At 43.5% G+C, this 72,089-nt stretch overlaps 2 protein-coding genes across 3 annotated transcripts; both read right to left on the bottom strand.

The window, feature by feature from the left end:
- Positions 1-1,869: 1,869 nt before the first annotated feature.
- LOC119178261 (uncharacterized) lies at positions 1,870-7,648 on the bottom strand. The gene is made up of 4 exons (XM_075887329.1): positions 7,597-7,648; positions 6,346-6,358; positions 5,196-5,236; positions 1,870-2,167 (listed from the first exon to the last, which is right to left on the bottom strand). The coding sequence occupies exons 1-4, from the start codon at positions 7,631-7,633 to the stop codon at positions 1,893-1,895; spliced, it is 366 nt and encodes a 121-aa protein (XP_075743444.1). The 5' UTR covers positions 7,634-7,648; the 3' UTR covers positions 1,870-1,892.
- A 21,936-nt stretch (positions 7,649-29,584) lies between these two features.
- On the bottom strand, positions 29,585-54,948 carry LOC119177773 (uncharacterized). 2 transcript variants are annotated; one of them, XM_037428958.2, is made up of 9 exons: positions 54,564-54,948; positions 49,428-49,481; positions 49,303-49,321; positions 47,979-48,004; positions 41,465-41,624; positions 38,095-38,117; positions 34,751-34,910; positions 31,786-31,808; positions 29,585-29,978 (listed from the first exon to the last, which is right to left on the bottom strand). In XM_037428958.2, exons 1-9 carry the CDS (start codon positions 54,625-54,627, stop codon positions 29,794-29,796), a joined length of 714 nt encoding a protein of 237 aa, XP_037284855.2. In that variant the 5' UTR covers positions 54,628-54,948; the 3' UTR covers positions 29,585-29,793. The 2 variants fall into 2 exon arrangements, with proteins under 2 accessions (XP_037284855.2, XP_037284856.2); XM_037428959.2 differs by having other exon boundaries at positions 47,979-48,001.
- Between the last annotated feature and the right edge of the window lie 17,141 nt (positions 54,949-72,089).

The raw sequence follows: 72,089 nt of genomic DNA, 5'->3' as shown, positions 1-72,089 counted from the left end.
GATGGATAGATAGATAGATAGATAGATAGATAGATAGATAGATAGATAGATAGATAGATAGATAGATAGATAGATAGATAGATAGATAGATAGATAGATAGATAGATAGATAGATAGATAGATAGATAGGAAAACTCAATAAGGTCCTTGAAGTTCACAGGATTCTCATTAAAAACGAGTTGCACGTCCTTCTTGGCAAACATAGCTATGGGTAACGTAAATATACTATCCAACCTCAACATGTAATCTGAAAAGCGTCTCAAGATGTCAATGCCTTCTGGAGAATGTGTTGTGAATTTTGAGTTTTCTTGAAAACGCTGCTCTACGGCTTCGTTTACCTTATGTAGAACGCTAAGTTCATAAGCATGTGTAATGAGTGCCTGGCCGATTCCTATTTATGTATGATACCTGGGACTTGTCGGGGCATGTCATGAAAGAATATACAAATTTAATATTGTTACAGAACATAAACTGTTTCACTGAAAAACAAATATTTACTTTCTTTGCTACTACTTTGCTCCAGTGACTACTATTTTATGCAGTGAGGACATTACTTGTGATATTGCTTTCGTTGGCAGTGTTGACGGCTGCACATCGGCCATGCTCGTTGAACAGTGTCATCATACTTCAGTTGTTCGCCCTTCAAAGACGAAGAATCATTGTTCGTGGACGTACTTTTACGCTTGACAGTGAGGCCGAAAACACACGGCGGCATCCCTGCTCTTTAACTGTAGCTGCATCCTGTTTTGTACACTGTGCTAGTTCGTGGCAGCGGAAGACGGCAATTCCAGGAGCTGCATATTCTACCTTTAACATTTACTGAGGTGTGAAATATGTGTGCGCGTGAGTGTTCCAATTACGTCCAGGTAACCAAATGTGGAGGAACTTGAGACGAGACGGCAGCCCATGAGGCCGTGCTGTGGTCGCAGCTTTTATTTGGGACGCGGGCGTAGGCGAAGTCGCAGCTGCAGTGTCCAGCCAGGCCAGGAGCTGCGCCGTTTTTCCTTCCTCGTGGATCACGCATCACGAGCCACGCGGCTCACTTCTGTTTTCTGCGCGGCCAGCTGACTAAAACTGGTGGGGCGCTACAATAAATTGGATATGCTAGAAACTTCCATGTAGAGCATATTTATGATATTTTATTGTGTCCTTAGCCTAATTGCTCCACCACATACACTGCTAAATTGCATTCTTGATTCGTGAGAAAAATCACCACGGCGCTTATTCAAACAGCAAATGTGGTTTCTGTAAGATTAGGCAACCACTCCAAGCGACCCTACGGAGTGACTCACACTGACATGCGTGGACAGAATATCCTCATCGTGTTTTGCCATGCATTGTTAGGAGAATCGACTTTGTACAATGTGCGCTCGTCGTTAAAAGAGGGAATAAAAAGTGTGGTAGTAATGAAAAAGGAGCGTTAACTCAATAAATAAACAACCTTCATATTCGTAAAGGGCTTGAAAACAAATTTTAATGGAGCCCTCGAAGAAACACATTGCAAGAACAGTGCAAACACAGCGAGAACTGTCCTGTCAAAAACATTTTCGCATTTTACTTAAGTGTGTTACTCTGTATAGAGAGTGAAGTTGCTGCTTTACGTGGCACGGAAGTGGAGCCAATAAAATCAATCAACGTCAACTATAAACAAACACAAAGATATAACTCATGCTTTGCCTGAGAATATTATATTAATAAACCGCAAATACATATACCGTATGTATACAGCAATACCAGCGCCACAAGATATATGCACAAAGGTGCATTGACATTTTTCCCACAGCATCTGCGATGTTGAAATAGTGCTAATTATGTTGTGCTTGTCTAGAAGAAAGACAAAGCGCAAACTGAAACCCCATTGGCCGTATATTGTATGAAAACAGTTCATTTTATTAACCTTCACGTTTCTTTTGATTCCGCTCAACGAGATGCTTCACACCAGCTGAGAGTCCGCCTGTCAGTGCTCCAATGGCAATGGCTTTCACAACAAGCATTATGAAGTATTCCTCTGTGCCCTCCTCCGGCTTTCCAGCCAGCATCAGGGTTTTGATGTCGCTGAAAAGTTTTTCCCTTTCTTCTATCGTACTTGATGACAGATCACCCTGCAGGATCTTGCCCAGAGACTTCATTGTCTGTCCCGCTTTCTTCATTGCGATTGGTTCAAGCCCTGTTGAGAAGTAAAGAGTGGGGACAATTTTCAAAACTCTTTTTTTCCCATGGGCCAGAGGCGCCTCTTTCAATATTACTGTACTATTTTTTTGTACACTCTCTATATGTGATGTGAATTGATGACGAAACAGTGCTGCGTTATTGTTCATTGGAAATACCAGAGGGCTAGACGCTGTACCTCACACGTAGTATGGCATTTGCATTCCCCTTTGTAATGACAGCTTATCGGAATGTATTTGCAACGGATATTTTTCGAATGGTTGTTTGTGAAGTTTAGAATAAGGTTTTTGTAAAAATACCAGTGTTAATTAAGTTATGTGACATTCTGCAGAAACACTGTGGCTCGGAGATGAAGCCTGCATCCTGGTCACTTGCTGTTATGTAATGCTGAACATTACTAGGGCACCTTACTTCATGCGTGGCTGACATCGCAGCCTTTAAAAGGTGCATCACGTAACACTTCGTTTAAAGCACACACTCACTCATTAGAGTGAGGAGCCGCGTAGCTGTATCTTTTTTGGGCGAATCTCCTGTCAGTTTAATCTTCTCACTAATCACGTGTTAGAGAGAGAAGTGATTAGAAAGAAGGTCAAAGAAATGAATGACCATTTATCGGCTCATTTCCTAGGTAGCGTTACTCGGCCACTACTCTCCGATTTGAGGCTGTGCGCGCTTTGACGGAGTGCGCGTAGGAGTGCTTCTAGTTGGCGTACGAGGTGGATTGTTGGGGGGGGGGGGCATGGACGAAGCAGAGTGGCGGGTACGTTGAAGACGCTTGCACTCGGCTTCCTTGGCCCGCCATGGTGGCCTAGTTTCTAAGGTGTTCGGATGCTAGACTGCAGGTCACGTGATTGAATTCCGACTGTGGCGGTTCTACTTTTGATGGAAGCGACAATGCTGTAGGCCCATATGCCCAGATTTGGGCACACGTTAAAGAACCCCAGGCGGTCGAAATTTCCGGTGCCCTCTGATGCGGCGTCTCTCATATACATAAGGTGGTTTCGAACATATCAATCAATCGGCTTCCATGGCTTACGTCTCCTTGGTGTTACCCGCGAGGCGTCTGCATTCTTGAACGCGATCGGACGCATGAACACATGTACAAATGAGCGGACACACGGACGGACGGACGCTTTACCCTACTCATCAGCGTTCAATCCGTGGGTATGCTGGGAATTTTTCAAGAAATTGCAAATAGCTATATTCAAACGGAGAATACGTGCACTCATATCTGTTACAGTAAACAAGTCATCAACCTGTTTCAACTCAGCATTAAAATGCTTGAAAACACAAGGAAAAAGATCATTCCGTATCGCTAAGCGTTTCAACAAAAAGTGAGCATGGCAGCAGTAACGCAATGCGGTATATATATATTCAAATCACTTTCTAGCAGAATGAAACTTGATGTTTTTGCATCCACACCTCCGTACATGCTTCATGATAACCCGAAGCAGTTTTAAATGTTTCTGAATCCTGATCACTCGCAAATACTGTCTCTGCACGATGCATACCTGGTTTTAAAGCTGCGGCAGCACTCAATCGCAGGTTTCCTTCCGCTTTTATTGGTGAACCTGTTGATGAACTACCCAATTTTCTGCTCTCTTAAACTTTTATCACCGGCACGCATTGGTGGCATCTCCTTAATATCACTAAAAAAACTTGACAAGCTTCAGCGACATATTGCTCCATATCTAGCAGTGGTCATTATGATTGGGAGAAATGCCGGATCACTGGAGTGTGGGCAAGACTCTCCCAGTACCCAAAACAGGTCCACCATCTTTCAGCCGCCGTTACCACCCAATGTCACTAACCAGTGTTTCTAGAGAACTAGTAGAACACATAATAAACTCACGTGCAGTGAAGCTTTTGTTATCGGTTCACTTTTCCACTCCTAAGCAACATTCATTTCACGGTTTTTTTTGCGACACACAACAAACGTAGATCGTTTATGACGTTAGCTCTGAACTTGATCTAACCATTCCAGTTGATGTTCTGCATTTATATTTAAAAAAAAAAAAAACTTTAGACACGGTGTGACATCAGCAACTGCTTTTGAAACTTTAGTACTGTACAAAACCTTGACCTTTTGGTTTTGGACCAATTTCGTGCATTTTTGACTAATAGGAAGAAATTGTTTCATGCTAACAATCATTCTTCAAACAGAAGTCCTGTTGGGTCTGGCGTAACCCAAAGATCCATCTTGGCCCTATTTCGTTTTCTAATATATACATATATGAATGGTTCGTATTGATTAAGGATGCAAAAGTTAACCGATAACAACATCTCATCCACCATACGTCTGTTCGCAGACGATTGCGTTGTTTATTGCCCGGCACTTGCATCTTGCTTACCCATCAGTAAACGTTAGCTTACCAAACATGTGTACGACACAAGTTAGAATACGCATGCTGTGCTTGGAACCCACATCAAGCTAACGTTATTAAAGCACTTGAAGCAGTACAAAACCACGCAGTTTATTACATCTATTCAGATTATTCCTCCTAAAGTAGTGTTACAAAACTGAAACCCAAAGCACGTCTTGATACCTTGAAACTGAGATGCCTTAAATATAGGTTTTGCCTTTTTTCTGGGATTTATCGTTCCTCTTCCAGCACTTTATTATCCTTACCTCCTCATCATCCGTCCTTCCGCACAATTCACACTATAGCGGCCCTACCCACCTCTGACAGAGATCACTGCGCATCACAACAAAAGACTGAAACCAACTACCCAGGGATTCTGTGCTCCAGTACGACGGGCAAGCCTTCAAGTTATTCATCGAGTCATTTTCACTACATACTAGCTGATCCGTCGTGTGAAACCCCAAGCTAGGTATTAATTGAGGTATTAAGAAATTATATTTTAAAAATGAGTAAATTGCATAATGGGTCTTTTTTTCAGTCTGACTGTAAGTGCGTCAAACTTTAATGCTCAAAATAAGCTGCCATTTGAAGCTGAACACTTAACAAGCAACTCACTGCACCAATGTAATGAAAAAGAACCAGACGTATAAAAATAAGTCTCACCATGGTTTAACGTCTCGCCTTCAATTCCTCCTGCTTCTTGGCTGAAATAAACAAAGCGTGACGATTATTTATTTTCAGGAAGGATTCATTTGTATCAGCAAGAGTTTCGTCGGAACAAAATCTGTATTCGCTGTAAAAATTTAGCGCAAACAATAATCTGCAGACTCTATGAAAAATAAAAATTTGGTTACTTATATTTATCATGGCCAAAGGTCAGAAGCTTCAAAATAAGATTCCCTACAATAAGGCGGCTGTTTACCTGAAATTGACAAGTCTGGATACCGTCTTTGAGGCTTGTTTCAAACAGATGACCACGTTTTTTTTTTTTCAGATTTAGCACGAACTAGTAAACTTTCATTTTAACTTCACTTGTAGGTGTGCCCTGTACATAGTAAATTTCTTTTGCACAATATTCACAGTCCAGGCACAATATGTCATATGGTAAATTACAGAAAGGTGTTGTCGCGCCCCAGTTGTTCATAGTTGATTACACTTGCATTTTTTACTTGGGGTTTAAATAATTTTTTCCTGCAAACCCCTACGTCCAGCCTTGTCGCCTGCCTTCGAATAAGCAAAAATTCAAGGCTTGCACAAAACTGACAAAACTTGCACCGCGGACGCAAGATCTCTACTTAACGCACTGCGTTCTCTTCGGATGCCAGTGCGAAGAGAGCGCAAGGCTTTGCGTGCATAGTTGCATATTTGGATATAGGCTCTGCATCATCGCTACCTTCCCCAGCATCATCAACAACACCTTTTCCCTTCTCTTGTTCTCCTTTCTTTTCCACTCCGCTTTACGCTTCAAACGCGAGTATGCATACATGAATATATGAGCTGTTGCGCTTGAATTTTCAGTACTCAGACGATCATTCATTGTTCAATTAAAAAAAAATAAGCCCCCTAGACAAAGAAATTTTTTGCATTATATTCTACGTATTGTATTTACTTACTATCTCTACTATAATGCCTTCTTGGCATTTATAGTTTCAATAAATAAGTAATGAATAACTATTTGATATCTCAGCTTATTTCAAATGTAATAGATACAAAAGTTTCAAACTAAGCTGCGTTTTAAATCACATTCAAGTAAGAAAACGGTAACATAACTATGTTAGCATAAAAGCGTGACTAGAACGAAGATTGTACTTACATAATGGCAGCATCTGGAAGGCGCCGATGACATGAAATAATGCGCAAAAATATCGCATTAGTTATCTTTCTGCTAACAAGACATCTATGCAACAACTTTGGCCAAAATATGCATTTTGCTGTATTTTCAAGGTGCTTCTTCACCTTTGTATTAACACGTAACGCTATGTCTCTTCTTTGCCAATGCAGTAGAGGTAATGAATGATCTTTGTAAACGTGATTGCGTTTTAGAAGTGGAGAAAAAATGATGATATACAGCTGTATGCCACCTAGGTTGCAAAAGTGCGATATATTTACGTCATAAGTGCAAGTTTCCCATTTACACTCTAATTATTTTCATTTTGACACCGAAGTGAGATGTGATGCTCTCATCTGGATTGGAAAACTGTAGGCTTTTCATTCTCTACAGCGTTAAAAAACACACGAGAGTTATCAGTATAGTGGCTTTTTCTTTATTCTGAGAAAAGCCAACAGCCGATTACTGCAGTTATGCTCATCGGTCGACCCTGTTAAGCAGATAAAACTTGCTAATATAAGTGATACTTTCTAACTTTAGAATTGATATCTATATATATGGGGCTTCTCTGGAAATCAGTACTTAGAAACGTCGCTTACTTGCATTTCAACACACGGACAATACGCATATTGCTACAGGCCCACGTTACAGAACTAAAGATAGTCTTAATTTCTGAACACCTTCCCGACGGCACGTTCCATTGTTATATCGTGGTTGTTAAGAGTATATTCTGCCTAATTCCTATTATTATTAATATTATTAGTACTATTACTAATAATAAAATTATTATTATTATTATTATTATTATTATTATTATTATTATTATTATTATTATTATTATTATTATTATTATTATTATTATTATTATTATTATTATTATTATTATTATTATTATTATTATTATTATTATTATTATTATATTTTACGAAGAGATGTACTTTAAAATATTCGGACATCGGTGGCTTGTTTAAGAGGCATACATTTAGCAGCGTACATACGAGAAAAGAAATTTTAAGTTGGTCGACGTTGGTAAACTGTTGGAATGCTGCAATCAGTACCACGAAATACGAACAGCCTGGAAGGAGGAAGCAAGTGCTAACTTTATCTGTATTACCAGAAAGAATTGATATTCGATATGAATTGATATTCATATTTTTACAAATGCAAAAAAATTGAGCGTGCGCGCATCTTCGCTGTTCCTGAGTCAATTTCGAAAGCGATCGCGTACATACGTACCTGAGCTTGAGTGATGTAACAGGCATATGTGAAACATAGCCAAATACGAACAACGTATAATGCGCCTTGGAGTACAGCATTTCCATGTTTGCCATTGTTTTATTTTACTAACTCGCCAAATAATCATTGAGCCAGTATGAAAGTATGAGACTGTTACGCTTCCCTACTCACCGAAAGATGTGGTGATAGCCAGTAGGACTAAGAAAATGAAGACTTTCATTATTGTATTTGCTGGAACGGAAATAAAGCTTACGTAAGTAGAGGACTTATACCATTCTCAAATAGAAGTTGCTCTCTGTTAAACAGGCAGGTTTGTGTGGGCATAATGTATTCTTGAAATGAAGAAAATAAAGCAAGAATTCAATGCCCTGCCTGCTGCACCGAAGTATTGTACGTTACCGAATAAAAAATTGAAAATGACAACTGTCAAATGTTGATTTTGAAAAATAAGAGAGAGAGAGAAAAAACGAAAAAAAGTAATGTAGGGAGCGCCCCCCCCCCCCATTGCTAACCACGTCCACGGCAACAAGCGAAGACGCAGCGATATACTGTACAAAACTATCTAATCTAATGCATAAATATTTGGACTCAGTCTTGACTTACATATTTCTGACTTGACAAACTATTTTTTTCGCTAACTTTTTCTTTTTATTTTGGCTTTGTATGTCTTTTTAACAACGCCATATACTTCTTGGCAGTCTGGAACGGAATTTCAAGATAGTTTACACAACATGCTTCGAATTGAAAACTTTCGTTATTATTTCAGGCAGGAATACCTTACTCATGCAGAACCTTTGTAACACTCTAACGATACAAGAAGCCTTTATATCCGTCTTGGGAAACTACATGCTTGAACGAAACAAGTGTCACCACCTATAATGCCGTACGGTACTAATCGGTCGTCTAGGAGCATGCTGGCGCAAAGCGTAAATTACAAGACGTCACAACTGCAACACGCAATATTTGACAGTCGTGTGTTGCGGAAGTCTTCGCTGGGATTTTCGCTTCGAAAAACATTTTACAATATTAAACAAGCGCGGCTTTTACATGGATATAAACTTTAAGAAAAACGTTTGCGCATCCTCTTGTTCTGACGTCAGTGGCATGATTTCCGTGATAAACAAGATGACCGTAGTGATGTTTTCATGTTTTTGAAAAATTTATACATTCACTGTGTATTTGTGTCCTTATTTATTGATATTGTTTAATATGGGTGAAAATTTCATCATGTACCTAAATATGTTACCTGATAAACCTCAAGACTCATTTAACTTTACAAATGTAAAATTTCTGGCAGACCTATTGAGCTGCACAAGCGAATGTGATATAGAAATTAAAAAAAAATGTCCTATATCATGCACAAAGTCTATGCTGAATTCAGCATTTGCTCCATAAGTGTTTTTAGAGCAGCATTCCTCTTTTTGCCTTGTTCTCCATTCCGAGGTATTTTCGGAGACCAGTGGCGAGAAATGGGATTCGCTCAATTGAATTTCACATGCGTTGGCGGTTGCCACCCGTATATTCCGTTGATTTTTTTCAGTGAACCACTAGTGAGTAGCAGGAACTCCGTTTCTGTTGATGTAGTTACAACGGGTACATAATTATGAGCAGTGACAGGTCAAAATATAAAAGAGATTATTATACAATCACTAGTAGATAACAGCGTAGCTGTAGAAAGCACGCATGACATACAGGGAAAACGTATGAACAGAATGAGATATAAACCAAACCCGTTACAACATACCGTTGAGGTAATTATTATGAAAGACATCAATAAATAAAACCTTACTGCTTTCGTGGACAGCACAGATGTTGGCACTAAACATACCTGCTTGCCGAACATTTCAATTTTTATACCAGCAATCACACCAGGAGAGTGTTTATCAATGCCACTTGAGACAATAGCCGGCTATATGATTGTTCGCGATAGAGCATGCGACTTCAGCTAAGCGGATAGCACAAGGTAATGTCGCTGATAGCAATAATTCTTTAAAACGTACCCCCGATTCTATGAAGGCCAACTTTGTTGCGCGATATGTGCTACTGCTCCTATCAGCTTGCTTTGTTTCGTCTTATCGACTTCAGGAAACCGTCCTCTCATTGTGAAGAGGCTCATATAGGTGATGATATATGGCACTCTCGGTCATCAGTCTCTATTGGATAATTTTGTTCGGCGTTATGTCACAGTAATTTATTTTTTCTGCAAGCACTCGAGGTATAATGGTGCAAGCACGAGGTTTGAATTACTCTAAAGTATTGTAGTGAATACCTAAATGTTCACCCAAAAGTCTTTAAAAACACTTTAAAAAAGCTTGAAATTGGTATCATTTCCTGCTTTTAGATTTTCCAGCGTTTTCTACGATACTTTAAAGAATGCTTTACAGATCTATGAAGAAAGCCCCTGATTGCTTTTAACTTCTATATGCTTATTGCTTGTACCTTTTCATGAATACCCATCTTGCTACGACATGGTAACAAATCGCCGTTTGTATGAATAAATAAATACTTCTTCTGATTCTACCTGTGCACGTTCTGTCAGTAGGCGTTATGCGGAGCTGTCAGTGAGTAGCTGTCCAATCTACCTCGTTTCATGCTTGTAGTAGTCATGGGCATAATGTGGGCTTCAAAAAACGCCAGACTACACTCACTGTTAAAGTAACTTTCGCTCTGACGTCACGTAAGCACTCATGGTAGACCGCAGACACCAGTACTATAAGAATAAAGTACACTTCATGGTGTGATGAAGTGAATATTTTACCCTAACGTTTGATAAAGTATTCCTCCTGGGTTGAGCAAAACTGGAATAAAGCTTTATGAATGGAGCGAATAATTGCCGTGCTTACTTTACTAGATGGCTTTATAAGGAAGGGGGGGGGGGACAACTGCCGTTTACCAGACATGAAGCATGTATCACCAGGAGTACTTATACTATGTTTATTGCTCGGTTAGAAAATTAAATAACCACGGTTGCAACCTCGACTGACGTTGCGCCGATAATATGCTACATAAGATACATTTGACAGCAGTTTCGACACCTGGTGTTGGTTCGTGGTAGAATACTTGACGGCCCCGCCAAATTGTTCTGTTCAATTTCTAGTGCCATCCTAATATTTATTCTATGCATTCGTCGGCCCAACGCTGCCAGCGTCGCTTTTCTTAACATGCTTGTATTTAAAGACCAAATGTATATTCTCTTGTGCATCTTAGCAAAAAAAAGGAAAAACAGAAAAGAAGGAGAGGTAAAAGTAATGCGCGCTACAACTAAAAGTATGCTTATGCAAAACATTCTATTTCGTTGAACTTTCAGTTGCTGCTTCTCCGCAAAATGTTCGACCCCAGGTGGTAAGCATTTCTGAACCCCTACACAACAGCGTCTCTCAGAGCATGGCCTCCGAGATGGCGAGCGTGCGGCGTGTTTCTCTCCGGCCGTCCTAATCACTGCGCCCTCCAGGGACACGAGCGAGTATCGCCTTGCACATCTGGCAACCGCAAGAGGGCGCGGATTCCGGCTGCGGCAGAGACTGCAGCAGACAGCCGAACACACGGCTTTCCAGCGTGTGAATGGTCTTTTTAAATGCGAAGCATTACTTAGCGAACTTCGGTGACTTTGGGCGTATCTATCTATCTATCTATCTATCTATCTATCTATCTATCTATCTATCTATCTATCTATCTATCTATCTATCTATCTATCTATCTATTTATCTATCTATCTATCTATCTATCTATCTATCTATCTATCTATCTATCTATCTATCTATCTAGACGCCTACGAATTTTTGCTCTCCTGGCCGTTTCAGTAATGGTATCAATACCAAACTAGGTAAGGAATATCATGACTGTACGAAAAACATATCTGACTAGTCATAACATGAAAATCATAACATGTATGTCATAAATGTCATGATTTACATCTCATGGTCCTGCAGATCTTGTGGTTGTTTCGTTCACAGGGCATGTTGCGAAACTGGTATGGTATAGCATGATTGCATGGCGAACACAAGCGACAGACCCTCACTTGAAAATCGTGACATGCGTGTCATGTAACAACATGACTACATGCCGCGCTCATGATGCGCTCGCAACCGTTTCACCAGTGTCACATATTCCAAATTTGGTATTACAGTACATGAATGGATGATGAAGCTCAGTGACTGGTGAAAACATGACAATCATTAAATACGTGTCATGTAACAACATGACTACATGCCACGCTCACGATGCGTTGGTGGCTGTTTCACTAGCTTCACTTATACCGAATTCGGTATTACGTGACCCCAATGGATGACGAAGGTATGTGACTGGTGCAAACATGACGATCATGAGATGCGTATCATGTGAGAACATGACTACATGCCATAGTCAAGGCGCCAATACAATTCGACTTAACGCGGTGCGTGTGCTTGCCGGCGTTCATTTCGTAGCGTCATGCCGGCTTTGCCACGCCAGCTGCCGGTCCGGCCTTATACTCGCAGGCACGAGCCGCACTGTGTTACTTTGATGCATGCGCGTTTCAGTCGTAAACAACTTTATTATGGCCGCTGACGATTTCCTATGTGGTGAGGGCTGTCAGGCCATGCCTTGTCGACAACTCGTCAACGCGTTTGATGACCGGAAGCTGGGTGTCTAGGCTTGTAGTCTTGAGGATTCTCTCCCAGGCCTCACTTGAAGGCGACTGTCCTAGGAGGTTTGTTGGGGGACGGTCCATGCTGCATCGCCAGATGATGTACCCCAAGGTTGTGGTCTGTGTCTTGCAAAGGGTGCACGTAGATGTGAATAAGGCTGGGTATACGTGTCTGTATATGTGTGGGGAAGGGAATGAGTTCCTTTGAAGCCGCCGCCAAGTAATTTGTTGAGATTTCTTTAGTTGCGGGTGCGGGGGTGATCTGGTTTGTCTTGATAGCTTGTAGTACTGCGTGATGTCGTGAAAGGTGATGAGTGGTTTGGTTGCTTCGGTACCGTGGTTCGAAGTCTGGCCCACCGCTCTGCATACGAGTCCTCGCGCTTGTCTGTGGGTGGCATCGTTACCCGAGTTTTCTGCCTGTGCTGGGACCCAGATGAGTTGAATTAAATGGGGATCGTCATTGTCGGTGCTGCTGGAAGCAGTGTCGTCTGAGCGCGTCCGGCATCCCTCCGTCACGAAAAGAGGGAGACGTAGTGTTGTCTAACTAACGCATCAGCGCGAAATGCAACATGTCACATGTCGCACCAGTTACCGTCGTGCCACGCCGACCGACGCTGGTCACGCATGGCGTTAGGTTTTAGAGTGCTCGAGTTTTGCTAACGTAGCGTTGCTGTGCCCAGCGTTCACCCACGTCAACGCAACATTGGAGTATATTGGGCTGTTCATGATGTGCTCGCGGCTGTTTTGTTACCTCCACATATACCTAATTTGGTGTTATGTGTTGTCAATGAATGACAAAATTTATGACTGGTTCAAACATGGTAATCCTGACACGCGTGTCGTGTAAGAACATAGCAACATACCACACTCATAACGAGCTTGCGACCGTTTCGCTAGCTCCACATATACTAAATTCGGCATCACGTGACGTGAATAGCTGACGAAGGTCGATCGCACATCCAAACATGATAATCATGACATGGAAGTTATGAACGCCATCATTGACCTCCATCTTGTAACGTTGTGCTGATTTTAAAGTAACATAACAACCTTTCTCATTCGTGCTTCACATATAATCAAATCCCACTGTACGTGGGATCTGCCATCTTTTTTTTTTCGCGTACGAGAATGAATCACTGCCAGAATATTCTCGCTAACTAAATGATGAAGGAAACTGTTTTTAGGAAGAAGCTTCTAAAGCCGTGGTTCTGTCAATGCATGTCTTTTATTGCGATATTAATTCTATGGACAGTCTCGGCTGGTTTTCGCCATCGGCGCTGCCACCGCTGTCATCATTAACGTATATATGTATGAATATATATACAGAGAAGGAGGCGCTAGCCCCCTCTTTCGGCGGAGCAAACATCTCCTTTCCTGCTGGGGTCGTCCGCGCGCACACTTGTCTCGGGAAAGAAGGGGGGGGGGGGGGGGGCTATCGTTGCCATGAATGAGGTTTTAAAAATATTGGTTTCCGTGCTATCAAGGCAATGATCAGTGCGCGCCTGGTGCCCGCACAAAAGGAGGAATCTTCTACGGGCTGCGCTGTCAACACGAAAAAAACTGTGCGAATAGTGTACATGGATTGGCCGTGTTTTCTTAAAGCTCACTTACATTGCGCCGCCGCTATGCCGCTGCCAGTGGGTCTGGCAGCGGCATGGCAGACGGTTCTTGCAAACACGTGTGCTTCTTATTGCGGATTGCCGCAAGCATCGCTGGCCCGTACTTTCTGAGCTACGTTTCACCTTCAAGTTTCCCTCTCAACTGCTCTGCTTTTGTTGGCCCTCCCTTCAGTAAAGCTTGCTATCCGGCAGGTGGCAATGTGACCGCTCTTTTGACTGACCCTAGTTTTGCTTCATCAGACTGCGCATGGCACAGGTCTGGAACGTCATCGACATGGACACGACGTGATATAAAGCCGACGCTACGATAAATCCTCTTCAGTGGGTCTGTCAGTGGCATGGCAGATGGTTCTTGCAAAGACGTGTGCTTCTTATTGCTGTAGGCCCGATATATCCTACTAAATGCTATCGAAGCGATGACCGTTCATTGTTGCTGCTGCCAGACTCTCAGCACATTTTGTGTGTTTTTTCATGTCTTCTGCATTGTTTGATAGTCTTGTTGCAACTCTCTGGCGATATTGAGTTAAACCCCGGCCCAGATAAATAGGTACAAAATATGTTCACAGAACTGATAGCCGGACAGAAGCGAATTGGTGAAGAGCTTTCTTCGCTCAGTTCAAGAATGGCTTGTTTTCAACGGCGTCTAGAAAACATTGAAACGTTGTCTTCGACTGTAAATGATGCCCTTCAACGCACTCACGAACTAGAAGTAATGATTGTAAACCTCAGAGATACAATTGACAAACTTGATCGCAGAAACGATGACCTTGAAAATCGATCGCGCTGGAATAACTTGATTATATATGGCCTGAATGAACCAACGAACGAAACTTCCGAAACATTGCTAGTTTTTGTGACGAATTTGCTGTCTTCCAGGATTGGAATTCAATGCGATGGCATCGAACACTGCCACAGACTGGGCACGCGAGGAAGTGAAAAGAAGTGACCTGTAATCTTTAAGTTTCTGGATTTCAGAACCAAGCTTGAAATTCTTAAGAATGCCAGAAAGCTGAAAGGAACCAACATATATATTAACGAAGATTTTTCTACACGCGTACGGTAAATCCACAAAAACTTGTGGGATCATACGGTTGACATCCATAAACACGCATCTAAATATAGATTACAATGTGATTCCTTGATAGTAGACAGCGTTCGCTACACGTGGGACAGCGTTCGCAAAACAATTCTTCAGGCTTCGCGTGTGACCATTTCTATGGACACAGAGTGACTCAGCAGTGAGCGGAAACTAACCCTTTTGAACATAAAAGCTCGCAGTCTGCTTAACAAGGTTCAGGATTTCTACTGACTAGTAGAGTGTCGCCACCCATCAGTTATTTGTGTTACGGAGACATGGCTGAATAGCGCAATATCGGATTCTGAGTTTTTGCGGCCAGCCTATTCGGTCATAAGAAATGACAGACAATCTAGCGAAGGTGGTGGTGTTGCTCTCTTTATTAGGAAAGGCATTGAAGTTTCAGCTACCTGAACTTCTGAATACTGAGTCTGTTTGGTGTCGTATAAAACTTTTTGGTTTTGTTACGGTAATTGGTGCTGTTTATCGTACACCCAGTTCTGAAGATGTATTTTTCCCCATTACAAAATATATAGCCCGTAACCGAATTAATAGATACAAAATGATCATCACAGGCGATTTCAATGCTCCTTGTATTGATTTGGACTTGCTAACTTCAACAGGTCGTGAAAAGACAATATGCGACTCCCTGATTAACATGGCTATTTCTTTTGACTTAACGCAAGTGGTTGAACACCCAACCAGAGATAACTCTCTGCTGGATCTTGTGTTTATTAATGAAGAACTTCTGCAACATGGCTTTGAGTGTGATGTAATAGATGGTTTATCTGATCACAAGGGTGTGTTATTGCAACTTAACGCGAGTCATATACCCTGTAACCCGAGATTCAGCACCTTTACTGATTTCGCGCATGCTAACGATCGTGCAATTGTAGAATTGTTGGAATGCTCTTTGGGTAGTTTCGTGGCAAGCAGTGAATCAAGCTGTGTTGACGCATTATTAGAGCAGTTTTATAATTTGGTGCGCACCTGTGTGACGCAGTTTGTCCCTCATAAATGTGTAAAACATAACCCGAAGCATCCTTGGTACACACGTGACACAATCCATCTTATGCGACGTATTAAGCGCGTACGCAAGCGAAACCGGCTCGATGCATCTCTTCTTTCGCTAGAGTCTGTGCTAAAGACAAAAATGACAGAAGCGAACAACTTTTATTACAACACGGCGTTAACAACATTTATGAAGGATAACCCATCAAAATTTTGGAAAACAATTCTTCTCTCTTCTCATGACTCTACAGCATTCATTATCGACGATCAAACTTGCACTGATCCTGTCGCCATTTCTGAAGGCTTCCATAGATACTTTCACTCTTTCTTCAGCCAAGATGATGGTTCTCGTCCTCCTTTTATACATAACCTGGAATATGCGTTGCCGGATTTCGAGGTACCTCACGCGGGGGTTCTTAACCTGTTGCTAAAAGGTAACGCGACTAAAAGCGCGGGACCTGATGCCATACACAACAAGTTTTTGAAGAGATACTCAGAATGGAATGTCCATTTTCTTACAGTGATCTTCAATAAATCTCTGGACACTTCAACTGTTCCCAAAGCTTGGAAAATGGCCAGCGTCGTTCTAGTATTTAAATCTGGTGACAAGCAGCCTATAGTAAATTATCGACCAATATCTCTTATTTCGACTTCCTGTAAGATTCTTGAGCACATTATCTACAAGCATATATTGTACAGCATTTAACTTTCCACAATCTTCTCTCACAAAGCCATCACGGCTTTCGCTCTGGTTTCTCCCCCGTCACGCAACTCATTGAGTTTACACCCGACATAGCGACGCCAGTTTCATTGATCATTCGAAAGCTTTTGAAATGGTCTGCCACGAAAAATTCTAAGTAAACTGCGAGCAATATTAAAAAGGTCTAAAATAATAGACTGGATAACTGACTATCTACGCTTAAAATCTGAGTTCGTTACTTTTAATCGCACGCATTCTTCATCGGTAACGGTCACATCTGGAGTGCCTCAGGGTTCAGTGCTCGGACCTCTGTCATGTGTCATTTTCAATAATGACGTAGTAAGTGTTATTTATAACACTACCGTCAAGTTGTGCCTATATGCATATGACTGTGTCCTCCACCGCACCGCTACTGATGCTAGTGATCAGCAAGAATTAAACAAGGTATTTTCAATGTTCTGCGAATCGAGCGATAGGAGGCAAATGAAAATAATATTTCCCAGAACAATTGCCATGGCTTTCGGTAACAAAAAGAAGCTGGTAAAATACTCTTACGATGCCAATTGTAGTTGCTTGTTCAAAGTTAGTGATTTCAATTATCTGGGTGTCATTTTTTCACATAACCTAAACTGGCATGCCCATATCAACCATATCTCTGAAAAAATGCTTCGAAAACTTGGCTACACAAAGAGAGCTTTAAAAAAAGCACTATTGGAATGTAAGCAGACTGCCTACAAAGCACTAGTTCGTCTGATACTAGATTACGCTTAAACTATATGGTCTCCTCACCTCACGTGTGACATAACGTAGCCAATCCAGAAAAAAGCTATCAGATTCATCTTCAGTCGTTATGATCGCCGCTTCTCACCTTCATCACATGCTCACATCTTATCGTTGCAGACTTTAGAGCATAGGCGCAAACGCGAACGCGTAGTTCTGCTGCACAAGATCGTCCACACCCTATCCGGTATTCAGGCACCCTTCTTTTTTGTACCCGCTAATACACATGTCACTAGAAAAACACACAGACTGAACATTATTCCATTCAGGACACATATTGACTGTTCTAAATTTTTGTTTTTTCCGTTCACTATTAAAACCTGGAACAACTTGGATGGTTCGCTTCGCGTATTATCTCATGATGAGTTCGTTGAGGAACTACGAATACCCATCTTGTTTTAATCTGTTTGCATTTTCTTAGCGGTTGTCTTTTTCTTGTATTTCCATCAACATCTGTACTCACACATGATGAAATATTTTGTTGTACAGCTATGTAAGCACACCATATCGTCATCTGTTTGTATAATTTTAGGGTTTATTTCTTTTGTTGTTTGTACTAAAAATGTACCAACAACTGCTATGTCTTGAAATGGAGACAGCAGTATGTATAAATATTACACTAGAAAGACACGACACCAATTTTGGTCTGCCAACTGTCTTTGGGAGTGTCTTCTGTGTTGTCGTCGTCATGTTTACAATACAAGTTGACTAACAGTCCAACGATGATTTCTGGAAAAGTCGGTTCGTACCTAGTCCAGCTCACAGTCTATCGTTGTCCAATTCTGAAGTCACACTGGATACACACGCAGCGACACCAACTGGCACACCTGCACCTCATTGTCAGCCATCTGCCCTGCTGTATCATTGACCCTCTCGGGCTAGGCAACGCAGCCGCCATCATAGTCTATGTGACGAGGGACGGGGGGGGATACACAAAAAGAAAGCGAAAAAAATATTTCTGTGGGGTGCGCAAAATGCCTATTCAAACGCTGTGTTTGAAGAGGCATCAAAGAGGGCATTATCTCCCCCAAGATTTCCCTCTTTAGGCGCGTTTGCACTAGAGAGAAGCAACACCAATTTTGGTCTGCGGGCTGATTTTAGGAGTGTCGTTTCTCTTGTCGTCGGCCTATGTACACTGCAAACACACAAGCAGTCCGCCGGTGGTCTCTCGAAGGCCCCGCCCGCGCCTTTTCATGCTCACGGTCTTTCGTTGGCCAGTTCTGTGGTAGATTTCAGAGGCCATGAAGTCATAATAATGAAGGAACTCCAAATCCAGCCGCCATGATAACGAAGAAATGAAAAGAACAAACGATGAAACGTAAGGACAAACGAACATGAATAAAATCAAAGTTGATTTTCATATACACGCACAGTCTTTTTTCTTTCTAATGATGTAATGGGCGAACTTTTCTCGTGAGAGGTACGGTTTAACGATAATCTCCCCGTTTTAAGCTTCGACGGTTTATCATCAACAAGTTTGTGGATATAGCGAGATTTTGTTCTGTTACTGCATTTAATTTGGCCCAATTTTCAAAAAAAAGTATAAACTGCAGCATTTTCCTCATATGTAATAGTGAGGAAGTATCAATTCTTAATTTGCAGTATTACTTTTTTACATTACGGTCTGTTTTGTTTCGGTGCTAAATGTCGATTGGAGTAATATAGTTACATTCTAGCATTCCTCTTTCCTGGATACTTGTATGGGGGAAGCTCATTACGGTCGTGGAGCCGTATTGCTCTCCTATGCTGACTAATTATTTTCTCATTATAACGTACGGAATTTTACGAGGTCTTAAACTGGAGCACAGTTATGCTTTACAAAACTGAGTGCCCTGGTCATGTAATTGAAATAAGGTACTTGAGAAGTAATTTTGCAGAAATAGAGGCTTCGATTATCCGACCTGCAATTACTCCTCTCGTTTCTCGCTGAGAAAGTACCTGAGTTGTCATCGTCTCATTTTTCATCATCTGAACTTTGATCATGTTTCGGTAGCACAATGACAATGGGAGTGTCGTGATCAGTCACAGTACTCTTTACTGCATCCAAATCAAAGGGTCGCACATATAGCATAACGGCGTATTTGTAATAAAAACTATAAGTATTCGCCGAGGTAGATGCTACAAACAAAGGTCTCTGCTTTTTTATCTGTTTCGACACCAGGACAAAGCGTGAGAAATCAAGAGGGAGATCCGGACCCGATCATCTGGCTACATCCACGGTAAACGGAACAACTGAGTGAGCCAGCGCCCACGGCTCATGCCCGCTGCCCCTTCTTCCTTTATTTGTAACAGGAGACTACTGAAGAAAAAAGTGAAAATTGTCACCGCTATTTAACGCCACACTGCTTCATACCAGGTACATCAAACTCTGAATGCGTATTATGTACTTCTCGAACAGGCGAAACACTTCGATGCTCGTTCTAACATTTCCCAACGTAGTCACTGAACACTGTAATTTCTCAGTGTGAAATAGCGACCATAAGTGACCAAAACGTGCCTGTAATCATCGCATGATCGTTGCTGAACCGGCGACGTTCAGTCTAGACAAAGTCTGGATGCATGGTGGCCGTCCGCACCCTCCTCCATGCATCCTGCTTCTGCGACTTGATGGGAAGATTCTTGAAGCGGTGTTACAATGAACAGCGCAAGTTCCACGAAAAGACGAAAAAGGCCCTTTAGTTGAGTGTGACATGTGAGTGGAGAACGCGGAACTCTTCCGATATCGCTTGGTGATCGGGCTGTGTCTTTGTATTTTTCGCCAGTGCCCTCCAACCATCTGTAACCTGCAAACTTCGAAGCACAGTAAGTTTCCAGCACATCCAGATCTTTTGCAGAGACGTCGCAATCATAAGGAATCTAACATGGGGGGCGTTTTTCTACAGCCAAAAAAGCTCATTTGAAATTATACACAACCAAGCATCACCTTTACTTCTCGTACACCTTAGCCCGACATTCCCAAATGAGCAGAAAGTTATATAAAAGCGTGAAACCATTTTTTTTCTCGCCACATGCAAGCTGCGTCAACAGCGCGACAGCCTCTTTGACAATTCAAAGGAGTGCTGCGGTGTGGAGAAACGAGTGGGCCACGCCCACACCCGAAAGCCCGCTCTCTTCACACGATTGACATGGCCGGAGACAAAACCCTCCGTGCGCCAGCCATCTCAAAGGCCACGCTCTGAGTCATATCACATTGCACAGATGTTAAACCTCAATAAATATAATCATTAGCTCAGCCTCTATCATTTTCTCGCGTCAACGTTTAAACGTAAGTTATGCTAGTGCTCACAGTGTTACTTCCAGCAGATAATCATCATGTAAATGCAGCAGGCCTGGCACCTGAAGGTACTTTATTATACGTGGTGCATAGTCCAACTACGACACACTTTATCTACGACTGGTCTGTTTGTTCAGTTCACTCTGGACCATTTCTTTGTGCTGGCATTGTCTCAGGTCAAGTATGCTTTGAATCTCTCTGCAGTACCACTTCAGCCAACAGATTAACATGATGTGAACGCAGCAAGCGTGGTGGCTGAAGGTAATTTGTTTTATGTAGTGCATTACTGCAACAATAGCACGAGAAGAAAATGAGAGATCTTTCACACTCACTTAAAAATACATTTTACTCCGAGAACTCAATTGGCTTTCGAACTGAGTTTATTCTAGTAACGTTGGTTAAACTGTGTTTCATGTTGGGCCAATGCCATCGAGGTAGCGTTAGCATTGGCCATGGTACACTGACGCCAGCATTGATACGGATGCTAGCATTGAGGTGCCGTATTGGTGGGTCTAAAGCAGCCTTTATTTCTGGTGTTAGTGCCATATGGTTCCGAAACGAAGTACTTCTCTACTCCACTTTTAGTCCGTGACACCACCCCGACAAGCGTAACGTTCCTATATCTAGGTACCCTAGGCAAAGGAAGAACGCAGCTATAGAGCGAAGAGCGTGAGATATATAAGGCGCGTGTGAAGGACTGTTCGGAAATGCATCAATACTGTAATCAATTAGGTACCCGGTTACTGTCGCGATTGACCGTGGTGTCGTGGGTTCGGTTCTCGGGTCTTTTAAATTCACCTATCTTCTTCTCTCATCTTTCTTTATATCCTATTTGTTTACACATTCCTTTTTATGGTAGGCAACTTGTGAAAACGTGGTCTGTGCTTTGCCACGGTAGAGTTACTGCATATGCTACCTTTAGGTAGCATACAGTAACTCTATGCCGCGGTTTTTTAGAGCTCCATCAACCGACAGATGAGGTAAGTACACCCGCTTTTGGTGTGGTGGCATTGCTCGTTTCAAGATCAGAGTGCGAGAGTAATCTAGCATTCCTTGTCAAATGACCATGACTTCCTAATTTTGTTAGCTAATAGACGACGCCATGAAATGACGCGCTTTTTTTATCTTGGTTGATGGTGTGGCTGGAAGAGGCCGCGGAGCGCAAACCACGCGTTCGCTTGTTCTTTAGGGGCGAAGTACCTTAACCCGTTGTCACACATGTCCCGTTTATTAGGGAGGCGATCGCCGGGCTAATTCCAAGAGCCGAAGTATCGGCCCCCCGAACCGCACCACGAAAGCGTGGACAATTTAGAAGTGGTCCTTATTGGTGCGCCAGCGGACGCCGGCTGTGGCCCAAAGAACAAGACAGAGCCGAGAGTTGATAAACAAACAAATTATATTCTCAATAATGGCAGATCGAAAATAATACACAAAAATGCACACTCCACAATAGTTACATACAATACGTCACCAAACAGACAATGTACTACACAGTACAATCAACCACACTTGAAACAACGGACACAGACAACAATACGCACTACAATGCAGTCGCATGCATTGAACAACCAAGACACTTAAAGACTAAAGAGATATAAAACCTATTCAGTCCAAAGTCCTTGGAACAAAAGTCTGAATGATACTCTTCCGAGAATCACTCACTCAAAGTCCAGTGTTGTTGTCGTTCCGCAGCTCTCGAAGTTCTCTTCCAGGAAACCTCCCGTCTTCAATTGGCCGCTCTTCAAACTTCAACTTCTTCGCCGGAACACGTCGGCTTCACACTCGCAGCGGTTGCCACGGGTCTTCGCTCGATAGCGGTAAACACACACTCTTGCCTGTAGCTCGAGCCGTCCCTACGGACCACAAACTTCGCCGACTACACGGCGGAATCTCTACGCACTCTGGCGCTCACTTCCGTCTCCTCCTGTTCTGTCACTACGGGCAGAACCTTCGCCGACTACACGGAGGAATCCCTACGCGCTCTGGCGTTAACTTCCGTCTCCTCCTGTTCTGTCACTACGGGCAGAGCCTTCGCCGACTACACGGCGGAATTCCTACGCGCTCCGGCGCTAACTTTCCGTCTCCTCCTGATTTCTCGTCTCGGCTGCTCGGTTAAATACCTTGCGCGCGACTTTCCAGATCTTTCTCGTCATTTCGTCGGCGCGATACGCAGCGAAGGCTGGGGAGAGGCGAGACGGTTTGTCTGCCCTCCGCGTCGGATGACTCAGCTCGGTCTGACCCCGCCCCGTTCGTTCGAGAGAAATCGCGGTCTTGCTGGGCCGCCGATGTGGGGTGAGGAGGATCGTCTGCGAAGCCGTGCTTCTGCGGGGAGAGCGCGCGCCCGGGAGCCCTGGATGTTTGCTTTCTTTTTTTTCTTTTTACCTCGCGGCGTTTCTGCCGCCCGTTGTCGCAAGGATTTGGCGGCGCGCTCTTGTTTAGCGCTCGTTCTGTGACACTGCCCCCCACTTTAAGAATATTATCTCATAATATTCAAAACCACACAAACGAGCGCGAACAGTCACCACACATTCTCACAGACTGTAACACAATCCGTCGCTCATGACACTTCACATTCACAATATATCTCTCAATACAATCGTACATTGTAGTTCAATTCCACAACACATGAAATATAGCCACAGGTACATGCCTACAACACTTCATCACACATTCTAAACAATACAAACGTACAAAGTTCTGTCTATCCAACAATTATACAACACTATACATCACACCATCGCACAGAACACTGACTCACTCGACATACACTTGAGACACAGGATAACAAGAACATTAACTCAACATATGTCACTCAGCCCTGCCGAACACATTCTGATTCCACCTCAGCACCTATCTTGAGTACTTCGAACAGCGCTTGCGCCCCTTTTTGCGGTGCTCGCTCGATCTATTCTTGTGTTTCCACGTTCTTTTTCGGCGAGCCCTTTCCCACGACGATATCTGAGGCGTCGTCTCAGCCATCGTTGTCTCTTCCGACACCGTTAACGCGTCATTACATTCGACGGGTCCTGTCTGTTTATTTACCCGCTTGATAATGCCTCTACATTTTTCCCGGCTGGCCAACTCCGTCTCCTTTACACTGTCGGTCGGTTGAGGTCGTGCCGACTTAAGTCCGGTTGCTCGGCCCGTGAACTGATTCGACACGATCGTCTTCTCCTTCGCTGTCTCTTGCGCCGCAGCTTCACCTTGGGCTCTAGTGAGACCCGTCACGGGATGCTCCTCCACTGTATCTCGCGGCCGCTGTGTTGGCGAGGGCTCTATCTTCGGGTCTTCTCCCAAACATTCCGGATCACTTGGCCCTCGCGCCCCGTCGATGTTTCCGATGACAAGGTCATACAGGGGGGTCGTCATGCATAAAGCAGTAACCTTCCCGCTGAAGTACGGGGTTTCAACCTCAATTTCTGCTTCGGGAAGCATCCGGACCGTACGGTCAATTAGGCAAACCGGTCTCGTTCTGCCTGTCAACTCTCTTTCCCGTACCAAATTTCTCCTCACGATAACCGTGGAGCTACCGGTGTCTCTTAGAACCGTAATCTTCTTGCCTGCAATCTTTCCAGGAAGCGTTGGCATTCCCTTCGTAACACCGGTTGGCTGTTTTGACATTACAGCACCGACAATAGGAATTTTCTCCCCATTTTTCAATTCTACGAATCCGTCGGTGACGGCATTATTATCGGATTTCGGTGCCACTTGCACACAGGATACCTGGTGAGTTTGACTCGCTCCGTTTCGACATGCATCTGCTTTATGCCCAGTCTGGCCACACCTAAAACATTTCACTACCGTAGGGCTCGTAAAGATCGTTCGACAGTTTTTCGCGCGATGACCCACTCGGTTACACAGAAAACATCGCTGCATGCTCTCTGGTGCACGCTTCTTTTCTTCAGGAGCCAATTTCTTCGAATCATCGGGACAATCCTTCTTGACCTTGGCCAAATTAGTTCCTCCTTGCGCTTCTAAGAATTGATCAGCCAATTCAAGCATTCCTTCAAATGACTCCGCCTTCCTCTCTTTCAAATACAGCGACAGGCTTGGGTGGCAACTAGTAAGAAATTGTTCTTTAATTAGCAGCTCTCTAAGTTCATCGTACTCCTGTGCTGTCCCTGAAAGTTCAATCCATCTGTCGAAATAATGGCAAAGTCGGGCGACATACTGCGTGGCTGTCTCACCATCAGCTGGCTTTCCTGTCCGAAATCTGTCCCGGAATCCTTCCACAGTGAATCTAAACCGCTTCAACAAAGCAGCTTTCACCTTTGTGTAGTTGGCTGCATCGGTCGGCGTCAGCCTACCGTACACACTGAGCGCTTCACCACTCAAGCAAGTACTCAAAGCAGTTGCCCATTGCTGTTCCGGCCAATTCTGGCTCCTCGCAATCGTCTCAAATCTGTGGAGGTACGCGTCTAGGTCGTCCTTCCTTTCATCAAACGCTACGAGCAGCTTGCTTGGGTTCAAGCGGAAGCCGTGATCTTCCCGTTCGCTGCTTTCAACTCTAACTTGGACGGGAGTTTCGCTTCGCTGTTGCAAACGGAGCCGCTCGAGTTCCATCTCGTGCTGCCGCTGCCGCTCCCTTTCCTCTCTTTCTTCTCTCGCCCTTTCGGCTGCCAACTTTTCTCGCTCCAGCTCCAACTTCAATTGCTGCTCTCGTTCTTCCTTCAGCTGTCGCTCTTTTGCTTCTCTTTCTTCTCTCGCCCTTTCAGCGGCCAGCCTTTCTCTCTCCAACTCAGCTTCTTTTTCCGCTTTGGCTCTTTCGACCGCCAACCTCTCTTTTTCCAGCTCGGCTGCTTTTTCTTCTTTGGCTCTCTCTTTTTCTTCTTTTTCCTTCTGGGTGACCCACTTCCGTAGTTCGGCGCCAGAAAGACCCATCTTTTCACCAAGAGCAACTAACTTTTCGAGATCCATTGTGTCTCGCAACTCGCAACTAAAACCTTGCCGCGTGCAAAAAGTATCTGCCTAAATCAGTCTATCGGAACACTCTCCTGCACTCGTTAACGAGAACACTAAACAACACACAAAATCGTTCCGATAGCACTATCAACAACTCGAGGCTCTTTCTCACTACTTTGGACACACTGTGCACCAAAAGGTCCTATGTCGCGGACGCCAGATTAATTGTCACACATGTCCCGTTTATTAGGGAGGCGATCGCCGGGCTAATTCCAAGAGCCGAAGTATCGGCCCCCCGAACCGCACCACGAAAGCGTGGACAATTTAGAAGTGGTCCTTATTGGTGCGCCAGCGGACGCCGGCTGTGGCCCAAAGAACAAGACAGAGCCGAGAGTTGATAAACAAACAAATTATATTCTCAATAATGGCAGATCGAAAATAATACACAAAAATGCACACTCCACAATAGTTACATACAATACGTCACCAAACAGACAATGTACTACACAGTACAATCAACCACACTTGAAACAACGGACACAGACAACAATACGCACTACAATGCAGTCGCATGCATTGAACAACCAAGACACTTAAAGACTAAAGAGATATAAAACCTATTCAGTCCAAAGTCCTTGGAACAAAAGTCTGAATGATACTCTTCCGAGAATCACTCACTCAAAGTCCAGCGTTGTTGTCGTTCCGCAGCTCTCGAAGTTCTCTTCCAGGAAACCTCCCGTCTTCAATTGGCCGCTCTTCAAACTTCAACTTCTTCGCCGGAACACGTCGGCTTCACACTCGCAGCGGTTGCCACGGGTCTTCGCTCGATAGCGGTAAACACACACTCTTGCCTGTAGCTCGAGCCGTCCCTACGGACCACAAACTTCGCCGACTACACGGCGGAATCTCTACGCACTCTGGCGCTCACTTCCGTCTCCTCCTGTTCTGTCACTACGGGCAGAACCTTCGCCGACTACACGGAGGAATCCCTACGCGCTCTGGCGTTAACTTCCGTCTCCTCCTGTTCTGTCACTACGGGCAGAGCCTTCGCCGACTACACGGCGGAATTCCTACGCGCTCCGGCGCTAACTTTCCGTCTCCTCCTGATTTCTCGTCTCGGCTGCTCGGTTAAATACCTTGCGCGCGACTTTCCAGATCTTTCTCGTCATTTCGTCGGCGCGATACGCAGCGAAGGCTGGGGAGAGGCGAGACGGTTTGTCTGCCCTCCGCGTCGGATGACTCAGCTCGGTCTGACCCCGCCCCGTTCGTTCGAGAGAAATCGCGGTCTTGCTGGGCCGCCGATGTGGGGTGAGGAGGATCGTCTGCGAAGCCGTGCTTCTGCGGGGAGAGCGCGCGCCCGGGAGCCCTGGATGTTTGCTTTCTTTTTTTTCTTTTTACCGCGCGGCGTTTCTGCCGCCCGTTGTCGCAAGGATTTGGCGGCGCGCTCTTGTTTAGCGCTCGTTCTGTGACACCCGTGAGTCGTGGATCTACGATGTATGGAGCATTAGTCGTCGTCGTTGTCATTGAAGAAGTTGTAGTGCGTCGTAGTAGTACGTAGCCACCTCCACGGCCTGGCTAGAGAGCGGCACGCGTGCCCTCATTTGAACTGAGCAGGAAACCCACGCACGTTAATGATTAATAAAAGGATAGTTGTTTCTGAATAAATAACATCGTTGACTTAATCTGGAATAAAGTTTACCTTGAATTTTATGCTTACTAAAAAAGGATGCACTTTGAGCACTATCTGGTTGCCACGTTGAACTCGCTGGGCGTAACCTACTTTGTTTTAGAAAGGTTTAGCGAGTGTTGGGCCAAAGTTCCATGAACTAGAGTTGGCAAAAGGTGGGAACGAGGCACAAAGCGTAGGCCTCAAGAAAGTGCACGCGTGCCACTCCTCCATTCCGGCCGTTCCACATCTCGTTTAGTCCTTGGAATGTCTGCTGGATGCGTTACTTCTATGTGTTGATTATATGATGAGAAAATGCGAGATGGCAGTACTTGGAGTGCTCACATGACGGCGAACGAATGGAAAGACGCATGGACGTAGAGACAGATAGATGCACAGAAGAACGCATGGACGGACGCAAGAATCGACGGATGGACGAATGGATGCACGAATGAATGCATGGATGGACGGATGGATGGAAGCAAAAAGGAATGGACGGATTGCAGCGCAGACGGACAGATGAATGCTTCACCCAACTCGTCTTCATGCACTCTGTGGATGGGCTGTGATTTTTTTCTTAAAAACAGACATAGCACAATGTAACAATGTCGTATTTGACACGGCAATATGGCAGTGAAGTCTTCGTGGTCCTTGGCCTAAAACACTTTCCTGTAAAAAAAAAAAAGGCTCGATAACGTACCTTCCCCTCGATACAGAAGGCCGCCTTGCGAAGGTATGCTTCGCTGTATTTTGGTTCGGTGGGTAGCTAAGATTTACCGTCGAAAAAAAATTGCTCCGGTGTACTATGAATGCAGTGCATCAGACATCTGTCCTTACGTTTTCATTGAGGTTGTTAGCAAAGTCTTTCACACTAAAACTTGTAGAGGAGGAGAAAGAAAAGTCACCGACCAGTTCAATGCATTATGCGTCACAGTTTCACGTTTCACTTTCTATCCCTCTCTTCCCTTTCACGTGCAGGGTAGCTTACCGGGGCTGAGCTTTGGTCAACCTCCCCGCCTTTCTCCTTATTTTTTTTCTGTTTCTCTCTGTTTCTCATTCACACCAAGCTTGAGCTGATGGGACGTATGAGCTTCAGTGACTCACGTGTGACAGTGGTGTCTGTGGCAAGACTGCCAGGGAGTAATCTAACGACGACTACAGGCTACTACCGGAAGCACCTAACCCATTGGCTCATTCACAGAATACATTTCATCACGACAGCGGCATGAACACGTCACACACCTTCACAGTTCAATGTATTGCTGCGGCGGAACTTATTCGTCGAGAAATGTCGACGAAGCAAGAAACGCTTCGCATGGACGCATGCTGGCGAAAAAACTTCAGTCAGGAATCAATTTAAAGCAGCTTCGACGCTGTCTTGGCTATCTCAGGAAAAATGCTCAGTTTTTCCTCCAGTGGAGGTGTTTTCTGAATAAGAGGTAATTTCCTAATTGAAAAATATCCTTCAGAGATACTTTTGAGTGAATGGTCGAGTCAATGAGTGCACGCGAAGGTTTGATGAATGCGCAGCTTTACACCGGCTCAAGAATAAACATACGTCCCAATTAAGGCATGCCATATGCAGTGGCAATGGATGTGTGACCTAACCGCCAATTAGCCTAGCATAAAGGTTTAATCAAATGTTCAAACGGTTATTTCATTGTGAAGTTTCAGGTGTGCAGGATCGAAAGATTCACCTATCGGAGAGGCATGTGCAGCTAAGTTCCTCAGTCCTCTTTAATTTCTCCTACTGTACGTATATTCAGTGGTTTGTCAGCACTTCTTTCGCCATGATTTCTTTTTTACAGCTCAAAGAGAGTTTAGTGATGATGCCGAGGATAAAGCAACGTTTATTTTAGGAACGCACGCGAACAGAGATTGTAGCGTGGCTACGGACCATGACCCAAACCACCAATGAAAATATTATTTACTACAAGGCATTTGACTCTTCTGCTGCTCTGCATACATATAGAACACAGGCACTGGTAAATCTTAAGTCACTGGAGGCTGCCATCATGGTAGCTGAGAGCGCCCTGATAATAGGCTGTGAAAGAGCACGTTGAGCATGCGTCTGTCATGTCACAATACTTTACCTCAGCGAATGGTTTTTTAGACTTGACCAGGCGGAAGCATATGAAGATGCTGACATGGTGCTCATACGTGTCTTCATCTCGTCCCGTCCTAAGCGCTTTATTATTCTTCATGGACCTTGCAGCAACCTGTGAAGTCGAGCACTCTACCTATGTCCAGGTGGTAGTGTTCACGGCAAACATTTCAGCGTGAACTAGCGTAATAATTTTATCCAAGCATGACAAAGGATAACATGTATCACAATAGTTCTTGACAAAATCGAGTATGTACATTTATTTTCGCTTTGAAAGTTTCCTCGTGAGTGCCGAGGCAGGGCTCGTGTGTTGGTGAGCAGGTGTATCAAACACAGGCCCGAAACGTCAGCATATCGAAGCTGTTGATCGCCTTCCATCGCTGTAAGGTGAGATCGTCCATTGTTTCGTATGAAATGTGTGTGCGTGATCGAGGCGGATCACTCACTGCAGAGGAGGATAGCGGTCCGGAAGGAATGGGGGTGGGTTCCACGGTTTTTCCCAGGGTTTGTTGTTTGATATGAAGCGGGCCACCCTTGTGAGTTTCCACTCTGTTGGTGGATACAAGGGAACCAACTTCTGGCGTACTTCGTTAATATCCTGCGTGGATTTCTGGTACAAATGCTCCTCTGTTAAGGAAATGTAAAAGTGCACAGTCAAGCAAAAGACGTAGTATCAAAGGTGCACATATCCAATTGCAATGTCTGAGCGTCTTCCATTATGAATGAGATAGATTGTTCATTTCGGTCATCTTTTTAGTCGAAGTGCCATTCAGGGAACGTCTACCTTAAGTTGGTAAGACGTGAGTATCCTTATTTACCAGGCAGAAGTTATGCCGTTACCTTGCACAATCCCGTAGGATCAGCCTTGTTGCAATGAAAACAAAACTACTTTTTTGTCTACTTTTATAACTTACGTCATCATTTTCGCTCTGTGTGGTTCTGCAAACACTAACAAATATATCGTTAATCCTGAATCCCACAGCGCACGCGAAAAATTTTATTTGCTTTTTCAACTGCCTTCATTACTTCACACTTACTATATTTCGGTTTCTTGTTTCATTTTCTTAGGTCAGCTTCTGTGAAGTATCAAAACAAGGCATTCAGAAGGCGTTAGCTAAAAGTAATGTACTTAAAGAAGAATCTGGCAAGCAGTGCAGGTGACACCACAATAAAGAAAAACGTATAGTGCTATAGGAACAGCCGTTTTAGCAATATTTTGATCAGTGTTACGAATAAATGTATAGACAATAACGGCCAGCCGTGTGCTTAGATTTGTGTCCAAGCTGGAAAATGCCACGAGGTCATGATTTCTGCAACCTTCCACTAGAGCGTCTCTCACAATCATACTGTAAATAGTTATTTTTAATATATAGGTTACGACGAAGCCAAACAAAATTTTCAACTGCTATGCATGCCTATTAAACGTGGTGTAGCAAGCTGGCTATATGATGATCTGTGACAACGCCCCTCTCAACATCGGAAGTTCTAAAGAAACTGTCTCATTTAGCTTTATCATGCACATGTTGCTGTGCTGTTCAGTATACGATGAACTACTGGCAAAGTGGTGCAAGACAGAATCAAAGGTCACAAACGAGTCAGCATTTTTCATCAGAACTGTTTACCTTCGATCATGTGTTGCTGCAAAGCAAATCCATTAAACTGTGGCGAAAACGTAAAGAAAGAACGATGCTTTTACATGCTTTACCAAAATAAACGGCTTTATTCGATGGCCCGCGTGCTCACCTCCTCGCGACAACAACTACTTCAGCCTCGTGATTGCGTCGGCACGACAGCACGTGACAAAACCATCTTCATTACCGTCAGTGACATTGTGCGACTCTTTTATGACGTCTACAGCCTGACGTGACAGGCCGATAGGTTGAAGCGGGAAGTGATTACGACAGATTCTTGCACACTTTCACAGTTAGCTGATGTATTTTTCTTCTATACATTTCTTCATTCTGAAGGTTTCGCTATCGCGGAAGCTAACGGTGAGTTTTTAGTGCAACAATTGAGTCATTTCATCGTTAGCTAAGGAATTATTTAAACATCGTTTAGCTGTAAAGACATGCGACGTAGACAACAGTAAAAGGTTTATATTTTTAATGCGCCTTTTTCATGTTTCTGTGCTGCCCTCTGGCGTTGTGGTTGCGTTTAGTAGGGGCCGGGAGAACTGGCATTGCTAGAACGAAGGCCTCCGAGACCAGAAGTCATTAAGCCTCTTTCAGGTAAGTGAAGGGAGCATGCGCCGTGGCATCGTTTATTTACGGATTGTAAGTAAACTGCGACAATTTGCCAGTTCATGCACGATATGCAAAATGTAATCAAAGTTGCCTCTGCCGTGCTTTTGTTTCGATACTACGCCATCGTTTGAGAGCAGAAGTAGCGACTTGCGCTGACAAAAGTGGCGAAATAAAAAAGGAAAGATAATTACCTTTCTTTTCCGACAGGAACATGCTAAAATGAGAAAAAAAGCAAGCACAATAAACTAAATTAAAACTCACTGAAGGTATATGCATGCGACATAACTTATATGCTGAAGACTAAACCTCTCCGTATTGATTTATTTACAAGCACTTTTTCCCCCAAACGAACGGTGTCATCCCTTGGCGGATGCGGAGTGGCCGACGGACTTCGCGCAACAGCACTCCACTATGGTCGAGAGCAACTGACGGGAATCTACCAATGAAAAACACGTGCTCCCTCTGGAGCAAATAGCAGGGTCAGAATGGAAAGCGATGCACGCGCCTCTCTTTTTGCATATGTGGGCACTCTGCACACAGCGACACTACGCTAGCAAAACATGAGCTCTGACGTGAGGCGCAACCGACGTGACCGGCGTCCATTGGCCCGCCTCAAATTGGCACCGTTTCAATCATAGAGTTTCCTAAAATTAACTAGAGGGCACTGTGGAGCTGCGATAATTCAGCGACCATGGGTGCTATTCTGGAAATTGTCGAATCCCGCCACATTGTCAGATTTTGTTATGGCGGCATTTTAAGGCAATCAGAGATGTCGTAGCAGCTCACTTGGCCAATTAGCATCGATCAATGCCGGAATCTGACAACACGCCAGAATTCGACAATGTCCAGAATAGCAACCCATGGGAATATCGGGCAGTACACAGATTTGCCTAATCTTCGTGCTTGTGGATAGTGAATCGTACTTGTGGCTTCGCTTATTGCTGTGTTTTGCTTTTGTTTTGAAGGAAACCATGAACGCTTTTGAACTTCGTGACCGTGTTTGACAAGGTAAGCCTGAAAGAATAAGTTGCTAAAGCAAAACCACTGAACATTTGCTGACTTTTTGTTTCGTGAGAAAACAGCTCCAAGCCACAAGACCACACGCCACCAGAAGTACAAAGATTAGACAAATCTGTGTACTGCCCATCATTCCCATGCTCGCTGAAGCACCGTGAGTTGAAGCCCCCATTGACACAAGCGCCAGAGTTCCATGTAGTGTATATTTGGGAAAATTTACAATTTTAAGGCACGAGGCGCTTGCGACTTCTCGTCGAATCTGCCGATTTTTGCAGAGTATAGAAAAGTTGCTCCGTAGAATGCATCACGCGACGGAGCTGCTCCAGATCCACCGATGCAACACACAGGGAGCACTATGAATGCTCCAATGAAATAGACTTGCTCCGCACGGAGCAGTATAAAGTATTTCTGGAACTGCTACGAATCTGCCAATGGATGACACCAAAAACATTTTTGAACATGGTTTGCGTTGAGCCTAGAATTTTCTGAGCTGCGTAGATTTTAATCGTATGTCTGACAACGTCATGTACCAGTGCAGAAGACACCGGCTGAAAACCTCTTCGGCAAAAATTTTGTTTCATTGTGCAAACACTGACCTCACACTTTACATATCTGAAAGTAATTACACTTCCTGAATAAATAACGAGTTCATACTTTCTGCCCGTCCGGGTGTAACAACAAAGTCAGTGGGAATTGTATTACAATCGAAAATTGTTGACGAAGACGTGCTGTTTGCAACACTTCGCACTTTCTGCAGTTGGAACATTTAACAATAATATTGAAACAGGTTTGTTGAAATGAACAGCAACGCAGTATTTAAATGAAGATATCTCAATTATACTGTGCACTGAATACTTGAATAGGTTGAAAGACGCTTATAGAACATTCTACATCAGTCATTGTAATTTTTCTCTATCGTAAAACTTCCAAAAACTCTTGCAAGATTTCAGGCTTCAGGAGCAACTACGACTTGGTACGATAGCATCGTGTGCCAAAATAGGTGATTTGTGCGTTCCGAACAGAGAAGTAACAACCAAAAAATCGTCGTGGTGGTGGCAAGCCTTCATTATATAATAATATATTATGTGGTTCTCATCACCCATGTTACCTTAACAGTTGCTATCTTTATGTGACTCTTGACTATTTTATTCACAAGAGATTGTTTATAATGACAATATTTTTTGCGTTCTTTAATTACTTAAGTGTTAAAACAATGAGTTGGTGGTTTATGTTGGTTTGCTGCCCGTAAAAGCGAAAATAGCGTATCTGTACTCATTCACCACGCCGAGTTATGGGTTAGGCATTCATAAATAACGGCTCAGGTTGTACTGTCGAGATATTATTGCATTTTTATTAGTGCATGAGATGAAATTGGAGCATGAAATTATATCAATGCATTGGGGCGCGTGATCTGTTACATTATCTGTCTTTCTTGCTCGCACTCATATTTCGTTTCCTCTTGTCGTACTATGCTTGCTCCTATACACGTTCTATGATAGAAAAGTGGGAGTTGTCACTAGTTGGCTTTGATTTATTGAAATGTTTTAATTTTATTTGCCACTTGAAACGCCCCATTAGCGTATTCATGGCAAGTCCTGCAGTGGCGTAGCCAGTGCGTGACACACCAGTCTCGTGCTATCCTTAGAAATTTCTTTCGCCGTAGCGTATGTCGGCCAAGATGACTATTCGCCTGCTCGGCAAAACTTCAAATCAAGAAGGTGCCCCCCCCCCCCCCTCCAACCATCGAGAAAAGATGATCTTCTGCCTAAGTCTCTGTCTCGAGCCTGTACTTAATAAATTATAGTCAATTGAAATAGGAATGTACTGTAAGAAAAATAAATGCCCAATGAAGAAGAATTTGCCAAAATCATTATTGAATACTTCTAACTTATTCAACAAACCAATCAGATCACCTGTGAGCTCATTTTGTGCAGTACTGCAGATATACAGCAATAATAATTTGAGCCATTCTCGCATGCAGAATTCGGCTATAACTTTAACGTTGTACTAACATTCTGCCGTTCTAAGGTCCCCACTGCATACGTATTTTGACGCACTCTGTCGAGCATTTTGGTAACATCACAGTTGCTAGAGATGATACCAAATGCTCTTTGGGTGTGACTGAAAAGTGACACGTACTTCAGTAGCCTCTCAGGCCTTTCTGAATTCTCGTCCTGGCTCCACGAGTGGCCAATCTGTGAGAACGGCATCATGTCGGCAGGTGGAACAAAAGGAGGTGGGTTTCCGGGGCGCTCCCATGGAAACTTGCCCCAGAGACGGTATTTGTTAGCACTGTCATCTGAAAAAATTGTGTGGCGTGAGAGAGGGAGAAACACGAAGAAATTTTAGTACACAGTTCCCATTCTACACTCTCAGTTAACAATCATAAGTATCAGTGTAAAAAAAATGTCAGTTCCTATACTTCGAAAGCGATTACGTAATTACATTTCTGGATAATCACGACTCAACAAATTTGTAACTCTTTCTTAAAGTAAATATTTCGCATTTGCGTAGAGAGACCCGCGTAGAGAGAATTAGCGTACAGAGAATCGAAGACACTTCAATGATCTTCAAACGATGGCTAGCAATCAAATCAAAAAAGGTATACATATGGCAATTAAAATTTTGCGGAAAAGTAACAGGTTCGGTTCAGTTTTTTTTCTCACTTACAAGCCGTATTAAGTTTATTGAGATTGTGTTTCAACTGTGAGCTAATAATAGGTTCTCGTGGACTTTGTTGGTATGGTTATATTTATTCAGATATTGGGAGGTTACTATGCAGACAGAGGTAATGTTAACCTATTTTGCTGGCGTTTATTGCTTAGTCAGCTCGAAAATTTTCTCACTTCATCGACTATCAGGCTCTAGAAGACATTCCGAATCGTAAAATATTAAACTTTGAATATGCATTTATTCTAGCTCTTTCTGGTTGTACAAAATGGCTCTGTCTGAAAGTAAGGGGACAATATTATGGCCAGTATTACGCTGATTTGGGTGCATGTTAAAGAACCCCAGGTGGTAAATTTTCCGGAGCCCTCCACTACGGTGTCTCTCATATTGATATAGTGGTTTACAGATGTTAAACCACACATATAAAATCAATAATTCACTAAATCTCTGTATCAAGTGCTGCCTTCGCCAGCCTACGTCATCGGTAACTCACTCTACCGCATTGCCGATGACATGTGCCTCCATAGTCGATTTTACGACACGAAGCACAATCAAAATCATTGTTTACTCCAACCGTGAAATATGTAGATTACGCATGATTTATCATTTTTACCACACTTCATATGAGTGAGTGTGAAGAATATGATAATCTACTGCATGATTCTAAAGCAGCAATAAACAAAAATCTGCAAGTCAACGAACATTGGTAAACCCAAACGCGCTATGGACGGTCTTCGTTTTTTTTATTTCTTTGGGTTTATCGTCACAAAACCATCATATGAGTATGAAAGACGCCGTTGTGGAAAGCTACGCAAATTTGGATCACCGAGGTTTTTTTTACGTTCTCCTAAATATAACCATACAGGATTCAAGCATTTCTGCCTGTATTGAAAAAGCGGCCGTTGTGGCCGGGATTTGATAACACTACCTTCGGGTCAGCAGCCGAGTTCCTTAGCCTCTAGACCACCGTCGTGGTATTTTTCTCGCATAAAAAAGGCCCAAATCATGTCGCAACCAGTGCTATTACCGTTTTTTTTAATCAGTAGGCGGGGCCACACACCATATAGTTTTCTACACTGCGCGTTTGACTTGCATGTACTCAACTTTAAAGTGCATGTTGCTAGACACTTGGTTGATATATTGCAGTATTTCTCTCAATCTGTGTTATTTCAAGTGTGAAAGAACCTAATCACGGAATGCTAAATGGCGTGCATTAGGCCTGGTCATTTCAGTTTTTGCGAAAAAATGTTGATTTTTTTTATTTATCGAGTCCATATTCATCTACTACATAAGCATGTCAGAAAATCAAGCTAGACCAATGTGCCTTAAACAGGTCTTTGTTACAGCCAGTGCTACAGCCCGTCTCACAACTGCTCTCTACCTTTCTAGCATCAATAGTTTTACAACATAAAACAAAATAAATGAATATTGAACTTGCTGATATACTTTGCTACTATCCCCAATGTTCTCTTGTTGTGTACTGAACTTTTAAGCAGGAGACCATCAACCTCCGCCCCGCCGCGGTGGTCTAGTGGCTAAGGTACTCGGCTGCTGACCCGCAGTTCGCGGGTTCGAATCCCGGGTGCGGCGGCTGCATTTCCGATGGAGGCGGAAATGTTGTAGGCCCGTGTGGTCAGATTTGGGTGCACGTTAAAGAACCTCACGTGGTCAAAATTTCCGGAGCCCTCGACTACGGCGTCTCTCATAATCATATGGTGGTTTTGGGGCGTTAAGCTCCACATATCAATCAATCAACCATCAACCTCTTCAATAGCCAACTTATGTTTTTTGTCTGGTTTTTTGTTTGTTTTTTGTCTGCGTATAACAACATGGTGTCGCTTGGTTTAACGAAGATTTTTGGTATGCTAACTACTTCTTTCTATATTCTGCTCATACATTCATAAATTTCCTATGCTTATGATAGCAAAAGAAAGACGCTTGTGGTTGATGTTCTCCTCTGCCCCCCCGCCCTCTCTGTTTTTTTTTAGCCTTTATCTTCCCTTGCTGGTTTGCCTATTGTAGTTGACGACACAAAAAACTGCGAGCCTACAAAATTTTCATCGATATTATTTACCTCGCGTGAAATCCACCAATGGAAGCTTATTTACTATGTATTGCTTCTGTATAAACATAACAGTTGTTTTTAGCCATTGGAAGAGATATTTATGCCGGCCACACGATTTTACTGTGGCTTTAACAAGCACCATGTGAACCTTGATGTTTTTAATCCTAGTCATAAACTTCATGCCACTTCCATTTTCTGACGTCATGTTTATATGTATTTAAATAACTTTTCTTGCATCGCCTTCACTTATTCGATTTTAGGGTAAAGTAGCTTACTTGCGGAAACAAAAGCACAAAGTCATGTTTTTATTAAACCCACTTAAAAATGAACTTTTCTGTTTTCCCCTAGGTGCACCCAGTGCCATAAATGTAACTGATTGCGCCAGGCTTCTAATAACCCAGGGAACATGTTTATTAGTATTTCGAAATCAACACCACATCCTTATTGACTTTTGTTAAAGCTTTTATACATATTTTGCGATCATTGTCCGTTTTAGTGCTTCGTCGTATATATTTTTCGTTGAATATTTCCCATCATAATAAATCACTTAGAAATAGCAAGTAACCCTACTGTCAATGCTAAACTTCAAATGTTTTGCGTGTCCACCCCACATGACTAAAATTACAATACGTGAAGAGGCCTTCATACTAGGGGTCTAAATATCGAGTGTTGCATGTTCACTTAGCACGAGTATTGAATGGCTAACTGATGCATGTAAAAAGGATAATAAAAAAAGTCATAACCTCACCTTTGCTATCTGCGAATGCAGCCCTGAAAATGCAAAATAGAGCTCATTAGCTTCTATCTTGAAGGCAGCACCATCAATTCAGCATTTACGTTGAGAATCTCAATTTTGCTGCAAAGCACAGCGTTACATCATTTGCCTATTTCTGTACGCTGCATTCGTTGAGTCATTCACAAAAATTTTAGAGTGAAAATGCTCATTTTTACATAAAATTCACAACAAAAGTAGGTACTAGTGTCATTTTACATGTTGCATATGGCATATCAAACAAAACAGTGTTCAGTTACCATTCACGCAGGCCAAAAATACAGCAGAACATCGCAAAGTTTGTAGATTAACTACAGTTTTTGTCGAAACAAGTTCCCAAAGGTACTTCATTGTTGATATATCTGGGTGAGCATGGCGAAACCACCACACCTGCGTGAAACGTGTAGCACAGCCACAGCGAAAGCTGGAAAAGCGACCTTTCAAAATTTTTTAAACACTTATGGTCACGGCTACAGGTAACTTGTAGATTTCTCGTTATAGGCTATAAATAATCATTTTTTTGTGTAGTACGCCGGCACTCGCTATGGTAACCTGCGTCATTCCTCGCAGGAGCGTCGTATCCGCTACACACTTGCAAGGATTTCTGTGCAGTTGTTTTTTATGCAGTGGTAGATGACGACAAATCATGCTTGAAGTGGGCATGTGCCACAGCTAATAGGTGAACAAGAACAAGCTTTTGTAATAGATTGGAGCATTGAACTACCCACCCAGTACGCGATTTGCATCTTGTGACGCCTGGTTGTTTCTTAGCTGTTCTAAAACCCTTTATTACTCATACTAACACGATTCCTTTCCCGACATCAAGCCTGGCTGAAACGAGTTTACAACGGAGTTTCAAACGCGGGTCTGGTTCCGCGGTAGAACACTGGGCTGACTCAAAAGGAAGCCGGATTCATAGTCTGTTGTGTCCTGGGTGTTTTTATACACTGAGTTTTTTTTCATATTTCGTGCGATAGTATAGTTGGGAACACTGGTGGTGGACAACTATGGCACACACGACGCTCGTGGGGACCTCATAACAGCTTTCGATCCAAAACAAAACAAACGGGGACAGCGAAAGAAATGAATACTTGCCGAGTGATTTCTTTATATAACTTAAAAAAAGTTGTACATGTTCATTTACTTGCAGTGCAGAAATCAGATTACATTACATGTTCATGAATTGGCACCAGTAGTCTATGAAGTAAACCAGACGCAAACTCACAGGAAAAGAAGTGTTCTGCTTTTTCTAACTATTTGCTTTATATTTCTCGCTTGCTATAAGTCGGAAATGATTACGCGGCAGCGCACGTTTCCCCACATCAAAATGCCTTCTTTTTTTTTAATTGAAGTGTAGATATTTACATGTGTCGTGAAAAATGTCACATCAACACAATACGCACTTCCACTGCCGGGATCAGTTTATGATCACCCTGGCAATCTGCCGCGTGCCGTATTTTCTTGCTTGCTCTGTTTCTACACGAGAAAAGCTCTGCGTGCACCATGACCTCTTTACTTGCGGAGCACTCCAGGCGTCGTCTTTTTGGTAACTTGTAACTATTTGCCCTAGCATCTTATGCACACAAAAAGGCATTGTATACGTCAAACCCGCCAAATCCTACATGATTACACATACTAAACGTACTTGTTGTTTCAATTTTAACTGATTTTTGTGTAATTGTTCATCAATTATGCGAGTGTTAAAACATAAGCTCAGAATTGTGGAGCTTCACATCACTATGTAGACTCAAACGGCTGTGTTAATAAAAAAAAAGCATGCCGGATGCGCATTAGAGGCGTTACCAGAAGCTAATACTTTAGGGACCGGGGTTCGTTGGTTTGTTTTTGTGTGCACGCGTATTATAGGTCGGCATCATTTTGTGGAGCTCACTCAGGCTCACTATTAAAACATCTTTCGTACTGGGGACTCACTCAACTCAAGCTTACCAAAATATTCATCCGTACTTACTTAAACTCACGCGTAATCTCAGTTCGAGTGAATCGACTCAAGAGTTCGTTAGCCGAGAATGAGCTTCTTGACTATAGTGTTAATGCTTTTTAAAACCAATATATCATGTAATCAGGACTGTTCTTGGTGCATTTTAGTATAGTACCTTGAAATACCAGTTGTAAGTGGTGGCAAACGAGTTTGTTTTTAAAGAGATGACAACATAAAATAAAGTTATCAAGAACTTCTCGGGAAGAGATCACGGAGTAATCGGAAGCGTCTCCACTACCCTCACCATATTCACTCCACTGATGAACGGTGCTACTTTGCAATACGTGTGCATAAACACGAGTGTATACGTGAATTTCGGTACGGCTGATAGTAATGCTGAAGATGATCAGATATATGAGTCGCACATACAGGTTTTCCCAGCTATATCTAGCCAGCATTTAAAATTATTCTAGCGCTATTTATGATTATGAACCCTGATATCCACACTTCACTGGTGCGCGTAACACCACTTTTTATGTTTTAATTTCATAACCAGGCACTGAAATAATACCTTTTGGCGGGATGAAGCTGGTCGTGAGATCCTCGTAGGAAAGTTAGGGACTGGTTTGCAGAACGTCCGCGTAGGAGTTTCTAACCTCACATGTATTAAGCATGAGTGTTTTTACTTACAGCAGATGCTTGCGAAACGCACCGTATATACCCCATGCCCGGCCTATTTGCTCACCGTATTGTAGTGCGCCCTGACGTTTCGAGAAAAAATTTATAGCATTTGGCCACGTGTGCTCCTTAGACAAGACAGCGACCATGATGATGGTGGCTGTGCGACGAGGCTGGCTTTTTCTGGTGGCAAGACAAGTAACCCCTCTACTCACCGTTGTCATGCACCACAGTGATGCAATCACATCTTTGTACACGGACTGCTAGAGAGCACTGCTATGACGGCGCACATACGAAAGCGAACATGCATGTCACGTGGTATTTATTTCTTTTTCTCGAGATACTGTAGTGTGTGTTCTCATTAGGAATTTTTCCCAGCTTTGTTACTTTAAAGTTAGTTAAGCACTCATGTATAATAAGGCAATTATAAAAAAAACATAAAACTAACGCAACGTACTCAAAGCAACAGTCAGCAACATTCATTCAAATACTTTGTTATAGAATGAATCCACGTGTTTCTTAACCCTGCGTAGGTATAGCTGTATAAAACAGTCGAAAATGCCAAAATTTTAGTGCTGGTATAAACCCCCAAAACGCACCTCTGGCTGTACTAGCGGCACTGTCACACATATGACAAAGCAGCGTCTTTGCGGTGTTTGCCTTTCACTCGTCTTGCGGCAGCTATGCTTATATTAAAAGAAAATATCGCTTATATAAACTCATACGTACCGCCAAGGCCTTGCAGGGTTTTCCCATGGCCTTTCTTGGTTCCACCAACGACCAATCTGGGAGTAGCGCCAGAAGTCTTCCGGAGGAAAGATAGGTGGCGGGTTACCGGGGTAGTCCCAAGGGTTCTCCCCCCATATACGGTAATGTATTTTTGCCCAGTCTGCGGAAACATCAAATAGTGAAGTGCAGTGGTGAATCACGGTTGACGCTTTTCGTTTAGAAACAAAAATAAAAATTAATGTGTTATAACAAAATTGCAGTTTACTTGTCCATTTTACTATAACTACTCAAAAAGGCAGCCATCTTTACCGTTCTATTCTCATTATATTGTACTCATCCCACCTACCCGAATCCCCTACCCCCCTCTGAAAGCTTTCTTAATAATCTGTGGTTTCCTAGTGCCTCCAGGATCTGCTCCTCTTTCACGAAGCGCCTTGTCATATTGTGCAGCCAACATGCAGCGCCACTTTGTTTGATGGCATACTCAGGGCACAAATAATAGGCCACATGTGACGTCACAATGAGGTCTTATAGTGACACTATGACATAATGATAATTGTTATTGTCATGCGTGTTCATAACGATAGTTGACGCTGTCACTTCTGGATGGGATCAAGTGGTTGAAATCAACACCGTGATTACGGACAGAGAATGTGGAATCTAACATCGACTCGGTAACTCCCGGGCAGCTTCGACAAGCACATTAACGTGCTAGCTTCCACGTCGTACGTTTTTAACAGGGTTCTGCAATACATTTACAGCACGGTCAGAAAACGCTGCCCATTAGCAGTCCAGTGTCCTGAGAAAACGTGAGCCAGAACTCCTAGCCCAGTAGTCTGCCTTAAACTTAAAATGAATTTTGAAAGTGACCTACAAAATTATTACCTCTTTTTTGGACAAACGATGCCTCAAACCCAAACGACCACGCCATAAACCAGAGGGCCATGGCCAGTGCCTGATCGGAGCATTGTGAGCTACATAGTTACCATGGCAGTAATAGGATGCCGCCACTTGCCCACACACACGATCACTCTGAATGTTATCCACGCGTTTGACGACGAAATGGAAAGTGATGAGTATTTCGACAAGTGCGGATGAAGAGACGTGTCTTTTTTCCCTCTAGTCATACCCCTCCCTGTGTAGTTTTCAGCGCACTCACTAGTGCGAAGGACAGATAAAGCACTGTAAGCGTGCGATAAGTTCCTGCAACCACGCTCTTCCTTGACTAATGCTAAAGCTTTTTGTGGCATTAGATTGGTGAGGAAATAAGCTCTTTCAAAACAGCCAATGCATGCGTTACTTGAAAAAATGCTGCAGGGCCTTTCAAAGACGTTTTGTTGCGCGTGTAGAGTCAAGCGACAGAGGCCTAGCAACTCGAGCGTCGGGATTTTTGCACTAGAGACTTGTAGCTTGAATCCCTCTGTCACAATATACATAACGATGATGCCAATTCTTGCAAGGCATAAAACAAAGGCAGCGAAGCTTCGCAGGGTGCTCTTATTCCAATATCTTTGCAACATTGCCACTTTTGTTTTTTTTTTGCTTATTCTTTGATTCCACCCTTTATATTTTCTAGATGTTTATCTCGGTCATGAATAGACAACCTGCCAGCGTTTTTACTGTGACAAAAAGCAGTGCTGTGGCTGGTAACACTACACATAAAAAAACCGCCAAGTCTCACTTCGTAGTGGAGCACAACAAACCCTTGAAATCTATCTTTCACTGATGCCTTAGCGATAGACGGGTGTACACGGAAGCTCATCAGGGTAACTCCTTCCACGATATAGCATAACCAGGGCAATACAAAACTATTTTATGGGGCTAGAGAGCAGGAGCTGCATCAACATACAGCGCTTTTATGGTATACTACATTTTTTCGTATTCTATAAAGCACATATTTCACGTTATCTCAGAAAAGTGTGGTTCACCACTAAACAATTGTTACAGCGCGAGAGCAGAACGACAACGAGGGGACAAGATCAGACGAGTGCTAACTTCCAATGTTAGGTCTCGTCTTCTCTTGTTCCTTCTGCGTCGTTCTGCTTTCCCGCTATAACAATCATCATGTCATACCAACTAGCCCAAACTGCCACGCTTCCAAGTGACCACTTAAATTTTGAACACAGCTTGTCGCTGTGTATGCAGTTGCGTAAAATCTGTATTTTGAATCCCAAACGTTCTAGAAAGGCTGAAGCTGCGGTTTTTCAGCAAAACATAACCACGAGACCTGGTGTGCGTATCACGAATGACATGTACGGTATATGCTTTATTATTGTGCCGGTAAACACCAGTAACTGTGGTGACGAGCGTCCACACAAACGTAACCTCCCGCTTCAATTTGAACGTGAGCTCCCTATTTGCTCACTCTCCTGAGAGAAATAGATAAACGGTAAAATTCCCTATAGGTTTGCGTGATCTCACGCCCATGAAGAAGTAGTTTTTATAGCCTGGTCGTATTATTGGCCTAACTTTTTGCTCAGTCAAGTCTGCTATGGAAGAAATTCAGAATGAATTTTGGAAATAGTGCCAAATAAAGACAAGCACATTGCATTCGAAGCTCATGACTGCAAAAAAAAAAATAGAATTATTGGTTAAGATCTAAAAAATATTATCCGCTACTGAGGTCGGCTAAGCCAAAATATACGTAGCTTCAACTACGAATGGATGGACGAATCACAGATGAATGGAAGGACGAACGGATGAACGAACCACGGGAGGATGGACGGACAGACAGAGGGACTAGCAAGCGAGCAACCTCAAGCGAGTCACGCTCCACCCACTAGTCACACGTGACTCCAGGAGCTTCCAGGCCTTCACCGGCGCGCCAGGTGTGCGCCGTAAAACGTCATTGCTCCAAGCACTTACGCAGAACGGCTTGCCGTATGGCACGCGAAAAGGCTCTACCTCGGCCAGTGTAGGTTATGCTACAAGACACGAGCGTCGGTTTAGAACACAATGTCATTATCACGACGACATTAAGATTAGTAGTGGAAGAAGCCATTTTTGACTGGTAGCACCATAAACAATTTCAGGCGTTTTCATCAGTTTGCAACGCAAAGATCGTTGCTTGCTGCAAGCTCAATTTACTCGCCCAACACGTCAGTATAGACTATTAGGGATGACGAGGAGACGACGAGGTGCGGCTGGATAGAGAGTTACGGGTTTCCACTTTTTTTATTGGCTAAACACCCCTATGGTCTCAATAGTGCTGCATCAAGATTGTGAGATGAGCTACAGTAGTGAACATGGGAGGGAGGATGCAAGGACGTTCCCAACTAGGAAGAAAAAAGAAAGCGTCACTGCATTTTCTTGTATTTTTGTGTGTGGGGGATACATTAATGGACATTAGTCCCAGGTTGTGTTTTTTTTCTTTTTTCGTGAACAGCGTGCTAGTTACATAACGAATGTGCCCAGCACGGTGCTATTACTACACCAAGCCTCAAAAAGCGAGCAGGCGCTGTGCAAAAGCAGCGCAAACCACAACACAATCTAAGGCAGTAATTACCCATCTAGGGCATACAAATTATTCACATTTCATTAAAAAAAATTCTTTGAAAGAAATTCAAGCAACTTCTGCAGGATTTAGAAACAGGGGCGAAAAAATACCTTTCTTTTCCCACAATTGTAGTCAAGCTAGTGCTCCCTTTCCTTCCCAGGGTACTAATTAAAAATACGAGAAGGGTTATATAGGGAAGCCAATTAACTCAATTTGCGTTTTTATGACTTCGTGAGCGATTCTACATATGACAGCCTCATCCACATTTCGAAATTTCAACTTGCCGTCGTCTGAAGACAGTGCGTTTGAAACACGCTGGTGCTGAATTGGCAGTGCGTAAAAACAAAGTGTTTAAATTACGTTTGTGCTTGATTGAAAGCAGTGACAAGTCGAGTCAGTTTTTGAATACAGGGGTTAGACGTCTTTTGAACACTAGAAGTGGCTGTCAGGGTCATCAGGGGTGGTTAAAAAAACAAACCCATAAAGGAACCGACATGTCTAATGGCCTCGTCTCGATAGAAGTCGCGAACGTCCACCAGAGCGATTCAAACTGAAGTTAGAAGCTAGTGAAAGTAATTAGAAAGCAATTGAGAGTAATTATTAAGCGTATGTCGCAGAAACTTAGCCAGAAATTTGTTTTCAGGGAAGAGGTAAGGGGAGGGGGGGTCAAACATACTTCATGTTCCTGCATCCATTTGTACATCTGCGCGTACATATATGTGTGAGGTGCGTTGAGTCTCCTTTCCCCCCCCCCTCCCCTGGCAACGCTCATATTATGTGGCATTTTTCCTTTCTTTTTCTATGGAAGCCAAATCGAGACCCTGAAACTGGGCGAAGTTTCATGCACACTTGAGCATATTTCACGTTTAAAGCCACTGTTCTCAAACTGGCCCTATTTTTCGTTTCACTCCTAGCGGGGACTCAAGAAAAGCCCTTCCCAATTAAAACCCAGCCAAGTCATACATCTGCTTGGACCATGCGCTGTGCCAGATGTCGCGACGCAACGTCTACACAACCAACATGGCCGCATATACAATGTGTTCAACTTGTGTATGAGGTACTTTGCTGTCGTGTTTTCGTTCCAAAATTAGTTTTTCTTGGGCGTGAAGAAAGTAAGAGGCCCACTTTCCTACTTATTTTTGTCTCTTAACGTTTAATTTACAGTTTTGTGCCGTAGTGTCAAGTCTTTTCACTTTTAAACAGTTTATTTGAACTGCAGCAGAACTGAAACGAAGGTCTTGGGTAGATTTCTATTCGTTGATGAAAAATAAGTGATCCGAATTATTGCGGCATCAAATTAGCTTGAAGAAAAAAGCTGAGGTCTTACATAAATGCTTATGTTTCTCAAAGAAGCGCATTCTCCGGTGGAGGACCACTGATTGTACATGTATGGTCATGGATATTAAGTACATGAAACGAAGCACGACAGTCATTTGAAACACAAGAAAGGTGATAACTGTTTTCGTGAAATATTCCTATATCGTATATTCCCGACGTTCTAGATTTTATAACGAGCTAATTCAAAGAAAATGAAATGTTCCAAGCTATGAGTCTTAAATACAGATCTTACCCTTCATTGCCGACGATACGGAGCTAATTGATATTAGATACGACACAGCTTATGGTCGGGACTTGTCCCTTGTCCATCGTAGTAGCCACGTTAGTACTCGGGGCAGCCACTAGGTGGCTCCGCGGTAGAGCGCTCGCTCCACTTGCGAGCGTGCTCTGGTATGAGTGGAGAGCAAAAATGGCGCTGCGGTTCTCTACATATTAGTCCCCTTAGAAAAACAGAAGTAGCGCTAATCACGCCCCTTCGCCGGTGCCTCCTTCTCAGCAGCTGCAGCAGCGGCTCTAAATCGTCCAGCAAAGAACTACGGACGCAGGCATACCCTTTCCCCGTCACAGGGGAGGGTAAGCCGGTGCAGCACCTCCTCGTTGCTGTCATCGTACAAGCAAAAGAAAACATGCGACCGAGGACAGGCAAGGCGGCACATGTGCTAAGATGGCTATCAAGCACGGGCGAGAAAAGGAGCCTGCACGCCTGCACAAATGGCGCTACTTGAATAGTTTCTAGACACTTTACCATTAAATAAAAGCGCTTTATCTTCTCTCTCTCTCAAAAACACAGAGTGCTGTGGTATGAATGAAGACGTGAGCATGCGTGCGGCGGAGACGGCGGTTGGCAAAGCGGTTTTGTGCGGAACCATGAATGTCTGCGGTGATGAATTAAGAGCACGCCTTTACAGAACTTTAGGTCGACCCATGGCAGCTTCACAAAACACTGAGGATTCTCTTTACGGGAAGATGTGCGCGATTTTTTTCAGTCAAAACATAGATTCATCGTATTTCGGTGATTTGTGAACGCCGGCAAAACATCCTTTGATCAGGTCAGATCATTTAGTCAGCAGCAAATAACGACGTTTTTCTCAGTTTCGCCAGAAGTGGACTTGGCCCTTTTAGAAAAAAATGCCACTGATGGGCTATTGCAAATTAGAGTTACTAGACAGTACTTCAGAGTAATTTAGGATGACATTGAAGTAGCAGGTATTTCAAAACACTATAGACGTACTAGCTCTAGATGTGCGAGTCCTCTTTCCTTGCGCGTAGAATCCTTTTTGTGCGAAATTCGTCATCTGACTGACGCACTTCCGAGCTGCTTATTTCAGCGTAAGAATAGTATAGGCAAGACTCATTCAAGAATTATGCACCGTCTCATAAACATTACTTCGTAAATAATTAGACCTAACATTTACACGTAACAAATCTTCCATGTATAGTTGTCCGTGTAAACAGTGATGCATACATTATGCACATTCACAAATCAGAGTTCAATGTTAGTGAACAGAGCAGAAAATTTGCATACCTTCATGTCAAGTCGTTTCAAATATTAGTGAAAATTGAGAAAATCGGGGTAATTTAGGTTAAAATCCTTGCACACTACACTTGCGTATGTTTTCAAAGAAGGCGAGGCAGTAGTGTAATGACAGCGAATAATTGAGGACGTCAAACGTCACTTACCTTCATCTTGGTTTTGTTGATGTCTGCTGGAACAATGAAAAAATACAACATTTAAACAGTATATCATAAAACTTGTGCCGACGCACGAAGCTGCTGCTTCCAACGTTTTTTCCTGCTTGACATGATGTATCACATTAGTGTTAGATTTGATAAATAAGCTGCTCAAACATCGTCATAGCGCGTACATTTATCGACGTTTTAGGGCCCATACTTCCGACTATAATCTGTTCCCGTTGGCTCATTTTTATAGAAGAAAAGCGTTGTTATGGAAATTATGTGACTGAACAATATGAAAAGATCCATTTTGTGACATAAGACGCGCAAAGGTTGGCAAATGGAAATACCACTTAAAGAAGAGTTTCGTTTTCACTTCTATATTAGCGCGTTGTGTACGTTTCTACATACGAGCAGTGCTATCGCAAAGCACAGAAGATAACTGAGCAAGTGATTAGAAAAGAGACCGAGACGAAACACACAAATAACATATGGCAATACTGTGGAGTTATGATTCATCGAAGGTTCGGGGATGATTCACAATTCTTAACAAAAGACACGACACCTGATCATTACCACTCTGAGTATCTTAAATTTAGATTTAGTTATTGAGTATTTCATTAGGAATTAGCTGTTCATTAAACCTAAACAGCCAATTACTAGTCCATAGTCCCAGCTTTTAGAGTGGCTGTAACGGGCAACAGCACATAATCGGTATCGTCTAATGCTAATGGTATTTGTACGTTTTTTGAGAACATAAAGCATTTCTAAGAACAAGTTCTTCAAGCATGTAGTTGGGTGCAGTTTCATGTTAGCAGCTTTATGTCCTCAATAAATGCATGGATATATAGGTTTTAAACACGAACGCATTCGTTTTCTGCTGGATAAACAGTAACGATTTATCTATCATGAGGTCTGATTCACCAAAGAATGTTTTCTCTCTCAAAATAAAGTTTTCACGACATATATGCTGGATTCATTCGAAAGTAATTAAAAAAACATTTTAAGGTTGTCCCTCTGAAAGGACATTAGGTAGTATTTCAGATATTGCTTGGGGTTTGCAAAAGGCTAGTGGCCAGTGTATAGGTTTTGCTTCAATATACAGTGAATATCGCTATAATATGTTTTCTATAAAAGGGATTTTCACGCCGCATAATTTAGAGTTTATTGAGGTACATGAGAATTCCCATATGACACACCGTGTAATACTCCTGAAATCTCTTACTGCCCGTTACCTTACATATGAAAGAAATTAGTGGGTAAACATGCACAGAGTTTCAAAATATCATTGAAGGTACGCCAACTTGTAGAATAAGATATATATACATACGAGTTCAAAACTGCTCCATCTGTAAAAGCAAAGAAAAATGTAACTCATTAGCCTTCAATCATTACAATACAGCATTGCATCAATGCCATCCAAATTGAGCGATTACTCTGAAAGCAAAGACTTACAGGCTCCGACAACAACACCCAGAAAGACGACTGACCCCGTCAGCTTCATTTCTTCTGAAAGAAAAAGACCACAAATTTCGTTAAACAATTTTATGACGGCTTTGCGTAAAGCAAGAATCATTTTTTTCTATCAGTATACGATTACGTTATGTTCCTCTATCTGGGCTAAAGAACGATTTATTATAGAGCTGTTTGGTAGCTCGTTTCGGCATAGATTTAATATATTAGTAAAGCGGATACGTGGCATATTCGCACAAGCATGCACTGCACGTACAGGCGAACATGGTGGATACTTTCGTTGCGTGTGTATGTAAATTCAACTGCACGTTGGGCTGCTGGTTGAAGTTCTACTTCTCCCAGAACACTAAAACGCCAGGCCTGCGCGGAAGGCGCAGCAGAGTCACAGCGAAAGCTAAAAAAGCTGCCTTTGAGAGATTTTTCTAAACACTCATTGGGTAACTACCGCAAGGATGCAAGCACACTTCCTTGATACCCACTAGGGCATTAATAACAAACTTTTGGGTAGTAGGCCGGCATTCGCTATGCTATTTTTTTTTCATTCATCTGAGAAGCCTGGTATCCGCTAAACACTTGCAACGTATTTTGTGCCGATTGTTCATGCAGCGGCTTACGACAATTAAAAATTATGCCTGAAGTGGGTACGTGCCACAGTTTATAGCTGAACAAGAACAATCTTTTGTAATAGGTTGGAGCATTGGACGACCGAGCCGTTACTATTCGCATTGTGCGCCAGCAGGTTGTTCTTTCGCTGTTTTAAAACACTTTACAAGCTGTAATAACGCGATTGCTTTCCCGATATCAAGCCTGCCTGAGGCAAGTTTTACAACAAGTCTCAATCACTGGCATAGCTCAGTGGTAGAATACTGGGCTAGCACCAAGCAGACCAGGGTTAGAGCCCCATTGTGTCATTGGTACTAGCTTGTTTTCTAATTTCGTGCGATGTGGTTACGGACCTCGGTTGTGGGGGCGGACAACTACGGCGCCGCGCGTGACCTTAGTTTTGATCTCATAACTGCTTTTGCTGTAAAATAGAGGGGGTCAGTACGATGCCTGGTTGCATTATTTCAGAGGAGGTCGACGAGGATATCTTGCGATAGCGCGGCCTCAACAGCACGCAGTATGAGGTGTCGTAACACGCCACAATTTTGCGCAACTCCATTTCAAAGCAGTGTGCTTTAGCTTAGGCGCGTGCATTTCATCGCACCCTCGAGGCCAATGTTATTAAAGACGATAGCCTTTTTTTTGGAGTACTTCAACACGAAAATTCTGGTATGTCTGCCTGTATGTCTGTACATTTGTCTGTTTGTCTGTCGATAATGATACCCCAAACGATTCCCTAAACGGCCAACACCATCCGCAGCGCCCATGAATACTGCTCAAGTTTGAGTGTTCATACTTGTGTAATTGTCAATTGAAAAAAAGAAACAAAAAACGCCAGGCCTGCGCGGTAGGCGCAGCCCAGTCACAGCAGAAGCTAGAACAGTGGCCTATCAGAACCTTTTCAAAACACTCACTGGGTAACTACTGCAAGCACACTTGCTTGGTACCCACTAGGGCATTATTAATAAAGCTTTTGGGTAGTAAGCTGGCATTCCATATGCTATTTTTCGTCATTTTGATGAGAAGCGTGGTATCCGCTAAACACTTGCAAGGATTTTTGTTCCAATTGTTCATGCAGTGGTTGACTACGATGAGGAATTAAGGCTGAAGTGGGTATGCGCCTCAGGTAATGGGGAAACAAGAACAAGATTTTTTTAATCGGTTGGAGCATTGGATGACCCACTCGTTATTATATTCGCATTGTGCGATGACTGGCTGTTCTTTCGCTGTTGTTAAACGCTTTATAAGTCGCAATAATGCGAATGCTTTCCCGACATTACTCTCGTTTATCAAGCTACCTGTGCCCTATTGTCAAGTTTATAGACACAGTTCTAAGAAGCTTGGTGTCACTTCATGCTCCGACAGGATGACAGTCTTCAACTCGCTCTCACTCATAGATATTTTTGGACAATGTCTGTGTGGCAAGTTGATAAAAACGATAGCGTTCTTCTTCGAACGGCGATAACGAAGAGATAAGGAGTCTTCCGCCATGGCGACTACACCAAAAAATAAAAAGTCACTTGCAGTCCCTGTGACGGTGCTTTTTCTATCGCACAGAAACACACTCTTCGTTTATGTCTCATTTCGATCATTCATGGATTTCGTTTATCTATCGCTTCTGCTTTATTCTTTGAGCATATCATACCAATGCAGCAAAATTGCTGTCCTACATATAATTTTTGATTCAAGATACCAGGATCTAGTTTATGCAATCAAATAAGCAATCAAACTTCCTTTGTATTGTGGCTGATCACATCTGAACATAAATAGTATTTACAACCACAAAACAAAAAAGAGGAAGCAGAAACAAACTAGTGAAAAAAATGACAATAATTGAAAGTACAACAACACTTGTCAATGTGCATCCATCAAAAACATGAGACAACAGTTCATCTGTTCGACATACATTAATTTCGTTGTGGCAGTGATTATTTGTCACTAATGGTTGAAGACAATGAAGGAGTCGGTGAGTTAGAGTTTAACTGTATTCCCTCCCTGTAGATTACCGGGTTTGGTTCCTACGTAAGAGTCGCCTGAGAGAACATGTCTCTCAGCAGCTTTCTTAATCTGCTGGGTCAGCCAGAGATGATTATCAAGTCCTTAGCTGAGCAGTACGGCCTGCCAACACACCGGATGGCCTGCATTAGAGGCCACCTCTCTAATCTTCCCAATTAACAGCGACAATGAAATGCCTTCGTTCTACAATTATTTTTGGTCTCTACTATTGATCAAGTCTTCGCGATGTGAAGGGAGGTGCGAAAAGCAGGTTGTCATGTCTGCATCGACCACTTTGCATTAAATATTCAAGCTTATCTCCAGTCGAATGTTTCTTCTTCACTTCCACGATAGTTTTCATCTCACTCATTCCTTAAGCTCATAATGTCGACACGAATGAATATTCTTCGTCTTGGCACTTTTTTTCTGTCAAATGAGCATTTGATGTATCGCATCTTAACTTTGCTCGTTATTTCAATTGACACAGAAATCAGACGAAATAGCCACAGTCACATTGTTTCTAGGCTACCCAGCTGAAGCGTGATTTGCCCTACCTCTCATAACATTTGTTCGCACATGTTCGCACAAATGTTATTCATGCGGACGATCCCCACACCTGCTTTTCGGAATACCTATACGTCAACTCAAATCGTGTCATATACGTCAACTCGAATCGTGTAATGTTGTTTTATCATTTCCTGCAATCGGACATTCATCAGAAGGGAACGCCCAGCATACTACAGTGAACTTTCAGACTTATTAAACCGATGATACTAGTTTGTGCAGTAGTAAGTGCGTTTTCGGACACTAACTGCTTCTGTAGTGGATGATTGTAGGCCTTTGTTACGAACGATACGCCCTAAAGTGTGTCTTCTTTTATTGAAAGTAATAGCAAATCAATAACACGTGTTTCAACGAGGCGCGAACGCCTGACATGCGCCTACTATGACGAAAAACAAAGGCAGAGAGTATTTTTGCGCAGTCTGCCTGCTATCAACATGCGCACTGTAGAAAACAAAACGAAAACACCATTTTGTACGAATCAAGCGTTGCAAGGCTTGGCTTCTCGAATCACTCCCTGAAGATTACGTTACATAATTAGCCTAGTTATGCTTAAAATGAAAATTGAAACAGATTTTTATACGACGCATAAAAGTTCTCATTCGGGTTCTTATTTGAGGTGTCAGAATAGAGTTATGCTTTTAGAAACGATGTTTTTATCTAGTGACCCTTGCATGATGCGCAATCAATGAAACCTGTGTGGCATCGTGCGTTTCATACATTGCGACCCTATGTTAATAAAGTGCAAAGCAGTGCTATACTACTCGCGAATTTACACCCTTTTGTTCACTGTTCTGACGCAGTCGATTAAATGAAAACTCGACTCGAAAAACATTCTCTTGAATCTCTTCACGGCGGCAGCAAAGCGATATAGGCTAAACGGTAGAGCTCAGTTTTCTGAGATAAAGCGGTGCAATAGAGATCCACGGTGGGTCATGTGTTGTGGAGTTCTCAACTGCGGCATTCCTCGTAGTGCTGTGGTGGTTCCGAATCATAAAACTTCAATCATTATTTATAGATGAAAGGGCTCAACTTTACTCAATTTTCACCTCTTATGAGTTATTTATAAATGCCTGCACCAGTTGCAGCGGTTGCACAATCTCATCGCAGCAGCATACGTACAGGAGAGCTAAGAGTTGTGAATAAGCGCACTTCTAGCTTATAGAAAAAATGGTTGTAAAAGTTCACCCCTGAACGTGAAGGGCATACCTTTTTTTTCTTATGAGGACACCAAATATAGGCGTTTTGGCTTCTCATAAAATTTGTCCATTGCATCAAAATATATTTTCAATGTGAAAACGTCTGAACTAATGCAGGTTCAATAACCTGCAGTTGATTGCAACTTGATATAACGAATCGCACTTTGATTCAAAGTGGTACTTTGGTGGAGTGATTACCGATACGTGTTGCGAGGCGTACATTCGCGTCCAACGACTAACAGTCATCATCCCCAATCAGTATGAAGTTGCATCTCCACCACTACTAAATTTATAACAACAAAGTGAAATATTCTGGTGACCATACGGCTACCTAAAATGGAAAAGAAAAGGAAAAGAAAATCTTGCCTAATACCAAGCTCGAACTACAAGCCCTCAGCCTTGCATAGACTGTTTTCAATTCCGAAACACCCGCACAAGAAGCAAGGTGCTAGTCCTCGTCGGTTCCTTGTCACTGTGCGTCTCACGCACTGTTCGGTTCACCGCCGCAGAAACACAGTTCAAGAGAGCTAATAATAAAGCTTTAATTGCTTGTTGTGTCATCTTTTGTAGTCAGTTTCACACTGCTAAACACTGCTAAACACACTGCTAAACTCTGCTTAAAAACATTGCAGTCACACGTAGCACACAAACACCCTTCGCCCGGTCTCCTCGAAGGTCTATAGAACAGCGCAAGAGAGCAGATGATAGGCCATTCATGAATGAAACTAAGCGCTATATCTTGTATACAGTAAGTACTTACTTTCTACGGCTTCAGTGATGCACTGCGGCAGGAGACGCACACTAAATGTATCGCTGCTTCCCATAGGCTAGCACCACATTTATACCTGCTGGCGTTGCGTCTTGTGAGCGGCCATTGTTCGGCCTTATCGACGGGGATGCACTTAGATAGAAAGGCTCGTCGGAAGTTTCCGTTGCTAGAGCAACCTTTCGCTTTTCTTTTTTTTAACTCAGCCTTTGGTGCCGCAAATGTTTGAGCAAGCTTGTTCACTGGAGCGCTCTTTTGCGTCAACGTTGGTGGATGACCGACAGATTGTCGGGTGTCGCCTGCACTACGACTCAACGAAGCGGCGCGGCTTGGTGAATATTCATTGACCGACTGTCTGTCACGCTGGTCTGGATGTCTGGGACGTTTAGAGGCCACGTATCACTATAATGAACAAAGATAAAGCACGAACGTGCTCCCAGCAACCACGGTTCCCGCTGACCCACTTCGGATTGCGCGCAGCTTTCGGAACTCGTATGCTTTTCTCGGAGAGTAAACAACGATAAGCTCGCCACATGCTTCAGTTGCAATACGTGGCATCATAGCACCGCGCGCTACAACCCACAAGTGGCATCTTGGTGGTGTCTTCAGGAAGCGCTGATATTTTTCTCTGCGCTTTCTTTAAACACTCTCGTCTCAAGTCCAAGGATGCTTGTTCTTTGAGCGGCCATTTAGCAAGTCACTGAGATAGTGGAGCCCTGAGAGAAGTGGCATACGCTTGGTGCTTGATATAACGCCCCCACAGTTTTCATAATAATCGTATTGTTCAATGTCATGCTGCGTGAGATGTGTGCAATATTTTCGAGAAGTTTGCTTTGTGCATTAGAAGTGATGAACGGTGCATAGCGCTGTGCATGAAGAATGCTTCCTTCAGTTTAGTAGTTTGTAATGAAACAGAATTAGCTCTTGATAGTTTTACTTTAGATTGATTGGTCATATATTATTCATTATTATTAGCACAATTTCAGTTTATGTTATATCTATTTCTAATGGGGCTCACATATCCTATTGTTATGGGGCAATACAGTTTGTGCATATATGTGTAAAATATGTGTGCGATAAAAACTATTCATCCATCTTATTGTTTTCTAATGACAATAAACGCACGTTAAAGAACCCCAGGTGGTCGAAATTTCTGGAGCCCTCCACTACGGCGTCTCTCATAATCATATGGTGGTTTTGGGACGTTAAACCCTACATATCAATCAATCTAATGACAATAAACACGTCTTAAAACTGGCAGAACAGTTTATGAGCTTTGGGTACACGTGCAGCACGGCACAAAGGACGAAAAACGGATGACGTGAGCACCATCTCTGAAATGTAATAACTCATTTCGTGCATAGACAAAATGTGCTCAAGTCACATGGTGAAGTCGGATATTCAAGAAATGTGTGGGAACAGGCCATTTAAAATTTTCATTTCTTTTTATGCAGCGCTATACCAGTTTGGCTGACACAACGATTCACATTCACGTGCATATAATAAGCTTCGACTTCGAATTTCACCGCTCAGTGTAGCAGATGCAAATGTGAGCCCTTGTTGGAAGAAACAGTCATGATGTACAAAAATAAATAATAAAGAACAAAGGAGTTGACTGAACGCCATCAAATGCAAGTGAAGGCCGATCTCTTTGTCCACCAGACTTCTATAGCACTTCAAAAAAAAGAAATACAACTATTCTAAATGGCCTGGTGGCGCAGTTTCTTTCATTGATTATCTTGCTTCACCACGTGAGATAAATACATTTTGTTGATGCTAGAAATAAATATTCAGTAGATAGTCAGCGCTCACGTCTTCCTTTTCTCGTCCTTTTCTCGTCCTTTTCTGGGCCACTCTGCACGGGTACCCGAAGATGATACTATACCAACTCCCCCTAGTCACCACATTAGTTGAGTTTATTAGGGGGGATAATCACAGGTTTGATTTTCGTGCAATCGCACAGTGAAACGTCAACTATCCTAATGCCCATGACACATTTACAATGGCGTGATTAAGCTAGTGCGTAAACAATTACTTTGCGTGCTTTATACACCTAAAACGGAATATTATAATCAGGCAAGCCCTCCTACTGGAGTGCTCCAAAAATTTAAAAAACCCGAATTATTTAAAGATAACTAAATATATGTACACTGGCATGTATAAGTACGCTTACAGCGAAATGCGACTGTCGTGGCCGTGACCAAATTCGCGTTTGTATAGCGTCAGCTGCTGAGTAGTTATATGCGTCGTATTGATTTCTTTCAGTCAGCTTGGACAAGAAGCCATGACCTGCCTACCAATAGAGTAAGCTCGTAAATAGTCACTGACAATCACGTTCAGAGAGCCGTCTCCCCCTGCGATTATTCGCTACTTACCTTGGTGCTAAGCCTATCAATTTTCAAGGTAGAGATCAATCAAAAGTTGAGCGTTATTACACAGAATTCTTTGTTAATTGGGTGGCAGACTCAGAAGGAAGATGATGAAAAAATAGTGCCAGTTATGAGCTATTGCAGCATCCGGTGAGAAAAATACATACTTTTAAGTAAAACTACCTGCTTCGACAGAGCATTCAGCTTTAAAAGCAGGTGAATTCTTGACGCGACTCCACCTGATTTATTGAGAAAATATTTTCAGGATGACTGCTCACAATGATCAACAAAATAACAATACCCGATATCAGTCATAAGTCAGTGGTCAAGTGCCTCAGAGAAGTCAGCTGTCATTTCCACATTTGTACCTAACTCAGTCCTTTATCTCTGCATTTTTGTAAACAAACCTATGTCTCTCTTTCTCTCTTTGTCAAAAAGTGCCTTATCAACTATAGAGAGTTACCTCCAGAGTATTGTTAGTTTATGCCATACGGGGTCGCGGCCGATACCTACTTACCAGTAGAAAAATGTGTTAAAAGTGGTGTTGAGCCGGGTTGCTTAATACAGAAAAATGCAGGATGTACATACAAGAAATCACCATTTATATGCAATCTCTTTAACATTGACATTCTCACCTTTCATTTCTATCCCGACTTTCATACACTCCAACATTTATCTGCGTCTACTTATTGATCACTGATGCCCTTGCTGACCGGATGCATTGCAGACAGAATAACACAACAAAGAAACGGAACTGACGGCAAGTTTGCTCTCTTACCTACAGTTATCTTCTGTCGTGTGGTGAAGTTATTTCCTTTCCACACTATACTTGCGGATGACTGGTGGGTGCGTAGAGGCAACAGAATGGATAATACATGACGTCACAAGATGGCCTTCTGCGTACATGTGATTAACAGATCTTGAAGATTTTGCTCGCCCACTTCAAATGTTTAAGTGGCATGTTACTCTCGAATGCCTAAAAAAAGAAAGCTGTGTTTTGTTCTTAACTTCTGTTCATTTTATTAGGTGTTCCTTTTCCAGGAAAAATGGTGAAGGATACGGTGGGTTTGAACTCGGGATCGTTTAAAGTGAGGAGCAGGATGATTTGGAGTGTTTGTCTGGGTGGAGGCTGCATACGCTGGGAGATGGTAGCCGGGGAGAGTTGATAATTCATTCTGCACAGCGTTTTGCTGAGTGTTTCTGCTTCAACCATAAATGTAAACCGACTTCTAGTTTCCTTTCTAGAGGTTTGAGTCACTTTTACGCGTCTACGAATGGCCATCACTTTAGATCTTTGTTTGTTCTGAAACATGGCCGTTAGAATGTTCATTCGCAACTGATTTCCTGAAGACCCGAAAAATTCACCGTGTTGTACAGGCTCTCGAATAATTTTCAAACATTGTATTTCTTTGGACGTACTCAGGCATTTATGTACATCTGTACACTTTTATACTTGCCTTCTTTTTGATTGCCACCACCATCACCGAGATTTGAGATTCAAACATGTGTCTCTACGCTGCCAATCACTACATTTAACGAGCTAAACTGCCATTGTTGGTTGTATCACAGTATGAAAAAACGACATTTCTTGTAAAATGCGTAATTTATAGCGCGAATGTTAAGTATGTCATGTTTGTTTACATGTCACTCACACCTTTTGAAGGCTTCATTCTGAAGCCAGTAGAAATCTGGTAAGTACATCGATAAGATAATTAAAGTTCTTAGAGAAATGGGGTTCCGGTTCTTTCTCTCAACGTAGTTTTTGCAAAGATGTCAACTTCAGGAAAAAGTACTTCGATTAAATATTTAATTCTATTTGAGGCAATGGCAACAGTGGCAAAGGGGCTGTTATTTTCATGTTTTAGTACGTAGAAAAAGGTAGTCAATTTTATTTACGTTTAGTAATAAATAACTAAAACACTTATGTATATGCAGTACCGAGGGAAAACTGTGTCTTGTGCTGGCGGGTCAAAGCTAGCAGGAACGAAGAATAAAATAACAGCAATATAGAGGAGAACATACCGACGCAAAATTTTAAATGCTACGTACTACCAGAGCGAGGACTGCGTTTCCCTACTCCTAATCCCCAGTTCCTTTTTCCACCCCTTTTTATACTGTAGTATACATTGCTAAGGCAGTGTTTTACCCTCGCTGCTCATCTTTTCTTTCCTGCTCTACCTCACTTCTCATCCGCCTCAGTGGAGCGGTGGCTACGCTGCTCAGCTGCTCATCTGAAAGTCACGGGTTTCAACCAATAGCGGCGATCGCATTTCGATGAAGGCGCAGTGATAAAGGCCCTTGTGCTATGCGGTGTCAGTGCAGGTTAAAGAACACCAGATGGTCGAACGTTCCGGAGCCTTCCACAAATGGTGTCTCACATAATCATATCGTGATTTCGAGACGTAAAAATGCAAACGTTAATATTAACCTCACTTCTCGTTCCTCTCCCCATGCTGTAACATATTCCACAATAGTATGCTGTGCTTCCTTCGTAGTTTCGTCTCTCTCTATAGCCTCTTCTTTCACTGCCTTTCTTGATGATTTTTTCTACTTGCTTCTTTCTACATTTCTTTGTGTGTCCTTTCATCTTTTTCACGATCCCTCCAACGCAATCATATCGTTCCCATGAATTCTTGTTCGGCTATCTTGCCTGGTGAGCCAGCTGGCTACGACAGTAAGCATCGAATTCCGTACACTCTGGTTTGAATTGTATATCAACAGAAATTACTCTGTATTTTTATTCTTCTCTTCGTATTCTCGACTTCTCTTCTCTCTTCTGATCTTCTTCTATTCTTCCGTCGCCCTATGACACACGGTCACGTTATCGTGCAGTGAGGGTTTTCTGCTAACAGCCATCAGCCATACCATGCTGAATGCCCTGTTTCTCGTCCGATCACCGAAGCTAAGTAGCATAGGGCGGGGTCAGTACTTGGGAGGGAGACCTGATGGTCTAACCCCCAGCTTCAAGAACCTTTGTTGTTAAAAGAGATGTGAAATATAACTATAAACGCAATGCAGAGTGACGCCAAACAAATATAATGAACACTGTCACAGCCTACGTTTGTTGTTTTCTAACCGAAGTGCAACAACTATGAGATATATTCACAAGAAATAGGTTGAACTAAAAACACCCACCCTTTTGGCGGAATCCCAATTCGCAACTTTCCCATCAAGCTTCTAGTTCTTTATCAATGAAGATACGACTGAAAGAGCTTCTCCATTTGCTTTTCGGGTATTCATTACAATCAGCTTATACATGGTAGACGCTGAAATGCGTGTTACGTGACCTCTCTTTCCATTTGCCATTCTCTATTTTTCCTCCTCTGTGCCGCTTTGACGTCTAAGGCAACAGAGCGTGTGCAACCTCGTTAACCTCCCCTCTTTATGGGCGTGTAATCTTTGGTGGTGCTAGCGAGTGCCACTTGGAGGCAAGGTGGGGAGTGTGAAAAAATCTTTTTTCGCGAGAGGGAACAACGTGGAACGTAATGTTAGATAATTGGTGGTTGAAAACTAGCGGCAATGAATACAACTGTGTAGTACGAAAAATAGTAGCATTCGAAAAATAAGGACAGACAACTGCACTATAATCCACGTTTTCGTTCTTACCTACTTTCATTCAAAATAGATAATCAAAGCATCAGGTCAACCTAATGAATAACAAAAACTGCTTTCTTTTTTTTTGAGCCTCATGGCACAATTGTGACCGCGCCGTTTTAAAGGGGATGCTCATGATTGATTGATTGTCTGATTGTTTTGTGGGGTTTAACGTCCTAAAACCACCATATGATTATGATAGACGCCGTATTGGAGGGCTTCGGAAATTTCGACCACCTGGGGTTTTTTAACGTGCACCCGGTAAAAAAGCACACGGGCCTACAACACACGGGCCTACAACATTTCAAAAGCACACGGGCCTGAGCACACGGGCCTACAACATTTCCGGCTCCATCGAAAATGCAGCCGCCGAAGCCGGAATTTGATCCCGCGACCTGCAGATCAGCAGCTGAGTACTTCAGCCACTAGACTATCGCGGCGGGGTGGGGGATTCTCATGCCATCCTCTTTAGAAGGGGGCAATGACAAGTGTTCATCCATTCATCCATGTTGTCACGAAGTGCCCGCTGAACATTAAACTATCTCGTGCTACGTCAAACCATTAGGTTTGCCGCAACGTGGCCCTGGCTATGAAGGCTTTATTATGAGGAATTTTTTCCCATCAAGATACTTTCATTTATTGAAAACAATGAAACTAATGCAAAAGACAAAGACGCAAAGCAGTGCTTAGGGAACAGTATTAGCGGTTTTGCTAACTAGTGAAACAGGAAAGGTGATTTTTTGTCCCCTTTATCATTTTGAACTTGTGTAAGAGTTATTGCGCCACATGAAAACAACATGTTATGATTCCTATGTTTTTCTCCTAATATCCCTTAAGTCACTTGGCTGCGGCTAACAATAGAAACGAGCGCCGCGAGCAAAGTTCCTGATGCTAGGCGCGTTTCTAGTTTCATTTTATGATGTCTTCAATTGTCATCCACATGACCAGTGCGCAATACTCGCCACACACCACGTCGCAGAGTTTTCGAAGCTTCTCGGCTGTTTCAGATTATCTTGGTAACATTACGCAGACAACGCGAACAGTTTATACAGTAGGCATAGCGATGGCAGTTGGTAAAATTGCTTAAGCGACAACGAGCTAACGTTGTCAAAAGAGCCAAATAAACTCTGTAAGTTCTTCATTAACATGTCCTTCAGACTATCAAAGACTACCAAAGTTTACCATATGGAAAAAAAACCCCCAAATCCATTGCCTGCAACTCCAATGACGATATTATCACAAATGATTAGACATACCTAAAATCGATTGCAACTAAGCGCGCAGCGGCAAGATACTTGCTTTGGGACACCCAAAGGTTTTCTAGAGAAGACACTGCTCTATTCTTTCATCACGCCCCGCTGCGGTGGTATAGTGGCTAAGGTACTCGGCTGCTGACCCGCAGGTCGCGGGTTCAAATACCGGCTGCGGCGGCTGCATTTCCGATGGAGGCGGAAATGTCGTAGGCCCGTGTGCTCAGATTTGGGTGCACGTTAAAGAACTTCAGGTGGTCAAAATTTCCGGAGTCCTCCACTACAGCGTCTCTCATAATGATATGGTGGTTTTGGGACGTTAAACCCCACAAATCAATCAATTATTCTTTCATCACCTGTGGCGCTCCAAGACACCCACACCACTCACAATCGGAGCCTCTGGAACAAGACAGCGGCTCTCTCACTGGCACAGTTTGCATACCTGTAATGCCATCTGTACAGACACCAGTCTAGAGGAACGCTTGTACCATGCATTAGCATAATAAAAACCTTTCACTGGTTGGCTAAACGCTACACATGCAAAATGAATTACGTGATGCGTACGCACGAAGAACTTTTGGCCATTTGGGAATCAAGTAAGGCAGTCAACAATATAAACAGACACATTAGAGGCAATAAAGGAAATAGAGAATCGAAAAAGAGAAGGTCTTGGAGCTAGCTTTACGGATGTCCAAGTTCTTCTTCACCAACAGAAGAATCGCCCGGACACTGCATGGGTAATGTGGGGATGTAAGGGGGGGGGGGGGGAGTAACGAGGAGCACAGTCTTGCCACCTTGCCACATCAAATACTGCAGTTCACCTAATCATCTCGCCACCCTTACGCCAATTTTTCATGAGTTTCCACATTGAATCGGCACGCTTTCTGCACTTTCACAAGTACATGAAGCGGTGGAGATCGAAATATACAGAACCACAAAACTAGAAATATTGAGCAATCAAAGTTACAATTCGCGTGCAACAAATGTGCAGTGTAGGTTGAATCACTTCGTCGTGGCATGCCGCTTAGAAAACAGGGACTTAGTGACTTTCAAGGTTGAAAGTCACCGCTCTTTTCAGTCCTGGTTTTTTCACTTCTGTAGTTACGCATGCAGGAACTACTTCTGGGTTGCACTGTTCCTACATTCAGTTTACAAGAATGATTTATGGAAAATATAAACAGCACAAAAGTGACAGCCGTTCATGCCGAGGAAAACACCTATCGCACATCCCTGCATTACTAATTCAAGTACATTCCTTTTTTTCTGTTTCAGTCTCAAAGATGCCGTGCTGACACAGCCATCCCCCAGGTGAATAATCTCGAACGCTTCAGCGATTTCGCGCGCCATCTGATTATGATGCCTAGCGAGTATACCCTAGTTTCGCGGAACTTCGGCTGGCATCCGCTATTACGACAATGCAAGGCCAGGTGACGTTGCACCAATTCATGTACGTTATCGTTGTGCTCTCTGGGCCTTTCATTCAGGCACCAACCCGTCTGGCCTACGTATTTCTTCTGTATGTCAGCAGAATCACTTATGCCTTTCTTTCAACACACGCCAGAAACTTCTTTTTTTTGCGTGGTTAGTTGTGAAAGCAATTATTCCCGTGAGTTTAGTCTTCTTTTCTAATTCTAAAGGGACAGCAAAAGCACTGAGCTGTCTAGAATTATTCGCCTGAGGCATGGCTGAGGAACTATAATGCATCTTTGGGACTATCACGCAGAAAAGATTACTGTACCTGCAATTCACGCAGAAATATGCAATAGGTACGTTCCGCGGCTTGGGTGGCTAGCAGTATTGTATTTTTATATATTTTAAAAATAATTTATTAAAATGTTTTGTTTTGTGGGAGGCGTGAAACGTGATTGCAAAAACGTATTACGTGTTCTTCAACGAAAGTCAGTTGAAACTTCACGCATGAGTTCGTGAGGTTCTTTGTCAGCCGAGTCTTCGTCTTTAAAGCGGTAAGTTCACCGTGTCACTGGTGACGTTGCGATGATGGACTGACTGACCTTTCAAAAAGCGCCCTCTACCTGAGCAAACGCTCTGTGATGTCAGTGGGTGAGTTGCTTTCATTCGCGAAACGCATGACGCCACCTCTAAAACAATAACACGCCCGGTTGACGCACCTGCGATAGACTGGCACTTATTGAACATTTAGGATAGTAGGCGACGCCTGGTCACGAGGTGAAAAAGGGATGCCTCAACCACTGCCTCTACAGATGAATCGATGCTCTGTCAGAGGAAGCGAATGAATACGTAACGAAACTTGCCACCGAAGCTTGGGAGCAGTTTTGCGGTTCTCTCCACGGTACACTAGGAACTAGCCAGCCATGTGCGATATTCAGACCCATGCTGGAGCCGGACAAATTGAAGCCCACCATGAACCACATTTGTCCAAGAGTAGTACACGGCTACACCGGCACCGACCGAGAGTTAATCCAGGCGCTTAAAATGCAATATATAAGTACTGCTGTGGTTTCGTCATGCACAATAGAGTATTCGGGCTGCGAGAATGCCACATTAGGCGCCAAAATCATGAAAAAAGAGGTTTTCGTGGCGGCCCAGGCTGCCAATCGGAACTCTGAGCCGGGATCGGAAGTTATAACAAACTCTAAGGTAAGAAACCTCAGCAATGAGGTTCTTGAGCAGATAACACAATTTTTTAACGGCAACTTCTGGTCCCTGGGTCACGTTCCTCCGGAGCGGAAGGCAGCCAAAGTATAGCAATTTCGAAGCCCCAGTGAAACACTATCATTCGGAGCTCTGCGGCTCATTTGACTTACGTCGTGCATGGGCAAGCTGTACGAGCGAGTAGAATAAACACGGCTTCAAAATCACATAGAAAAAAACCTGTTTCCCGACTCCCGCACACCATGACTGGTTTTCAGTCCGGACTCTCAACCTAGGACGCCTTACTTCTAATATAGGGGCGCTGAAACACTTTTTTCAAGTAACCATAAAATTATAATACTGGAATAGCTTAATGCTTCACGAGATCAACGCCGCAAAAAAATTCAAGAATCCGTCCAATGAAAGTGGAGTTACAAAAGTTTGTCGCATGCTGCAATGGCTTTCTCTCTTCTCTCGTCCCGACGAAAGCGCTGGCAGCTAAGCAGGGAGGAATGGGAGGGGAAAACAAAACACGTCTTCACGCTTTGCAATCTTGAGTACTTTTTTTATTTATTTATATATTCATATTACCTTACAGACCCAACAGGGCACATTGTAAGGTTAGTATAAAAAGAGTAATTACACGAAATCGCACAGCTTTCATAAAAACAATGACATAAACTGAGTGTTGATTATTGACCAAATCCTAACAGGAATAACAATGAAAAGAAAAAAAGAAAAAATAATTTTATAGGAATAGAACGGCACTAAAAAGCAGAATATACGTGTCAGATAATGACGTAAGACAAGCAATAAAAAGTAAACACTATTTGTGAAAAGGCTTTCCATTATTCAAAAGTAAACATCGCTCAAGAATACAAAGCAGAACTGAATGGCATGTTAGTATTCAAAACTTCAAAAGAAGTTTAAAATAAGAGAAAAAAATGGCAGCATATCCACGGTGTGAATGATGGAGAGTGGGGCGAAGCATCCGTCCGTCCATTCATTCTTGCTTCCGTCCATCTATGCGTGCGTCTGTGCAGGCGCCCGTGCGTCCATCTGCCCATCCGTGCGTGCGTCTGTTCATGCGTCCATCCATGCATCTGTCTGTGTGTCCGTTCATCCATCTATTCAACACTCCAAGTACCACCATCTCGCATCTTTTCATCACATATTCCCCATATAGAAGCACCGCCATCCAGCGGACATTCCAAGGACTAAATGAGAGTTGGTACACGCACACTTTCTTACGGCTTGCGCTTCGTGTCTACTTCCCACCTTTAACCGCCTTGAGTTCATGGTATATACTAGTTCACTGTATTCATGACACTGCAGCCCAACGCTCGCTAAACCTTTCTAAAACCAAGGAGGTTACGCCCAGCGAGTATAACCTAGCAATCCTTTTTTGTCAGATAGTCCTCAATGTACATGCCAATGGCTGCTGATTCGGAATAAGAGACAGGAGAATTCGGCTTTTAGTAAACACGCACGCTGTGAATTTTTTATTGTTGAACAACGCACAGGAGAAATCTCCCACTGCCAGCCCCTTGCAGGTCAAAGCATAAGACTGGTTACGCGCTACGACTACGACGAGGGATGAACGGGTGCCTCTTTAAGGAGCTTCACCCCTAAAAAACGATTACTCGCGCTGCACAACCTTTCACTGGCCACTCCCTATACATAGTACTGTATATTTACGTCCAACGTATACTGCTGGGGGAGATTCTTCCTATGCGTTGTCGAACAACGAAAATTCGCAGAGTGCGCATGAACTACCAGCGGGCTGCGGTGTCTAATCAGCATCTTCTGTCTCTCAGTGCCCATTGGCATGAATGGCATGTTGCAGTAGGAAACACCGGTCCATCACTGCATGCTTTGTGCCTCAACAGGTTTCTCTCCTGCGCAACGCCGCGATAAGCGCCAGAGTCAACGCCGCCGCCAGTGTGAGCGTTAGCGCAGCTGCTGCTACGCGTCGACACATGGTTCTTTTTAGCGAGAAGTGCTATAATTCTTTTGTTAACAATACGTGGTTACATCTTCTCCCTAATGTTATGCGCCCACTAGTTGCAGTTTGCAGTAGTCGTTTTAGTGATTAGCATGCACGTGTAAAGGCAATAGAAAATGTGCGAAACTTCCAAGATTTCTCGTTGATGCTTTCAGTAAACAAAACTGGAGTGCAAAAAGTCGCTATAGGACTGGCATTTTCTGTTCGTTTTAGCTGCGTATTCGCATATTTCACAGCTAATTGCTCTCTCTGGCTCCTTTACGTTGATCGCTCCACCGGGGGGCTTGTGATGTGAGGGTAGCTGTGGAAAGCGTGCTTGACCTTTCCAGTCATTGGGTGCGCTAATCTTTTGAAAAACCATGTATACGTATCATTTTGTGTGCCGCTTTACGCGCTGTTTCTAGTGAAGGTTTTAAATGCGAAGCATTTCTTAGCGAAGTTCGGCGACTTTGAGCGTATCTATCTATCTATCTATCTATCTATCTATCTATCTATCTATCTATCTATCTATCTATCTATCTATCTATCTATCTATCTATCTATCTATCTATCTATCTATCTATCTATCTATCTATCTATCTATCTATCTATCTAATTATCTAGCCGCCTAAGACATTCAGGTCTCCGGGCTGTCTCGAAAATGGTATCGATACCAAACTTAGTATGGCATAACATGGCTGTATCAAGAACATATTTGACTAGTCAGAACATGAAAATCATGACATATATGTCCTGAATGTCATGATATACATGTCATGCTCTTGAAGCCCTCGCGTTGGTTTCGTTCACATGGCATGTTGCAAAACTGGTATGGCATGACATGATTGCAGGGCGAACACAAGTGACTGACTCTAACATGAAAATCATCACATGCGTGACATGACTACATGTCACCCTCCCGATGCGCTCGTGGCCGTTTCGCTAGCGTCACATATATACCAAACTTGGTATTACGGTACGTGAATGGATGACGAAGCTTTGTGACTGGTGCAAACATGATAATCATGACTTGCGTGTCATATAACAAAATGACTACATGCCACGCTCACGATGCGCCGGTGGACGTTTTGCTAGCTTCACTTTTTACTAAATTCGGTATTACAGGACGCCAATAAATGATGAAGGTATGATACTGGTGCAAACATTATAATCATGAGTTGCGTGTCATGTAACACCATGACTACTTGCTACGCTTATGATGCGCTCGGGACCGTTTCACTAGCTTCACATGTACCAAACTTCGTATTACATGACGCGAACGAACGACATATGTAAATGACACATCGAAACATGATAATCCCGACATGCGTGTCATGTAACAACATGACTACATGCCACACTCATGATGCGCTCGCAGCCGTTTCGCTAGCTTCTCATATGCCAAATTTGGTATTACGTGACGTCAATGGATGACGACGGTATGTGACTCGCAAACATGATAATCATGAGATGCATGTCATGTGAGAACATGACTACATTCCACACTATCGACGCCGTTACATTTGACGTAACGCAGTGCGCGTGCTCGCCGGCGTTCATTTCGTCGTCTCACGCCGGCGTTTCCATGCCAGGCACCTGTCTTGCCACATAATGGCAGGCCCGCGTCACGCTGCGTTGCTTTGACGCATGCGCGTTTCAACGCGTCCGGCCTCCCTCCGTCACGAAAAGAGGAAGACGCAGTATTGTCTGAGTGACGCATTGGTGCGAAATGCAGCATGTCGCATTTCGCGCCGGTTGCCTTCGGACCGCGCCGACGGACGCTGGTCACACCTGGCGTCAGACTATAGAGTGCTCGCGCTTTGCTAACGTAGCGTCGCTGTGCCCAAAGCGCGCGTGCGTCGACGCTACATACGAGTATAAGGGACCCTTCATGATGCGGTCGTGGATGTTTTGCGAGCTCCGCAAATATAAAATTTGGTGTTACGTGCCGTCAATAAATGACGAAATGTAAGACTGGTGCAAACATGATAATCCTGACACGCGTGGCATATAAGAAAATGATAACATACCACGCTCATAGTGTGCTCGCGGCCGTTTTACTAGCTCAACATATTGCCACGTTCCATTTCCCAAGTTTTGTTATCGTTCCGAAACACTACACAATTCTCAGCGCAAACCGCGCCTGCATTTTCCGAGAAGCTTCCGGACTGTAGTAGATCATTTCGATAAGATCACGCCCACTCTGTGAACTGTACAGATTATTTTGGAACCTACGCCACCGCCAGCGATAACGCTAGAACATTCGACGGCAAGATTATAAATGCCGACGCGCTGCGCAGCTTGTCAGTAGTTGATCGACGGCCGACGCTCCGTTCGCCGCTATTTGTGGATTTTTTTACGAATGTATGCGTAGTTTAGCACAAACTTGTATATATATATATATATATATATATATATATATATATATATATATATATATATATATATATATATATATATGTGTGTGTGTGTGTGTGTGTGTGTGTGTGTGTGTATGTGCCGCTAGTTTTCTCTATTGATAATGGAGTTTGTGTGCCCCTTAGTGCACAAGAGGGATTTCTAAATGAGCACTGTATGTATAAAATGATGTAAAGAGTTTTTTTTGAGTTTGAAGTTAATAAACTTCTCTTTGTATCAGTCAAAGACTGCTACTGTAATCGGACTTTCCGTTTACCGGGCACAGGTTCGCCCAAAAAAACAGTTAAATTTCAACACAAAATCTCCTGTCTTCGGCCACGTCATGACCAACGTGTCATCTGGTGGAGCTGCTGCTTCTTTGATGTTCTGGACGCCCCCTTCGAGCCGCGAACCCAGTCAGAGCGGCAAAGAAGACACGGACGCTAACCCTGAACAGCGAACAAGCCGCAAGCAGAGGTGACTACAACCAGAGTACGGGTTCCTTCCTGAAGCAGCCAGGTAGACCCGGATCCCGACAACAACTACTGCAACCATGACCGCTCCCGTGCAGCCTGCACCACTCCTGCTCCAGCAACCTAAAGAGCGGCCAACTTTCCGCGGTTCGCCACTGGAAGAGCCGGAAAGCTGGATCGAAAGGTTCGACCGCGTCGCCGCCTTCAATGACTGGACAGACGATGACAAGCTACGGCATGTGTATTTCGCCTTAGAAGATGCTGCTCGGACCTGGTTCGAGAATCAAGAGCAAAGCCTTACAACGTGAGACGTCTTTCGCGTCAGGTTCCTCACTACTTTCGCAAGTGTGGTGCGCAAGGGGAAAGCCGCAGCTCTTCTCGAAACCCGCATGCAGATGCCAAACGAAAACGTGGCGCTATTCACGGAGCATATGATTAAACTTTCCCGCCACGCTGACTCCGACATGTCCGAGGAGAAGAAGGTCCGTCTGCTCATGCGAGCAGTAAAGCAGGAACTCTTCGCCGGGCTGATCAGAAACCCGCCAAAGACGGTGGCCGAATTCATTTCAGAAGCATCTACGATAGAGAAGACGCTCGAGATGCGCACGCGGCTATATAACCGTGGCTTCTCGTCTACAAGCAACGCCGGCATTCAAGCGCTTGGAAGAACTGACTTGCTTGAGGCGATGCGAGCGGCCATGCAAGAAGAGCTGCGACAATTACTCCCTTCAGCAGATCCTCACGTGGAATCCATCGCGAACTTCGTACGCCAAGAGATCCAGCAATCGCTGGGCGTTCCTCAGCCTCAAAAGCCTCAGCTGCAAGCCATGAGCTATGCTGCTGCTGCCCGCCGCCACGCCCCTCCTCCACGCGCACGCCAAAACGCTGCCCCATCGCACTTCCGTCGCCAGACGCCACCGCCACCACCACCCCCACCGACATCCTACCGTTTGCCAGTGGCCCAGCGCAGTGAGCCGAGGAAGACTGACGTATGGCGCACCCCTTAGCAACGCCCGCTCTGCTACCACTGCGGCGAGGCCGGACACACATACCGCCGTTGCCAGTACCAACAGATGCAACTGCGTGACTTCGCCGTCAATGCACCGCATCCACAGCAAGGAGAATGACCACGTGACATCGCCCACTACCTGACAGGAGCTCAGTGGACACCACGAAGCCCTTCCCATTCGCCGTCACCCAGCCGCCGCACATTACCGCACCACCGGCAGTACTCTGGCCTAATGCGGGGTCGGTCTCTTAGCCCGCATCCGGGAAAATAACGGCAGCAACCGATGGAGGTGCGGTTGCTGTGCGACGAACTACCGAAGATCCTCCGACGACGACGACGCCGTGACGGAGCTTTCCGAACACAACGAAACCTCACTTCCCGAAGGTGACTTGATGACGCAACATGAAAGCAGCGGAACAAGCCGACGCAGCCGTGACCCGACACCACGCCCCAACTGTAATGCGAGACGGCGAACTAGCGACCTCGACGTTCTTATCGACGGCCACAGTGTGACCGCTCTCGTGGATACTGGAGCCAACTATTCTGTGATTAGTGGGTCGTTCGCCAAGAGTTGAAGAAAGTTAGGACCGCCTGGGAAGGCCCCGAAATCCGCACAGCCGGAGGTCATGTTGTAACGCCAGCAGGAATCTGCAAAGCGAGAGTCACCATTAACGGCAGTATTTATCCTGCAGACTTCGTAGTCCTACAGCGTTGCTTGAGAGATGTCATCCTTGGCATGAACTTCTTATGTCTCCATGGTGCTGTCATCAACCTAACAACGATAAGTCGATAACGTTATCCACAGAAGAAGCACTACCGCCGCGCACGCCGTCAGGAAACCATGCCTTGAATGTCCTGGAAGAACGAGTCACCAATCCGCCTCGCCCCAGGGTCATTATTTCGGTCGGCGCTCCTAAATCACCTGACTTGGAAGGCGTCGTGAAAGGCAGTCAGCATCTGTTGGTCATCTGAAATAGTTGCGTCGCAAGAGGAATTGCAGAGCTGCGGGGAGGCAAAGCAACGATTATGCTCGCGAATTTCAGCAATGAGTACAAACAGGTGAACAAAGGTAGGACGATCGCATACATCGAAGAAATTGTGGAAGCCACGAGTGCTTTCACCCTCGCCGATTCGGCGGAACCTGCTCAAAGGAACACAGTCCCACCCATAGTTTTCGATGTCACTCCCAGACTTCCAAACCATAAGCAAGAACAGCTCAAGGCCCTTCTCCTGCAATACGAAGATTCCTTTTCGTCGTCATCGAAAATTCGGCAGACGCCAAACACGAAACATCACATCATAACCACAGAAAATGCCACACCACTCCGTCAGAGTCCGTACAGGGTTTCGACGCGAGAACGTGAGGCCATGAAGAGACAAGTTGATGAAATGCTGCGGGATGACATTATCCAGCCGTCCAAGAGTCCATGGGCCTCCCCCATGATGTTAGTAAAGAAAAAGGATGGGACCCTACGTTTCTGCGTCGATTATTGCCGCCTCAACAAAATCACAAGAAAGGACGTGTATCCTCTCCACGAATAGACGACGCACTTGATCGGCTCCATAACGCCAAGTACTTTTCGTCAATGGACCTCAAGACTGGCTATAGGCAAATCGAAGTCGACGAAAGAGACCAAGAGAAGACAGCGTTTATAACACCGAACGGCCTCTTCGAGTTTAAGGTGATGCCCTTCTATCTTTGCTCAGCGCCTGCAACTTTTCAAAGCGTTATGGATACAGTACTGGCAGGATTGAAGTGGCAGACTTGCCTTGTGTACTTGGACGACGTAATCCTGTTTTCCTCGAGTTTCGATGAGCATCTTCGGCGCCT

The sequence above is a fragment of the Rhipicephalus microplus genome, chromosome 1 (assembly GCF_043290135.1).
Source record: "Rhipicephalus microplus isolate Deutch F79 chromosome 1, USDA_Rmic, whole genome shotgun sequence".
In the NCBI taxonomy this organism is placed as follows: Eukaryota; Metazoa; Arthropoda; class Arachnida; order Ixodida; family Ixodidae; genus Rhipicephalus; species Rhipicephalus microplus.
The sequence above is the reverse complement of the archived record's forward strand: the minus strand, read 5'-3'. Positions and strand labels throughout refer to the sequence as shown.

Excerpts from the sequence above, each read along its gene's own strand:
- LOC119178261 (XM_075887329.1), bottom strand. The coding sequence starts at position 7,633 with ATGTTTCACATATGCCTGTTACATCACTCAAGCTCAG. Across the intron at positions 2,168-5,195 it reads AGGCGAGACGTTAAACCATG|GGCTTGAACCAATCGCAATG; the intron begins GTGAGACTTATT and ends ACTTCTCAACAG.
- LOC119177773 (XM_037428958.2), bottom strand. The coding sequence starts at position 54,627 with ATGGGAAGCAGCGATACATTTAGTGTGCGTCTCCTGCCGCAGTGCATC. Across the intron at positions 49,482-54,563 it reads CATCACTGAAGCCGTAGAAA|AAGAAATGAAGCTGACGGGG; the intron begins GTAAGTACTTAC and ends TTTTTCTTTCAG. Across the intron at positions 38,118-41,464 it reads AACCCTGCAAGGCCTTGGCG|GGCTGCATTCGCAGATAGCA; the intron begins GTACGTATGAGT and ends TTGCATTTTCAG.